The 67510-nt window shown below is 50.3% G+C and overlaps 3 protein-coding genes, 1 long non-coding RNA gene and 9 other non-coding genes across 23 annotated transcripts; 11 read left to right on the top strand and 2 right to left on the bottom strand.

Annotated features, from left to right (window-relative positions):
* Positions 1 to 15991: 15991 nt before the first annotated feature.
* Positions 15992 to 25252, top strand: Znf205 (zinc finger protein 205). 4 transcript variants are annotated; one of them, XM_015989671.3, is made up of 7 exons: positions 15992 to 16116; positions 16662 to 16798; positions 18375 to 18585; positions 18798 to 18889; positions 19384 to 19504; positions 21624 to 21731; positions 21966 to 25252. In XM_015989671.3, the coding sequence occupies exons 2-7, from the start codon at positions 16742 to 16744 to the stop codon at positions 23024 to 23026; spliced, it is 1650 nt and encodes a 549-aa protein (XP_015845157.2). In that variant the 5' UTR covers positions 15992 to 16116; positions 16662 to 16741; the 3' UTR covers positions 23027 to 25252. The 4 variants fall into 4 exon arrangements, with proteins under 4 accessions (XP_015845157.2, XP_006996357.2, XP_076433600.1 ...); XM_006996295.4 differs by having other exon boundaries at positions 15992 to 16626; positions 16739 to 16798; XM_076577485.1 differs by lacking the exon at positions 18798 to 18889 and having other exon boundaries at positions 15992 to 16626; positions 16739 to 16798.
* Positions 25253 to 26767: 1515 nt separating this feature from the next.
* On the top strand, positions 26768 to 29202 carry LOC143274432 (uncharacterized). Its single transcript, XR_013053050.1, has 3 exons — positions 26768 to 27016; positions 28547 to 28718; positions 28937 to 29202. It is a non-coding gene; the product is annotated as an uncharacterized LOC143274432 (long non-coding RNA).
* A 2399-nt stretch (positions 29203 to 31601) lies between these two features.
* Positions 31602 to 38715, top strand: Znf213 (zinc finger protein 213). Of its 7 annotated transcripts, XM_076577486.1 has the most exons (8): positions 31868 to 32131; positions 32774 to 32947; positions 34273 to 34786; positions 35593 to 35713; positions 35952 to 36022; positions 36105 to 36270; positions 36978 to 37139; positions 37277 to 38715. In XM_076577486.1, exons 3-8 carry the CDS (start codon positions 34388 to 34390, stop codon positions 37939 to 37941), a joined length of 1584 nt encoding a protein of 527 aa, XP_076433601.1. In that variant the 5' UTR covers positions 31868 to 32131; positions 32774 to 32947; positions 34273 to 34387; the 3' UTR covers positions 37942 to 38715. The 7 variants fall into 7 exon arrangements, with proteins under 7 accessions (XP_076433603.1, XP_042139558.1, XP_006996359.3 ...); XM_042283624.2 differs by lacking the exon at positions 32774 to 32947 and having other exon boundaries at positions 31867 to 32131; XM_076577489.1 differs by lacking the exon at positions 36978 to 37139 and having other exon boundaries at positions 31870 to 32131.
* Positions 38716 to 38823: 108 nt separating this feature from the next.
* Positions 38824 to 45327, top strand: LOC102916802 (caspase-14-like). 2 transcript variants are annotated; one of them, XM_076577500.1, is made up of 10 exons: positions 38824 to 40143; positions 40231 to 40426; positions 40539 to 40627; positions 41406 to 41516; positions 41650 to 41817; positions 42086 to 42308; positions 42565 to 42681; positions 43021 to 43089; positions 43536 to 43642; positions 44209 to 45327. In XM_076577500.1, exons 2-10 carry the CDS (start codon positions 40312 to 40314, stop codon positions 44314 to 44316), a joined length of 1107 nt encoding a protein of 368 aa, XP_076433615.1. In that variant the 5' UTR covers positions 38824 to 40143; positions 40231 to 40311; the 3' UTR covers positions 44317 to 45327. The 2 variants fall into 2 exon arrangements, with proteins under 2 accessions (XP_076433615.1, XP_076433616.1); XM_076577501.1 differs by lacking the exon at positions 43536 to 43642.
* On the top strand, positions 45019 to 45091 carry Trnar-ccg (transfer RNA arginine (anticodon CCG)). Its single transcript has one exon. It is a non-coding gene; the product is annotated as a tRNA-Arg (tRNA).
* Positions 45328 to 46674: 1347 nt separating the features above from the next.
* Trnar-ccu (transfer RNA arginine (anticodon CCU)) lies at positions 46675 to 46747 on the top strand. The gene has a single exon. It is a non-coding gene; the product is annotated as a tRNA-Arg (tRNA).
* A 1459-nt stretch (positions 46748 to 48206) lies between these two features.
* Positions 48207 to 48279, bottom strand: Trnak-cuu (transfer RNA lysine (anticodon CUU)). The gene has a single exon. It is a non-coding gene; the product is annotated as a tRNA-Lys (tRNA).
* Positions 48280 to 49191: 912 nt separating this feature from the next.
* Positions 49192 to 49263, top strand: Trnap-ugg (transfer RNA proline (anticodon UGG)). The gene has a single exon. It is a non-coding gene; the product is annotated as a tRNA-Pro (tRNA).
* Positions 49264 to 56819: 7556 nt separating this feature from the next.
* Positions 56820 to 56892, top strand: Trnak-cuu (transfer RNA lysine (anticodon CUU)). The gene has a single exon. It is a non-coding gene; the product is annotated as a tRNA-Lys (tRNA).
* Positions 56893 to 56998: 106 nt separating this feature from the next.
* Trnap-cgg (transfer RNA proline (anticodon CGG)) lies at positions 56999 to 57070 on the bottom strand. The gene has a single exon. It is a non-coding gene; the product is annotated as a tRNA-Pro (tRNA).
* Positions 57071 to 60429: 3359 nt separating this feature from the next.
* Trnap-agg (transfer RNA proline (anticodon AGG)) lies at positions 60430 to 60501 on the top strand. Its single transcript has one exon. It is a non-coding gene; the product is annotated as a tRNA-Pro (tRNA).
* Positions 60502 to 63809: 3308 nt separating this feature from the next.
* Trnak-cuu (transfer RNA lysine (anticodon CUU)) lies at positions 63810 to 63882 on the top strand. The gene has a single exon. It is a non-coding gene; the product is annotated as a tRNA-Lys (tRNA).
* A 2079-nt stretch (positions 63883 to 65961) lies between these two features.
* Trnak-cuu (transfer RNA lysine (anticodon CUU)) lies at positions 65962 to 66034 on the top strand. The gene has a single exon. It is a non-coding gene; the product is annotated as a tRNA-Lys (tRNA).
* The last annotated feature ends 1476 nt before the right edge of the window (positions 66035 to 67510 follow it).

The raw sequence follows: 67510 nt of genomic DNA, 5'->3' as shown, positions 1-67510 counted from the left end.
GCCTCTGCCCTGAATTTTGCATAGATTGTGTCCAGGGTGGAGAGTTCTCTAAATTCCCTTTGTAGGAGGGCTGTACTGTGTGGGTCTGTTACAGAACAAAGGAAACCCTGATTTTAAGCTGGCTGAGGAAAAGAAGAGGGACACGGTGCAGAAATGATGATCCAGATCTAGCTCCTGACCTAGGTTTCCCCTCAGGCTCCTGACCCTCCCACACACAGCCTGTCCAATCCGGGCTCTTTCCTGCTCTACAGCCATTCACTCCCTCATTCCCTAGGTGCTTTTCCTATTGCAATTACTTCATCTGCCATCGGTGCCTCTGTTCTGGAAGCCTAAACTACACCATCCATTGGCTGGTGTGCCCCAATCACTTCATTGCACTCTCTGCCTGGCTTGAGCAAGAGGCACTGGGTCTAGTTCAGTAAGTTTTTGCCTGGCGTTTGAAATGACTTAACTTCAATGACCGAACATCTGCAAAGAAACAGCGATAATAATGACTACCTTGAACTCCTAAGAATCGAAGAACAAATACAGTAAGGTTCAGGGAAGAAAAGGTCTATGATAAACACTCAAAAGCTAGGGGAGTAGGGCTCGGGGTGTACCTCTGTTGGTATAATGCTAGCCTAGCAAACACATACCGAAGCCTGGGTCCTATCCCCAGCACTCACATGCCAGGGGTGACATATGCCCCAAATCCCAGAACTTGGGAGGCAGAGGCAGGAGATCTTGAGTTCATGGTCATCCTTCAGATACATTGGGAATTCAAGGATAGCTTGATACATGACCCGGTCTCAGAAAACAAACAAATAAAACAAACAAAAACAGACAAGGAGTGGGTTATCAAGCCAGGCATGGGTTGAGGCAGGAGGATTAAGTTCCAGGCTTGCCTCGACGCCATCTAGAGTGAGGTACAAGCTGGTCTGGACAATTGAGTGAGAGGCTTTCTCCAAATGAAAAACCGAAGAGGGGCTGGAGATGTATCTTAGAAGGAGGGCACTTGCCTAGCACACCAAGCCCTAATCTCTCTCTCTCTCTTTCTCGCTCTCACACACAGGAAACAGAATTTCATTTCACTGTTTGGAGAAGCATATGAAAAACAACTCTAGGGGCTGGGGGGATGGCTCTGAGCTTAAGAGCACTGGCTGCTCGTCCAGAGGTCATGAGTTCAATTCCCAGCAACCACATGGCGGCTTGCAGCTCTGTATAGGATCTGATGCCCTTTTCTGGTGTGCAGATGTACATACAAGCAATACACATAAAATAAATAAGTCTTTTAAAAAAGAAAGACAACTAGAGAACGGAATCCCTCTGGCCAGCTACCCTGCAGTAGATGCTAGTGCACACTGAGCATATATCAACCCAGGCATCGATCTGACGGTCACTTCCTCCAGCTCCAATCCACTTGCTAAATCAAGCTTTTACTCTAACAAGTTCAGAGAGACCAAGAATGATTGAATTCACAGCTACACCTGGTACAGCTCACTACGGTGAAAATGGGGCTCTGGACCCATTATTTCCATCCTGCATTATGAGATTTTGCCAGTATTAGCTTGGAATATCACACCACGGATAAGAAATAAGAGAATTTCAAATTGAAGTCATAGCCCAGGTAGCTACACAAAGCAGCTGGAATTTCTAGGTGAGGCCTGGCCAATGGGTTTCCAAGAGATGGAATTCAGGCAAGTTGGCCTTAGAAAATCTGTCCCTCCCCCCCAGGTCTCCAGGACAAAAGCCCTATTAATATGCACCTCTGTAGGGGGTTGGTAGGGTGTGGGGGGAGAAAGCTCTTAGTTACACCAGAAATGTGGCCAGTCTAATTTGTATGTTGGTGCTACCATAAAACCCACACACACTGGGGAGGTCTGAGGTCAGAGTGGTGTTCTGCAAATAATAAATAACCCCCCCTTCCCCCGCTTATAGTTCTAGTGGTCTAACTTACTCAACTTTGTAGACCCGGTTTCATTAGACCCAAGCCCCGCCCTGGTGCTGGTCGGTCAGCCTGGGAACGCATGGCACCCGTTACCGATGGGGCTCTCCCTCGTGTCCCCAAGGTCACAAATGCATCCTGCTGTCTGGCACCGCGGTCTACAGCGCAGGGTTACCCCCTCATTCTCCTGAGACTTTGTTTTAGCCACCAACCCACCAGTGGGGCCTGAAAACCCTTCACTCTCCACACAGCCGTAAGCTATACCCCAGCCCGTCAACTCACCACGCCAGGTACCTACTCCTGAGGCTGAGATGTTCAGGGGCCCTTGGGGGGATCCAGGACCAGAGCCAGCGTGGGCCAGCCTGGGGAAGGACTCAGAGAAAATGGGACAGGAAGTTCCCTGCCCCATCCCTTTCAGGTAAGAGGATAAAGGGGCTTCCAAGAATTAACCCTTCACCTCCCAGTTGGGGTGGGGTGGGGAAGAGGGCGGAGCCAGAAAAATCAAGAAAAAAGTGATGAATCCAGGTGGCAACTTTGCTAAGCCCAAGTAAGAGTCAAACTACTCTAAGCCAGAGCTTCCCCATCTAAATTGGGACAGACTTGTGCCCTTTTGGGGACAAGAGCTGCTTGCTGTGTGTAGGTTTCTTTGCTTGTCTTTTCGTCCGTGTGACAAATATTTATCTACACTGCGTTGTGTGCCAGACAGCAGGCTGTAAGGACACAGAGCTAAACTGAGGAGTGAGGCCCTGCCCTGGGTGTAGGGGGGAGGGTGGGGGTTGCAGTCCGAGGAACAGGAGAGACTGCAATACTAAGCAAATGGAAGAGGCCAAGCAGGGTGGTGTACGCCTTTAATTCCAGCACTCAGGAGGCAGAGGCAGGCAGATCTCTATCAGTTCAAGACCAGCCTGGTTTGTATATTGGGTTCCAGGTCAGACAGGGATACATAGTGAGACCCTGTCTCAAAAAAAAAAAGAAAACAGGGAACAGAAGCCAATGTGATGGCATACGTCTGTAATTCTATCACTTGGGTGGCTGAGGTTGAAGGAGTGGCATGGCCATGAATTCCTGAGTATCTTGGTCTACAGACTAAACCTGTCTCAGAGACCCAAAACCAAAGTGATGAGGTTGCATCTCAGTTGGTAGAACGCTTGCCTGGCACGCAGGAAGCCCTGAGTCCAATTCCCCACACATCACAAACCGGACATGATTGTGCACCCCTGTAATCCCTGCATTTGGAAAAGGAGGGCAGGAGGATCAGGAATTCAGGTCACCCTCAGCTAAGTATGGAGTTCGAGGTCAGAGTGGGCTACATGAGAGCCTGCCTCAAAATGAAACAAACAAACAAACAAAACTGGGCCAGTGACTCCAATAAATTGTTCTCTGACGTCCACATGTGCCCCCATCCCTCAAATAAATAAATACATGTAGTGAAAAAAAGGTAAAAATCCCAACACACAGGGGAGGGAGAAAGTAAGATGTGATACGGAAGCTTTTGCTCCTCAGTCCATAGGACTTTCTAAAGTCTCCCCCAGGATCCGGTTAGCGGCTTTTGTCCTAACACCGCCCTCCGCCTCGCCCCGCCCCTCAGGGGAAGTGCCCTCCCCCAACCGCTTTGGAGCACACTTCAAAGTCCCGCCCTCCCCTTTGCTTTGATGCATTCTTAGTACGTGCTCCCAAACACAGCCGCGAGCGCTCCCTTGGGGACTCTGGTGCTGTTGGGTGCGCCCACCGCATCAGAGTGCGCTCCACCACTCGGAGGGTCAAGGAAACTCGGCGCTGGTCGCCCCCAAGTCCTGATATCTCAGTCTGTCGTGGCTAGGCCCAGCCTGGCTCTGGCTGAGTTTTCCTGGCCCGTCAGCACCCAGCTTTTTTTTTAACTGTCTGGGGATCTCACTGGACCACTCAGTAGGCACTCGTCTTCTTGCTGCGCTGCGCTCTACGTCCTCGACCCGGGGCCCAGCGCCTGGCTCGCAGGACGCAGGAAAAGGTTGAGCGACAGCGTGGCGTAGCTACCTCCCTCCAGAAGTTTCCAGTTTCCCAGTGGCCTAGCGCCTCATCTTCCTGCTACAGACTCCTCCTAGTCGCTGCTCTAGGAGCCCCACCCAAAGAGAGTTGGGGGTGGGGTGGGAGGGGCGTTCTGGAATGGGCGTGGCCCCAGGAGGCTCAGCCAGAGGGTCCTAAGTTGAGCGCTAGCTCTCCAGGCTCTTGGGGGTTTCTTGGCCCCTGGCAGCAGTGGGTGGATTCCCGCCTGTCTCTGGTTGCGGTGGCATTGGCGGTGGGGAGGGGGCACAACAAAGGTCTGAGAGCGGGGAGGAAGTCTAAGGTGTTTAAAGCTTATGTAAACAGGCTCCCCAACTCCTGCCTTGCTGCGTGGTCTGAGCTCTCACAAGCGCATTCTTACACACTAGCCCTCGCCTTGGGCCTACCCTGCTTGAATCCTAGTGGACGTAGCCCCGCCCTCTCTTCTATTTTGTAGCCCACCCTGGGGAAGCAGAAGCCATCCAGACGAGGGTCCTTGACTCATGATGATCCAGTGGAACCAGGGTCCACATGGGTGGGAGGGAGCAGAGGACTGCTTAGGGCCTGGCAAGCTGGTGGACCCCGCAGGGGACAGGGTGTGGGTGGGTCACAGTGGGAACACCCTCCTGTGTGTACAGTTACAGAGATGCAGGACAAGGTTTTCTAGGGACCCTCTTCCTGTGACTGTCTTAGAAATTGTTTTCTTTTGTGTTTATGAGTATATGTGTCTATGTTTGTGTTCGTGCTTGAGCACATGTATATCCAAGTGTATGTGTTCCATTTCTGCGCAGCCTGGAAATCTATGTCAGTTGACTTGAGTACTCTGTCTCTCTGTCTCTCTTTTCTGAGACAGGGCCTCACTATATAGTTCTGCTGTCCTGAAACTTACTATGTAGACCATGCTGGCTTTGAACTCACAGAGAGGGATATCCTCCTGCCTCTGCCTCCCAAGTGGTGGGGTCAAAGGCATATGTCACTATGCTTGGCTCTCTCCGACTATTTATTTATTTATTTCTGAGATAGGGTCTCACTATGTAGCCTTTACTGGACTTGAGCTTGCTATGTAGACCAGGATAGCTCAAACTCAGAGATCTAGCCGGCTGGTGTGGCGTGCGATCCAGGACAGGCACCAAAACTACACAGAGAAACCATGTCTCGAAAAACCAAAAAAAAAAAAAAACCCTCAGAGATCTGCCCGGCAGCCAGTGCTTCATAAAGTGGATGGTGTCTCCCCCGCTCTCCCGTGGGGGTTTGTGAAACAGGATTTCATATAATCTACAACAGCCTCAAAACTTGTAGCTGAAAAAAGCTATGTAGCTGAAGATGGCATTAAACTCTGATCCTCCTTCCTCTGCCTCCCAAACGCTAGATTGCAAACACGCCACCATGCCCACCCTAAACTGTTCAACACTGTTTAGCTCCTACATTCTAATTAAGGGGACCTGATGGCCTCAGGCTGGCTCTCATTGGTCCACATGCTAAATATCATACACCCAAGCACACACATGAAAATAGTAAAATATTGCATAGTCAGGAAGATGCCTGATTCTCACAGGCATACTGCAGAGCAAGTAACACAGAGACAGCCACAAGTCATAATGCATATGGAGAACTAAAGTTGAAAAAGAAAAAGGCTATGCCTGGGATGCAGTGAAGGGGCATTCAGAAGCTTCACAGACCAGATAGCTGCCCCAGACTAGGCAGGGAGTGGACGTCAATGCTTGTGACTGGGGATTCAAGGGTCGAGAAACCAAAATGGACAAGATCAAAACCAAGCTGGAGAGGCACTGACTGTTCAAGAGGTATAGAATATTTTGTTTTGAGTAAAGAGAGGTACTCTGCTCTGAAAAACATAAATAACAAGCATAACTCAGTCCAAGCCAGCCTTTGGCCCTCAGACCTCACCTGTGCCTTCCTGCGACTCCATCCCTTACACTGACCGTCACTGCATAACCCAGAGCCTCAGCACAGGCTCCTGGTATGTGTGCCTTCAAGACAACGGAAAAGGACCCAGAAAACGCAGCTTACCCCAGATAAAATCCAACATTAAGGTAAACATCCTCCTGTAATAAAATATGCCAGTGGCAGCATATTTTAACCTCTTTTGACCCAAATGCAAAATGTGCTCACCCTGTGCCCCTTTGTAAGCATGGCATTGTTGAGTCAGATTCCTCCTGAGGTAGTTCAAAGTCTTGAAACAGCAAATCTACAGATTTGCCTATACTATCATGGGTGATTGTTAAGGCTGACACCAAACTCTATATCTCCTGGCTTCTCAAACTATTAAAAATCTTTTCCTTCTGGTTTTACCAAATTCACAACTACAATAAACCAAAGACATGAAGGCACAAAATGACAGAATGTTGTCAAAACAAATGGCAAAGGCCAAGCAAGAATATGTGTGATCACCCCACAGTCCAAACTTCCCTAAAGAATTAAAAAAAAAAAAAAAAAAAAAAAAAAAAAAAAGCTTTACTTGGTTTATCAAAGCTTCAGGTATTTTATAAAGTAAGGGAACTACAGAAGCTGAGGCAGGGGAATCATAGGTTCAAGGTCAGCCCTGGCTTCCTATTTAAATCCTACCTTACAAATAATAAAGAAACCATACAAATGGGCAGAACATAAAGTAACACCATGGCACTATCCCACGGAGTTCTTCCAATACAACATATCTAGAAGGCAAGATCACAAGGCTGCATCACAGCCCAGCATGGTCTCAGGTCTGCTTCAGAGGTGCAGGAATATTGGCAGATGCCTGCTCAAGGTAGGCCAAGGAGCCCTGTGGCATTTCGGCCGGTTTCTTGTGCTGCACATTGATGTCCTCCAGCACCTGCTGCCAATGCCTCAGCTTTGTCAAGAGCTTCTAGACCAGCGCATCTTTCCGCTGCAGTCCACTCCTTAGTTCCGAGACATCCTGTTTGATAACTTGATCAGGTTTCTGGACAGACAACTGCAACCTTTTTTTTTTGTAAGAAAAAAAACATTCTGTCTGTCTTGCAATGCCCGTGTAGAGAAAGGAGTCGTAGGCTGGGAATACAGAGCTCAGCAAGTGAAAGGATAGCGGCTGAAGGGACCTGACTGTGCATGTCTGGGCATCCTGCCCTCTAGTGCTGAGCTGATCACAATGCCCACGCGCCTCCATCCCCATCTGCTTCAGTGTCTGACTCAATTACAACTGCAGCCGGAAAGTCCAGCCAACACTGGGGGACATTCTAGGTGTCACATGTCAGGAGGTGACAGCAGCAAAAGTATTTCAGGACGATGACAGTGTCCTGGTTTCTCAAAAAGACACTGACCTCTCAACTCTAAAAGGCAACCTTTAAGCCTGAGCGACTTTTGAGCTTAGTTCCAATGATGTCCCTTTGTGTCTGCACTTAGGCTATCTTCAGCTGTCCAAGAGGCAGTGTTCTGATGCTGGGGGTAGGGTTTGGAGGTGTCTGGTCCTGAATTTCATAGCCCACCCTGTTGTCAATAGTCAGGAACAGAAGGGTTTGATGTTTCTCTCTAAAAGGTTCCACCTGTCCTCTTGGGGCTGGACCAGGACAAGAAAACATTTGACCCTCCAATATCCACCTCCTAAGGGATTCTATTTATTTCTTTATTCTTCATTGAGACAGGGTTTCACTGTGTAGCCTTGGTTGGCCTGGAATTCACTATGAAGTCCAGGCTGGCCTTGAACTCACAGAGATCCTCCCTGCCTCCATCTCCTGAGTGAATGGAGCGTGACACTATGCCCAGCTACAAGGCCTAGAATTTGAAGTGTATGCCGTTGTGCTTGGTGGTGGTGGTGGTGGTGGTGGTGGTGGTGGTGGTGGTGTTTTGTCTTCTTTCATAGCCCAGGACGGCCTTATTCTTGAAGTACCTCTGTCTGACCCCTAGCTGGGATTGTAGGCATGCACCACCACTGTGGCTTCTATTTTGCTTAAGACTACATTTTATTTATTTGTGTATGTGTTATTGCCACCCCAAGTGTATGGGTATCAGATGGCTCTTTCCTTCCACCATGTGGGTCCCAGGGATTCAACTCAACTTATCAGGCTTCATGGCAATCTCACTGGCTCCCATTTTTCTTTTTCTTTTTTTTTTAGATGATGAATGATCTCTAAGATGTGTGTCACACACACTCAAAGTGAGCAAGCCATCTGTATACGGTTTTGTAGCAGACCTTAGCACAACTGACACCATGATCAAAGTACTGTTCAAACCATAAAACTCAGCACCACCAGCCCAAATGAAGACAAAGACCTAAGCCATCCAAGTCCATAGTTCTGCAAAGTCTCTAAATGCACTAACCGTGCCTTTTGCCTCTGTGGCTTTGCTTCTGGCTACTGGTCTTGTTAACTGAGGTGTGTTAACTCAGGATATGGTTTTGTGTTTAAAAGCTCATTCTGAAAAAAGCTAGGGACTACCCTGGGATCCGGAACAACCAGTGTAGACGCCGGCTGGCTACAATTGCCTCCCACGATAAAGCTTTCCTATTGGCCTAAACCTGAGTCCGAGCAGCCTTCTCCTGTGGAAACCCACAACACTATGCATCTGTGAGAGGGTCTCGCTATGTGACCGAAGCTGTCCTCAAACCTGAGACCCTCCTACCTCAGTCCCAGAGATCCTGGGACTACAGGTAACCACATGTCACCACACCAGACCTTCCATGTTTGTTTGTTTTAATTAAAAAACAATTTGTGTGCCTGTGTGTAGACATTTTCAATCACTCTCCACCTTATTTTGTTCAAACTGGCTCTCTCGCTGAAGACGGAGCCATAATGAGAGGCCAGCAAGCCCCAGGGATCCTCCTATACATGCTTCCCTACTGCTTGGATTACAGGCACACAAAACCGAGGAAACTTTTACCATGGGTCCTGGGAACGAACTTAAACACTTCACTGATGGAGCGATCTTCCCTGCGTCTCCCTACATACTAGATAAAGTATCCGTCACTGAACTACACTCCATGCCCTCCTTGCCTTACAAAAAACAGTTCTCAATGTAAGAGAGCAAGTGTGCGTGGGACAGACGTAGTTTCTGGAGATTTGATGGCGCGCAGACCCTGTGCTGATTTTTCGATTCTGTTCCCGAAGGCTTTTCTTTAATTAGACTCTAAAGGTCTCAGCCATCGAAACGGCCCCAGCGCTCTCTACGGGTGGGCTCTCCGGCCCACCAACAGTCTGAGTTTTCTCACGGGTGAAAGTCGACTGTAGGACAGCAGCATCCTCACAATGCCGTCCTCATCACGAGGAGTGGATAGCTAGGTCAACGCGAGAAAGATGAGCAAACCGGAAGTTGCAGGGGGCAGCCGGACTGGAAATGCTGGGACACCGGAGAGGGCCGGCTCCCAGGCCAGGGCTGCACAAGAGGAGTGCGCACCAGAACGCGCAGGAAGAGCGGGTGGGCGGGGCGGGGCGGAGAGGAGGGGCGGGGCGGAGAGGAGGGGCGGGGCGGAGAGGAGGGAAGGGGCGGGGCCTCCGGGTTACAGCCAGCTCCCGCGCCTTCTTTGGGTCGTGGGCCGGGCGGAGTAGCGTCCCAGCCTGGGTCTAGGATTTACGGTGTGGGTGTTCCGCAGAATGCACGGCTCTTTGAGGGGATGCTGGGGTGTGGGGCTCCGGCCCTTCTAAACATGTGCTTCTGTGCAATCGATTTTTTTTTTTTTCGAGACAAGGTTTCTCTTTGTAGCCCTGGCTGTCCTGGAACTCGCTCTGTAGATCAGGCTGGCCACGAACTCACAGAAATCTGCCTGCTTCTGTCTCCCAATTGCTGAGACTAAAGGCATGCGCTGGCTGTCATTTTCTTTTAAAATTGTATTCCTCGGGTTCTCTAACCTGTCGAATACGTCTACCCTGAGCCACCATGGGGTGCTGACAACTGAACCCTGTTTCTCTGAAAGAGCAGTAAATGCTTTTAATTGATAAACTATTTCTGGAGCCACCAATTTATTGCTTGTAGTATATTTTTTATTAAATCTTTGAGAATTGTGTACAATGTATTTGGATCATATTTACAGCCCCTCCTGCCCCTAACTCCTAGATCCACCACATGTCCCTATCTCCTCAAATTTGTGTCCTTTAAAGAAACAATAACTCATCAAGTCCAACTATTTTTGTTGTTGCTGACGCTGACCTTGAACATGTTACATAGACCAAGATGACTTTGCATTTCTGATCCTTCTGCCTCCACTTTTTGGAAGTACGGTAGCACCTGTGACAAGCTCTGAGGTCAGTACAGCTCTGAACAAGTAGCCCATGAGTTGCTGCAGGCAGCAGAACGTCTATAGAATCTTAATTTAAATTTTGTCATCAATTAAAAGTCATATTTCTTCAGGGCAATGACAGCACAAGCTTTAATCCCAGCACTTGGGGGGCAGAGGCACTCAGGACTCTTCTAATGGAAATAGGCATTTCTTTTGCTTATCTTTAAAAACATTCAAACTTGGGCAGTATGAGAGATCACCCACAGCCACCTCTAAATAAATTCTAGTTCTTGAAGGTCCTTCAAGTCCCTCCCCCCATCTTATTCTTAAGCTACTAGTCAAATGATTATTTATGGTGCTAACTGTATAACATATGGATTTATTTATTTGAGGCAGAGTCTTGTTAAGTGGCTCAGGCTGGCCTTGAACTCATGATAGTCCTGTCTCAGTTTCTTGAGGGATAACAATCTAGTACCACCTTGTCCAGCTACATCTTCTTCATCTTGGTTTTTTTTTTTACATTGATTGTATTGATTTATTACATTCATGATATTATGTCTTGATACTATTGTCCATTTGTGGGGTTTTTCCATCACACAAAACAGAAATTCTGTACTTAGGAAATCATTTCTCTATATTCCTTTCTTCTTCATTTTGAGATAACGTTTAATCTTTCTGTCTCTATGAATTTGTATATTCTATATATTTCATGTAATACAATTCTATAGTATTTGTCCTTTTTCTACATGTAAAAACATTTTACGTACAACTACAGGAGAAATAATATTCACATAGTCTGAACATAAAAACAGGTATAATTTAAAAGTCCAGGGTTATTTGAAACAGTAAAGTATTTTCTCTGTAGAAAATAGTATAAATGATAACATTTCCCAATAAGCCCTTTCTAGCCAAATGATAGCTGAATTATACATATAAATATTGATTAGATTCAGTCTAATTGAGTACCACCTTGTTCAGCTACTTCTTGTTCATCTTGGGCTTTTGTTGTTGTTTGGTTTTGTTTTGTTTTTTTCAAAACAGGGTTTCCCTGTGTAGCCCTGGCTGACCTGGAACTCGCTCTGTAGAACAGGCTGGCCTTGAACTCACACAGATCCACCTGCCTCTGCCTCCCAAGTGCTGGGATTAAAGATGCGTGCCACCACTGCACAGCTTAGATCTTGGTTTTTTTTGTTGTTGTTATTTTTGTTTTTTGTTTGTTTGTTATGTTTGAGACAGGGTCACATGTAGCCCAGGCTAGCCTTGAACTTTCTATGTATCTGAGGATAGCTTTGAACTCTTGAGTCTCCTGACTCTACTTCCTGTGTGCTGAAATTACAGGTGTTTATCATCACATGTTTTTTATGTCTGTCTATCTTATTCCTTCATTTTCTCCTGGAGCCTTTCTGAGCTCTTTCAGGCATGGCTATCCTACACAGCAGCCGTGGTAATCTTCTCTCCCAGACCTGCTGTGTTCCTAAAGATAGCCAGAAAGAATTCCTCTTTAAAAAAGGTTAATAATTTTTGTACACGAAGTACTCAATACATATCCTTCAACCAAGTATGCTCAGACTCAATTTGGTTTACTCTAGGTGACCTCAGGGTGGGATCCACATGTCCGGACACTTTGTCCCTCAATATGTCTGCAGTGGCTTCTTTTGTTGGTGGAGAACTTTTATCCAGGAGTTAGGACACATTACTGTTTTGGACTTGGTCACTCCTGGGACTTAATGAGTAACTTGGTCTTCTCTAGGAGTGAGTTCCCTCGCACGCACACTCTCTGCTCCTCATGGGTTGAGTACAGTGTGTCCTCTATGCTAGGATCCCCTTGGCCCATGTGTACTCAAGTTTATAGCTATATCTGTTTTGAAACTGATATTAAGTACATTTCTCTTCACCTTGTGGTTTCAAACACCCGGACATACTAATCAGAGACAAACCAGAGTAAATTTTGTTCTTCATATTGGCCATAGAATCAAGCCAGATCCTGGAATTTCTAAAGTATGTTTTGTTTGTTTTGTTTTGTTTTGTTTTTCGAGACAGGGTTTCTCTGTGTAGTTTTGTTGCCTGTCCTGGATCTAGCTCTGTAGACCAGGCTGGCCTCAAACTCACATAGATCTGTGTGGCTCTGCCTCCCTAGTGCTGGGATTAAAGGCATGTGCCACCCCTGCTGGGCTAAAGCATTTTTTTTTTTTTTTACATGATCATCCCACTCTCACTCCCATGGTCTCTTTCTCTCTTATTTTTTATGTGTCTGTTTTACCTGCATGCATGTATGTGTAGCATGTGTGTGCCTGCTCTGCTGCCCAAGGAGTTTTGAAGGGGGCATCAGATCCTCTGGGACTAGAGTTACAGAGCATTGTGAGGCACGATGTGGGTGCTTGGAATCCAACCTGGGTCTTCTGTAAGAATAAGTGCCCCTAACCAATGAGCTACCTCTCTATCCCCACAAACATCTTTAAGTCATAGGGTCGAATACCAACTCGACACTATAAGGGTCAATCAGATGTGGCCCAAAGCTTGCCATGAGTGGAGGGAATATGGGTCCAGTGTTGCCAGATGTTCTGACTTTTTAAAATTGTGTGTGTGTGTGTGTGTGTGTGTGTGTAATGTCTGTAAGTGCAGGTGGACAGTGCAGCATAGAGGACAACTTTGTGGAGTTTGTTCCCTATTTCCACTTTTATATGGTTTCTAGGAATCAAACCCAAATAACCAGACTTTCACAGTGAATCCCTACTGCGCCATCTCATCAACCCGAATGTTCTGATTTAAAAAAAAAAATCAAATGTAGCCAGGCTGTGGTGGCGCATGCCTTTAATCCCAGCACTCAGAAGGCAGAGGCAGGCAAATCTCTGTGAGTTCTAGGCCAGCCTGGTCTATAAAGGGAGTTCCGGGTCAGCCAATGCTACACAGAGAAATTCTGTCTAGGGAAACAAAACAAAAGCCAAAATTAACTAATTAATTAAAATTCAAATGTAAAGCTAAGCGTATGGCTCATGTGTACAGTGTTTGCTTACCATAGATAAGACCCTGAGTTCCACTGAAAGGGACCAAGCAGATGCCATAACAGGCTGCTCAGTCTTCTCTCAGAGATCAGGCCTCAATTTCAGTTTCCTGAGACTGAGCAAGCAGTCTTTGGGAGAGCTGTGAACAAAAGACATAGTCCTTGCACTAGCTCCCTTTCTGCACATACTCTGACTGCTCAAGGTTCAGCCAGCTGTTTACTGTCTGGGACCCCTCACCAACTTAGAGCTATGTGCATGAGTCAAGGACAGAGCCTGAGCCACTGAGTCAGCCCCCACGATCAGTATGTGCTAGGCCAGCCAGCCCCCATGGCAGCTCAAGGACACAGCCTGGGACTTGTCCTGGACTGCCCCCAAAGTGATAATTGTAACACCCAACCAGTAAATTCAAAGGTTACATAACCTCACCCAATTAAAAGAGAACAACTTCCCTGAAGGGCTTGTGGTTTTTGCCTTTAAATACCTAACCTCACAAAGAAGAGTAACTCCCTGCTGCCTCACTCAATTCAATTGGGTGTAGGAACGAGTTCCCTGTCTAGACTTGTATCTACACAATAAACCTCGCTATTGCATTCTGGACATCCAAGGTCTTCAGTGGTCTCTTTGAGGTCGCAATCTGGGCATAACACCATCCCCCCACCTCTCTCTCTCTCTCTCTCTCTCACACACACACACACACACACACACACCCCTCTGGTCATTTTTAATGCTGCAGTTAACTTTTTTGTTTTAGCCATTTGTAAGTAACTGGAGTGTAAGTCTAGGGCCTTGCATGGCTCTCCCATTAATCTATTCCACAACCTCTTTGTTTTCTAAACATTTTACTTTGAGACAGGTCTCACTAAGTTGTGTGCAGGCAGACCTTGAACTTGTGACCTTCCTGACAGTCTCTTGAGTAATTAGAATTACAGCCTGGAGACACCAAGTCTAGCAAATTTCAAGAGAAATTAAGCACTGGCACCCACCTAGCGCCTGGTGAACTTGCTCGGGGGACCAATGCTGTCCTTTTTCTTCTTCATTTTTAAGACATTGTCTTGCTATGTTGCCCTGGTTTATATGAAACTGTGTAGCCCACCTAGGCTGGCCTCAAATTCAAAATCCTTCTGCCTCAGCCTCCTGATTACTGGCATTATAGGAACAGGCCCTTATGTTCAGCTACCGGTGCTTGCCTTTTGGGGTGAAGGGGTCAGAAGACTTGGATGAGCTGAAGCCAGCCGGCACAGACTAAATTCCTGTGGACTCCAAGGAAGCTTACTCCAGGCCAGGGCACTGTCCCTTTCCTAACACACTCCCATGCTCTGTCCAGAACATTTCTCAATGGAATGAGAAGCACAGTCACATTTTCCCTCTTTGGAGTCTTAGTTCCCAAGGTCTGAAGGAATAGAGTCTCCCAGGTGGCATTAGGCTCTGGGACAACATGGACAACTAGGCCAGTGTCTCTGTCTCTGTCTCTGTCTCTGTCTCTCTCTCTCTCTTGTTTTTTCGAGACAGGGTTTCTCTGTGTAGCTTTGCGCCTTTCCTGGAACTCACTTGGTAGCCCAGGCTGGCCTTGAACTCACAGAAATCCGCCTGCCTCTGCCTCCCGAGTGCTGGGATTAAAGGTGTGCACCACCACCGCCCGGCTTTCTCTCTCTCTCTCTCTCTCTCTCTCTCTCTCTCTCTCTCTCTCTCTCTCCCTCTCTCTCTCTCTCAGCTATCATTATTATTTTTTTGTTTGTGTAGAGGTGTTTTGCCTGCATATCTGTCTACATGTCACATGCATGCAGGACACTTGGAGTCCAGAAGAGGGTGTCAGATCTCTTAGGAATACCACTATGTAGGTGCTGGGGATTGAACCTGAGTCCTCTGGAAGAGCAGCCAATGCTCTTAACCTTTGAGCTATTGTTCCCCCAGCCCCAGCTTTAAAAGAAAAAACAGTAGTTTCAGTTCTCTGTGAGTTGAGTTACATAGTTACATGAGTTACAAGCCCGAGTTACAGGTGAGAGCCTGTCTCAGCAAACAAACTGCATATAAATTATATATGTCATATTTGTATTAGTTATTTAGGATTTCATACCATGTAGTTTGATCATACTCATTCTCTACGCCTCTCAAATCCACTCTGGCCAGTCTCTATACCCTTTATTACCAAGCCTGAGTGGGTCTTGACAAATCCAATTTCTCCCCCATCTTGCAGACAGGTAGGGCATCAGGGTGGGCTACTGAGGGACGAATCCTGTTTCTTAAGTGCATTCAGAGAGCCAGAACTCTGTGCCAGTCTGCGAGGACCTAGAGGACCTCCTAACCTAGGAGCCTTAAATGAATCCAGGGGCCCCATAGGCAGTATATGCTCTTCTGATGTGTTGTGTGCTGGAAAGAACGGTCCTGCCCCTTCCACTCAGTACAACGATGCTCTTTTAAGAATGAACACAATCTTTGAATCACCAAACACTCTAGCCTAAAAACGCATCTTCTGTTTTCTGTCTTTGTTTTATTGTTGTTTGTTTGTTCGTTTGTTTTTTGAGACAGGGTTTCTATGTGTAACCCTGGCTGTCCTAGAACTCACTCTGTAGACCAGGCTGGCCTGGAACTCTGAGATCCAGAGATCCGCCTGCCTCTGTCTCCCGAGTTCTGGGATTAAAGGCGTGCTCCCCAACGCCCCGCGCATCTGCAGTTTTTCTGTATCAGTGTTCATAGACACTGATGGGTAGAGTAATCATTGTGAACCAGCACTGTCGATCTGACCCTATCTCCCAAGCAGAGACAGGTGCAGCGCAGGCTGGGGACCCCCGGAACCGGAACCCTCGAAGCTGGGAACCCTGTAAAGCTGCAGCTGAGTGGGGAATGGGATCTGGAAGGGACTTCCTGTTGTCCCTAATCCCAGCCTCCACCGGGCTTGCCGGCCCGTTCAGTTCTGGCAGCCAAGACTCGCTTCATCCCCTGGAGGGGTGCTCCACGGCACCCCAGGTGCCTCCTTTGCCTCTACCTTGGTGAGAAAGGGATGGTTGGGAAAGCAGCTGGAAATCGGCTTGTGCAGTCAGCTTGCAGAAGGGGCTTCAGGCTGACAGGAGAGAATGAGGGGGCTGAACCCAGGATGGGGAAGGTGAGGACATGGTCCACCGGACCATGACCAGGATGAACGTCCCCGAGGGGAAGCCGCAGCTTCGAGAGAACTGCTGAGAGCGGGCAGCTGAGTGGTGGGTTCCAGGCGAGGCTGTGTCCACCTGGGGCACACGGCAGGCACCACCGCACTGGCACCTCTTTTGTGGGCTCTCGGAGAACTTTCTGCGCCTCGTGACAAGAGACCCTGATTCCGACTTAGCCCTCACTTTCCCTGAGCTGGCTTCACTGAGATTTGAGGCTCTTGCTTCAGTGACAAAGGGGACAATACCATTCCTTTCAAAGAAACCAGAAAACATCATCCAGCACGGGCTCCACAGGGTCCTGCAGACTTCATTTGCACTCTGGTCAGACGTAAGGAGAGCTGGAGCACTTCGGAGGTGGTCCGGATACTGATTTCTTTCCTCTTTTCCAGGATCCTGGCAAAAACCTGGAGGGGGCGTGACGAGCAGGGGAGAGAATCATTTGCTGTTCTTCCTCTCTCTGATGTAGAAGATGTCTACAGACAGTAAAAGCATCCCGGCTGCTGAGAGCAAGGAGAAAACCCATGAGGTATGGTGGGATCCCAGGGAGGGTGGGATGCTTTGGAATGGAGCAGAGGGGATTTTCAAAACTCATATCTGGACAAAAGGAAGAGTGAGAGTCACTGCAGGAGTGAGCCTTCCAGATGAGGGCACTGGGTAGGGGTGTCGGGGAAGAGCGGCATCATGGGAAATAGCTTCCAGTCAGTCTTTACAGTGTGCTTTTGCTCTGTCTAGTTAGGGGCATAGCAGTCACAGAACGTAGGGAGGTCTTCTGTTCCCCGTTCCCTTCCTCCTAGGCCACGCCTCCTCATGGCTTACCCCTGAGTTCGAGTTCTCCCTGTAACAGCTGCCTGCCCGTGAGTGTGTGTGTGTGTGTGTGTGTGTGTGTGTGTGTGTGTGTTACTAAGGGCTGAACTCTACTTCTCATACATGCCATAAGAGTCTCCTACTGAGCTACATCTCAAATCCTCTTTTGACTTTTATTTTATTTTTGAAACTGATTTGCTAAGTTTTTTGTGTGGCCTTGGACTCTCTTAGTAGCCCTGGGAGGTCTTGAACTTGCTATCCTCCTGCTTCAGCTTCCCGAGTTGGCACCACCAGACCTAACTGTACCTTCTGTTCTCATCAAGATCTAAATCACGGGTGTAGGGCCAACCTAAACTTCCAATGATTTAACTTCAAGATTGCTAACTTAATTATCTCTGTAAAAGACCCTTTCTCCAAATAAGGCTCCAGTCTTTGTGTGTTTTGTTTTGTTTTTAGACAAGGTCTCCAGGTTAGCCTGGAATGGTTTGTGCAGCCAAGGATATCCTTGAACTCCTGACCCTCCCGCTTCCACCTCCCAAATCCTGGGATTCCAGGCTGTGGCACCATACCTGACTTCAAATACAGTTACATTCATGGCTGACAGGGATTTGGAGGGGTGCTATATAACACACTACATTTAGTTTTCTTATATATATATATTTTTAAAAAAAAGCGGTCTACACTGCTCTCTGTCGTATGAGGCTTCCGTGGAGAGGTGACAGCTGCTTCCAGGGTGCCCTGTTCATGTGGACTGTGCATCTTCCACCCACTGCCTGTCCTTGCTGGCAGTGAGCCCTGGATAGAAAGAGAGGCCGACCCTTTAAGACAGCGGTTCTCAACCTGTGGGTCAAAGACCCTTTGGGGGTTGAACTACCCTTTCACAGGGGTCACATATCAGATATTTACATTACGTGGGTTTTTTTTTTTTGTTTGTTTGTTTGTTTGGTTTTTTGAGACAAGGTTTCTCTGTGTAGTTTTGGTGCCTTTCCTGGATCTCGCTCTGTAGCCCAGGCTGGTCTCGAACTCACAGAGATCCACCTGCCTCTGTCTCCTGAGTGCTGGGGTTAAAGGCATGCGCCGCCACCACCCAGCTACATTACAATTTATGGCAGCAGCAAAACTACAGTTATGAAGTAGCAACAAAAATAATTGTATGGTTGGGGGTCACATCATGAAGGTCCCAGCATTAGGAAGGTTGAGAAGCACTGGTCTAAAGTGTGCCTTATGTTTGAGTGTGCATTCCACTAGCCAGCTGTCTCCACCAGATCTCCAGTGCTGATAGGGAGTGTGATCCCTAGGTTCCAGGTCATGGGCAGTGCTGTGGAGACATGCTCTCTGGGCAGGAGGAGACAGCCGTGGCAGCCTCTCAGGAGTCAACACATCTTAAGGCAGAGCCAGAAGAACCACACCCTGAGGAGGTATCACTGGAGGACAGAGCTCCAGGAACACAGGGCTGGATGCCCCGGAGTCCTGGCTCTAAGGAGAAAGCCCTGTTCCTGCCTGGCGGAGGTAGGAGAAGGGTGTGTTTTTCTCGGGGAGACATTCTGGGGAGAGTTGAGGGTTTTACTGAGGGAAGTAGAGGCCCCAGATTTTCTTCTGCCTCCTGGCAGCCTTCGAGTGGGTGACCGGCTTCCTGGGTTGAATCGGGTGAGGGCTGAGGTCGCTGGCGGAGCATCGTGGCCCAGGATGCTGGCTGCTCTGAGGACCCTGTCTTCCTGCAGCTCTTCCCTCACCCTGGATTCCAGTACTTTCCCGAGGGGGGAGGACCAGAGAACGACAGGTGGCCGCGGCCCTCCTCACTGCCTGGTCCCAGGTGAGTGTCCCCTGAGGGTCCCTCCCGCCTGCCCAGGACAGAGGCAGGACGCTTCCTGGGCCTCACATGGTACAGTCTTTTCTGTAATGGGTTCAGCCTGTGACCCGCCCTGCCTCGAGTCAGAACCTTCTGCAAAAGTGCTGTTGGGCCACCTGGGAGCCCTCACCAAGACGTGGGCTCACAGCAGTCCTGGTACAGCTGGTGGAGAAGGAGGGAGCAGAGGGGCTGGCCTGTCATTGAGAATCCTCCTCTGAGAGATGAGTTCAGGGTGGAGACCATGTGGGGGCCTGAGCTGTGCCCATGGACCCTAAAATGCTGCCTTGCTCCTGACCATCACATCCCACAGAAGGCCATTCTTGGGTGGCTCTTCTGTCCAACCATCTAATCCAAGTGATGGGGTCACTGGAGGCAGCGGTTTGAAGGCCTGGTGTTGACATTTTTTCTTACCATGTCCACAGCAAACCCTGAATAGTGTTGTTTTCATGTTGTCTCAGATGCCGGTGACCTTTGAGGATGTGGCTCTATACCTCTCCCGGGAGGAGTGGGGAAGGCTGGACCACACACAGCAACATTTCTACAGGGATGTACTACAGGAGAAAAACGGGCTAGCCTTGGGTAAGGGCTCATCTGCAATGGCGCCTGCCTGTGGCCTCAGGAGTGTTGAAGGCTGCCCTGTCATTGCCTGCCCACCCACCCTCACCTCCTCTCCCTTTCCTCTCTTCTTTATCTGGACAGCACTGCTCTGCAGAACCTTCCACACAGATGGCCATGTCTGCATTCGTCCTAGGAGAATGACCACAGGCCAGGTGCCTGCTGAGTTCTAGAAACGGGATAGGAGGGATTAATTTCCAACTCCATTTGATCAGCTCAGATTGGAGTTTGAGCAGCCAGAGTGTTGGGTGTGGTAGCTCACACCTGTAACCCCAGCAGTTGGGAGGCGGAGGCAAAGGCTCCAGGCCTGCAGGGCTATTTAAAGAGACGCAGCAGCCATGGCGGACAGTGGCCGCCGCACCGCACAGTGTTGGTGTGGGATTCTGTCTTTCCTTTTTCTGCGTTATCCCCGAGCTGCGTCCTTCTCAGAGTCCCAGCTTTAGACGTGTCCGCTCCTCTGGAGGCTCCCGGTTGGATGGGCCATCAGCTCGCCTCTTGGGTCCTTAAGCTAGAAGTATTGCTGCTGCTTCAGGGAACCTACGGGGCAAGCGTGTGCCTCCAGGGGTGGGGAGGGCTTGCATCTCAGTCCAGGCTTCTGACTCCTCAGTTCCAAACCAATCTTGACAGAATTTGATGATGTCTTCAGCTCTTCATTGTCGTCCTCCATCGTGTAGCTACTTCCAGTTTACTAGTTAATGTGGAATCCGGGGCCTAAGCAGTGTGTGTGTGTGGAGGGGTGGGGGGGCGGGGCCCCAGGAGACCAGAGGTTAGCCTTGAATGTTGTTATTTCAGTGCTGTCCGCTGTGTTTTTTTTTTTTTTGTTTGTTTGTTTGTTTTTTTTGATTTTTTTTTCAAGACAGGGTTTCTCTTTGTAGCCCTAGCTGTCCTGGATCTCACTCTGTAGACCAGGCTGGCTTTGAACTTAAAGATCCAACTGTCTCTGCCTCCTGAGTGCTGGGATTAAAAGGGTGCATCACCACTGCCCAGCTCACTTCGATGTTTTTGAGACAGGGTCTTTCATTGGTCTCAAATTCACCAGATGTGTAGGCTTTATAACCATTGAGCCCCAGGTATCCACATACCCATCATTAGCACTACAAGCATTGCCACTGTGTCTGGCTTTTAATGTGGTTGCTGAGGACGGAACTTAGATCCCCACACAGGCTTAGCTGGCAGACCCCATGGCCTTGGCAGTTCTGTTGATGATTGGATGATGGCCCTGAGACCCATTCTGGGCATATCAACCACTCACTCCTGTAGTTAGCCCAGGTTTGCCTACTACTGCCCTTTCTTAGCATCTCCCAGGGCCCAGACCAACACGTCCAAGCAAACCTTGGACGTTAGAGGCTCTAACCAATGACCTAACAAATTCCTGTCCTCCATTGTGGCGTGAGAGTCACAGCCCTCTTCTCTTACTCTTACCAAATTCCTCAGGGACACAGCACACCGGTGTCCCAGCCTCTGGAGCTTGGCCTCTGCACCATCCCCGGTTCCCCTGAATGCAGATGCAGGATCGGGTGGTCCTCTGCGGTCCCTGCTGCTGTCCCCTGCTTGGCAGCTGTGACGAGGAAATCGATCTGTGAACTTCATGTGGTGTTAGGGGTGGGCCTCACACATGCCAGGCCAGCGCCCTACCCCCAGCCACACTCCAGCCCTTCTGAAAGAATACATATATTTATTTATCCATTTGTTTAAGTTTTGTTTCGAGACTGGGTCTCAGCACAGCCTACCTGAGAATAACCTTAAACTTCTGATCTTCCTCCCTCTGCCTCCTAAGTGCTGGAATTCCACAAATGTGCCACCAAACCTGGAATTTTTAAAATTTTGCTTACTAATTTTTATTGAGACAGTCTCAATACTGTGTAGTCTAGGCTGGCCTTGAGCGCAGTACCCTCCGCCAGCCTCCCATCCATGCTCTAAAGGAACTTGTGAGTGCCTTTTGTCTTGTCTCAGGTTTCTAGGGCCCCTGTTCCCCCTTTTCCCTGTTCAGTCAGGTGGGGCTGGAGATGGGGGATCATGGGAGGAGTGTGGTTTGGGAGTGATTCTACCACTAGGTAGAAGCACAGCTTTTCTTTCTTAACAGGGTTTCCGTTCAGCACACCTTTCTGGGTCCCCCAAGTTCAGGGGAAGGGCGAGGTGGCAAGTTCCAGCAGACCACCAGGTGCTGAGGAGAGAAGAGGCCTTGGTTCAGGTGAGGGCCTTAGCGAATGCCTTAGTTTGGGGCTCTCCCTTGTGGGTGTGGATGCCGGGGTTTCCAGACCCCTCCCTCTACTGCTGGAGGGTGGCTCTTGTCTTGAGGGATCCTCTGGCTTTTCCTTCCCTTTTCCTGTCTCCCAGAATCTGGCTCCTGGGTTTTTAGCTCTGCCTGCCCATCCCTCGGGCTCTCCAGAAGTTTGTCTCAACTGGCAACCCTGTCTTTTTACAGGAATTGTGGAAATGGGGAAGGTGGTACCAACCCTAGCCTTGGCAACCCTAGAGGATACGAAACCCTTAAGGACCAGGGCCAGGTGTGCTCCGGGGGAAGAGCCACAGTGTGGTCAGCAAGTGGCTAGTGGCCCGGGTGCAAAGATGGCCAGAGACTCAGGGGACGCCAGGCAGCCAAAGCCCTTTCCACCCGACACACATCCTCTCAAGAACCCAGAGAACTGCGGCCCAGGGAATCCCAGCGAGGAGGAGAAGGGCGCCCTGGAAAGTGGCGAGGAAGGTCTTGTTGTGGACGGTGAAGCGGGCAGGAAGACATACAAGTGCGAACAGTGCGGCAAGGGCTTCAGCTGGCACTCGCACCTGGTGACGCACCGGCGCACTCACACGGGCGAGAAGCCCTACACGTGCACGGACTGCGGCAAGCGCTTCGGCCGCAGCTCACACCTCATCCAGCACCAGATCATCCACACGGGCGAGAAGCCCTACACCTGCCCCTCGTGTTGGAAGAGCTTCAGCCACCACTCCACGCTGATCCAGCACCAGCGCATCCACACCGGTGAGAAGCCGTACGTGTGCGACCGCTGCGCCAAGCGCTTCACCCGCCGCTCAGACCTGGTCACACACCAGGGCACTCACACGGGCGCCAAGCCGCACAAGTGCCCCGCCTGCGGCAAGTGCTTCACGCAGAGCTCCGCCCTGGTCACGCACCAGCGCACCCACACCGGCGTCAAGCCCTACGCGTGCCCGGAGTGCGGCAAGTGCTTCAGCCAGCGCTCCAACCTCATCGCGCACAATCGCACGCACACGGGCGAGAAACCCTACCACTGCCTCGACTGCGGCAAGAGCTTCAGCCACAGCTCGCACCTCACCGCCCACCAGCGCACCCACCGCGGTGTGCGGCCCTACTCCTGCCCGCTCTGCGGCAAGAGCTTCAGCCGCCGCTCCAACCTGCACCGGCACGAGAAGATCCACACCACCGGGCCCAAGGCCTTGGCCATGCTCATGCTGGGGGCGGCAGCGGCAGCGGGGGCGCTCAGCGCACCCCCACCTGCTCCCACTTAGAAGCCACAGAGAGACAGAGCAGTAGAGCACCCACGGTAGCGGGGACTGTCCCCGCTGATGCTGGGGCCCGGGAAGAAGATCCAGGGTCCTAGCCAGTGGGATGGACCGGGATGAGGGCCGGGAGCTGTAAGGGTCCAGCGCTGGCACCAGGTGGGACATGGTGACGTGGGAGGAGAGGGCAAGCACTCTAGCTGCCGATTAAAGACCTTGGATTTCAAGCTGTGGCCTGTGGCTCTGTCTGCCTGGTGCTTGAGCCGATCTCTGAGGGTCTGTCCGGCAGCTCTTGGTTCCGCCAGGGTCCTCGTTCAGGCATTCCTGAGTCACCTCTTTTGGCCTGGAAGCCTCTCTTCCCTGACTCTTGGGGTCAGGGTCCCTTTTGTCAAAGGCCTATTCCAGAACATTGGAACCTTTTTTTTTAAAAAAGTTACTTTTGTGGTTGTTGGTATCTATATATGTGTATATGTGTGGGCACGCACGTGCCACAGCGCATCGGTGGAAGTCAGTCAGAGGACAACATTTCGAGTGTGGGTCCCAGGTATGGAACTCAAGTTGTCAGGCTTGGTCGGCAGTAGGCATCTTTACCTGCTGAGCCATGTCACCCTGGTTTTGTTTTCTGAGACCCGGTTTCGTGTAACCTGGAACAAGCTTTGTAACCGATGTTCCTGGCCTCTACCCTCTACGTACTCCGATTATGGGTGTAAACCACCCAGCCCGTCTTGGGGCCATTAGGTCTGTAAGCAAAGGCTCTGAGTTCAGGTTTCCCAGCTGGAAGACAGCCAGTCACTCCTGCAACTGAAGCCAGGGAAAGGGGTCCCATCAGCTGGCATCATGTCCCAAGGGCACTTGGCACCCGCTGAGCCCTAGCCTCTGCTTTGGCTTTTACATCGGGACCCCGAAGCATCGAATCTGCTGCCTCAGGCTCCTGGCTGTTGGGTGGGTGTCTCCTCTCCATCTGCTCACCTTGGGGCCTGCCAGGGAACCGAGGGTTCCTCCAGGGACTGCTCATCTCCTCGGTATATGCCGTTTATAATGTGCTGTACCTTCCCTTTTGAACAAAAGTTCTGATTTTTAACCTCCAGCATCCATTCCCATTTGCTCCTTTTAAAACCCAGGATCCAGCCTGTGATCCTGCACTGTGGCTCAGTTGCCAAGAGAACATTCAGCTCTGCTATCAGAGGCCTCAGGGAACCATACTCTGTCTGCAGCTCTGGGTGGCACCTAAGCTTCTAGGGGTACATTTCTGTAGCTTGACTAGGATACAGACAGCAGTAACAATAGCTGGCCGGGCATGAAGCAGAGGCAGCAGATACACTGTATGCACTGTCTACATTAATTACCTCTACTCTCTGACTGGGTTTGTTGCCTAGGTTTTATTTGTTTGTTTTATGTGCATTGGTGTTTTGCCTGCATGTGTGTCTCCGCTGAGCCACCTCTCCGGCCCCTGAATCACAGGTCACACAACCAGAGGGCTGGAATCGGTGACAGATTGGGTCTGGAAGGGTTGTTGCTGTGTTTTTGGTTTTTTGTTTTGTTTTTTTGTTTGTTTATTTAGACAAATTGTATAGCTCTGGCTATCCTGGAACATGCTCAGGAGGCAGAAGTAGGCAGATCTCTGAGTTCAAGGCCAGCCTGGTCTACAGAGCAAGTTTCAGGACAACCAGAGCTACACAGAGAAACCCTGTCTTGAACAAACAAAAAGTTTTATTTAGACAGGATCTCAGGGAGCTGAAGTTGGCCTGGAACTCAGTAAAGGATGACTCTAACCACTGGTCATACTGGCTCTGTCTCACAAATGCTGGAATTACAGATGATCTCTACCGTGCCTAGCTAGATGGTTATTTATCAAAGAGGCCAGGAAGACAGACTGCTACCTCCATCTTGTCTGCACCTGACCAATGTCACTCAGCCAGCAATGGGATCTCTGTGTGGCTCAGTGTGAGGGGCTGAGGGGGCTCTCACCTGTGACGGGCTTCTCTCCAAGAACACTTTAAAGAGGGCGAAGGACTGCTTGCAAAGACTTGTCAAAATTCGCGGGACCTTAGCGTACTGACTCACTAGCACGATGGGTATTGTGGACTGTGATTTCAGTTCCTCAGGCTGTGTGCCTGGTGCACTGGGGATGTGCAGTGACCCACTGGGACAGATTACACAAGAGTACGTTCAGAAGAGAGGGGCGCCTTGAAAATGTTTAACGAGCAACAAATAAAATGAAGTGTTAGTGCTGTGGGACTCGAAAGGAACTGATGACTTGGGTGGTGGGGTGTCATGAAAGGATAGGACGCCTGAGGAGGGTCTTGATGTCGGAGGGCACATGGCCACAGCTGAACGTCTGTCTGTCTGGTTTACTAGTGAGCTGCTGAGAGCAGAGCGCTGGCGAGGACAGAGCGAACACATTTCCTTCTGAGCTTCCCGCGCCATGGTTCAGGGTCCTGGCGAAGAGTGGTCTTAGCTGGGTGGAGGTGGAGGTCGGTGGACACAGCTCTGGCCTAGGACGCTAGCTCCCCGGAGCTCTTGGCGGGCAATAGATCGGGAGTCTGACCTGTTTTTTCCACACCAGAGGCCCCACCCTCCTCCTGTCCCCAGCCAGTCAGTTGCCAGGGAGATGGGCGCGAGAAAAACCAGCCAATCACCGCCGACTTTCTCTGCCGCGCTCCAAGCCTCGCGGTTGTCCGGGCAACGGTTCCAGGTCACTGTTCTTAGGAAACGGTGCTGGTTTGGGGTCTCCAGGTTCGGCCCTCAGAGGAACCAGACTGTGTTCACTGACTCCCTCTGTCAGCTGCCTTTCCTCGCCGGAGCTTGCAGGGCTGTGGCCCTGGCTTACCTGAAACTCGCTGTGGAGAAACAGACCAAGATGGACTAGAACTTGCAGGGATCGCTTACCTCTGCCTTTCATGTGATGGGATTACGGGAACATACCACTAGGCCCAGCTTTTATTTATTTACTATTTTGATTCAGATATATTTTAAATTTTGTCTTCACACAGTTTGTGTTTAATGCTGCATGTGTATATTCATATTAAAGTCTGGCATATAAAAACATAGTAAACTTTTCGGCATAGTAAAAAACAACTGATTATAGAAATATTCGTTTATTTGCTCAGTGTTGGCAGCACATGCCTTTAATACCAGCACTTGGGAAGCAGAGTGAGGCAGACCTTTGAATTTGAGGCCAGCCTGGTCTACCGTGTGAGTTCCAGGACTGGCAAGGCTACACAGAGAAAGTTGTCTTGAAAACAACCAAAAAAAAATTTTTTTTGGTTTGTTGATGTTTTTGTTTTTTTGAGACAGGGTTTCTCTGCATAGCTTTAGAGCCTGTCCTGAAACTCACTCTGTAGACCAGGCTGGCCTCAGACTCATGGAGATCTACCTGCCTCTGCCTCTGGAGTGCTGGGATTAAAGGCATGTGCCACCACTGACCGGCTCAGATTTTTGAAGTTTATTAAGTGTGGAGTTTTCCTCCTCTCTCTGTCTCTGTCTCTCACTCTCTCCTTCCTTCCATCTTTCCTTCCTTCCTTATTTTTGGAGACAGGGTCTCTTTACATAGTCCTAGCTGTCCTGGAATTCACTATGTAGACCAGGCTGGCCTCAGACTCACAGAGGTCCACCTGCCTCTGCCTCCCCAGTGTTGGGATCAAAGGTGTGCGCCACCACACCCGGCAGCATTTATTTTTTATGTGTATGAATATTTGTCTTTATGCATTTCTGCACCACGTGCATGCCTGGTGCTGAGGAGACCAGAAGAAGGCGTCAGAACTGGAGTTACAGGCAGTTATAAGCTGATGTGTGGGTGCTGAGAATTGAACCTGGGTCCTCTGGGAAAGCAGCCAGTGCTCTCATTTCCTGTATCGCTGTACAGACATACCCAGCAACACCAGTTGGAATAGAATGAAGTCTGTCTACTCTTGGCGGAGTCACCTCAAAGGACAGGAAAGATCAGTCGTCAGCTAGCTGGCATACTAATCTATAGACTGCTTCAAAACCAGCTCACAGGTGATGCCAAGTAAAATAACCAACCATATAGTCATTAAAACATAACATATTGGAAAAATAATAAAGTGGCTGGGCATGTGGCGCACACCTTTAATCCCAACAGTGAGAGGCTGAGGCAGGTGGATCTCTGTGAGTTCCAGGCCAGCCTGGTCTACAGAGTGAGTTCCAGGCTCCCCAAGACTACAAAGAAGATCATGTCATCAAAAAAAGAAAAGTTCTTTTGAAACCTTAAAACAAACAATTATACAACAACAAACCCCAAACACAGCCTCCAGAACCACACACGCTGACCTGACCTTGGCCTCTAGCTGTAGTTTGTGGATCAATATATTTGCTGAGCCAATGGACGTTCCTGGTTTCTTCTGGTTTCACATGCATGGCACAGATGAGGGCTCTTTCAGTGGCAGCAAGTGCGTGTTTGCCTGGGTGTGCTCATGTCAGAAGTCATCCTCAGCTGTCTCCAGCCCCCCCCTTTTTTTTTTGTTTTTTTAACCTAAGGCATTGTACATCTCTCTGTTAATGTAGTTCATATTCTTATGAACCACCAAAGCCCCCTAAGGCAGAGACCCACTGGGGTACCATTGTACTTCATTATCCCCAGCCATCCGCATTGTATTTGTTCAAGGTGAATGTTTCCAGTGACTAGGTAATTAAGATCTTGACCTGACCTTTATGGCCCTGGATCCTAATTCATTTGAACAATATTCACTTAGGAGGATGGTCAATGAAAGGCAAAGTTATGAGCCTACAGAATGATCTGGAAACAGAAGAATCTGGGACCTTGGGAGTGAGGGAGCCCAGGAGAGGCTGGCGTCAGGGCCCCTTGCCTCAAGGAGTCTCCTACAGAATTGCTAACCCCCCTGACCTGCCCACGAATGTTTTTTATAATTTTTATTTTTCTGCGTGTATGTCTTTGTCTCTCTCTGTAGTTCAGGGGACGACAGGGAGTCACTTTTCTCCTTCGGCCATGTGGGTCCCAGGGATGGAACACAGGCTGTTGGTTGTCTTACCTGGAAAGCCACCTCACAGGGCCTGGCTCTGCAAGTTTTACAAACCTGGTCCCCCCTTTGTGGTGGACAGTGCAGGACCAAGCTTTTTACTCTTTTCTAGACAAATCCACATTTTGGGGAGGCAGACTTTTCTTATCACCTTCTCTTAGTGTACTGACCCTGGAGAGTCTAACATTGGAGATTCCACATCAGTAGTGTGGGGCTGGGCATATGCTCTGGGCTGTGTGAGGAATAAAAATACTGTGCCTGCTCCTGCTCATGGGTAAACAATCAAATAAAGCTTATCAGCTTGTAGTTTTGCAACAGACTTCGAAAACTAGGCAGATATGGGTCCTCTGCCTCTGGGATATTTCTGTCTAGATTCTGATTCTGTTCTGGATTCTTAATTCTAGGTTATGTCAAGCTGATTTTTGGAGTATTTTGGAGGTTGGATTGTTTTGAATTCTAAAAGGGCTGACCAGTCACTGGTAGTGTACACACAGACCACAGCATTGTGTGACTGCCTCTATTTTCTTCTCAGAACTCTGATTTTTCAAAAAGACTTCCCAAAACTAATAAAGTCAGACGACACAAGACCTCTAGAAGAGTATTAACCTCACCATCTACTCAGCCCTGAAGGCAGGCAGCTGGACCCAGAGCTGCGGGACAGCGTGGCCGACACTGCCACCTTGTGGCCGCAAAGGGAGGAGCAGGTACGCCGGCTCCCATCAATGTGACTTCTTGGGGTTGGGGAAACTGCCCGGCGGGCCTCAGTGGCTTCTTTATTTCAGCGCCTCCTGCTGCCCTTCCGCATGCTTCCCCACACCCAGTTACTGTGGCTGGTGTGGTCTCGCTCAGGGGTGGAGGGTGTGTGTGTTAGGGTGCTCACTACTATTAGGGTGAGTTCTATTCTTTGCATTTTTTGCTTTAGATTGATGGAAAACAAAAGGAAAAGGAAAAGAAAACAGAACCAACAGTGCTTTTTGAACAGCCTAAGTTTTGTGTAGCCTCCACAAAAAGTCCTGAGGTGGGATTGGCTCTTGAAAACTGAGACAGGGGAGATGGAGATGGAAAACAGACCCGGCATCTGGCAGGAGGGTGGGAGACAGGGCTTGGTTCTGGGTTTAGACTTTTGTGAGTGACTACTGGAAGCTTTGAAGGATGGAGAGGAAGTGAACAGTGGAAGGGTTTGTGTGTAACCCAACTCCCTGATGTGGGTGCGCAGCGTGACCCTGCGTCACAGAGCCTGTCAGGGCTCTGGGGTTGTGGAAGGGAAGGACAGTGGTATGACCTCTCGGTGAGGAGGGAATGGGTGATTCCCCCTCCCCCTTCTCAGTTGGCTGGACAGGGAGGAGCTAGGGATGATCATTAGATCAGACTGCAGTACAGCCCAGAGGATTGAGCTAGAATCCAGGGACATTTAGGACGAGATAGGAGGTAGGTATCCAAGGTCTGCTGGACAGATTAGAGATGCTGAGCGGCTGAACCTATCCGGAGGGGCTTTGAACTCTTATGATGGGTCTGAGGATGTGAGTCTCTGCACCTCCCAGACCCTCGCTGCCAGAGTTGTGCAGGGACCCCGAGCCCAGAAGCTGCACTGAGGTTTCTTAGCATCTTGGGCCTGTTGCAGGCTGGGATTTCAAAGCTTGCCTGTTCCTCCTGGGCTATCTGTTGTTGGAAAGACAGGTTCAATGACACAGGATTGTCCCTCCTACCCTGAGCTTTCCTCCCCCCTGGAATTCTAAGATTTAGAAGATGCCATACTTCCTGGGCTTGACGCTCTCCCAAAGATCCCCAAATGGGCTTCGTCATCAGACTCGTTTTTCTGAGAATCAGCAAGCCTGGGCCTTCTGGGCAGCTAGAGAGGGAATTGGCACACCATCCTGCCTTTGAGGGAGGGACCCTGGGCATTCATCAAAGCTGCAACAGAGGGTCAGAACAGCCAGAGGAGAGTTCGTGGCAAGCTTCAAGATAGAGGCTGAGGAGGTGCTGGTGGTTCCCGTCTTGCAGTGTGTGTGTATCAGGCAGCATGAAGAGGCTGGGGCAGCACACGGGCTCAACTTATGAGACTGCCTTGTTTACTTGGGGGTCTGCTTTGTGCAATAAACAAATGTTCTCTTTTCTCAACCCAGTTTCTGTTGTCACTGAAACTGAACTCACACTCTGGGCCATTAGCTGGAGGCAGTGGAGTGGAGAATGGGATCAGGGAGCACCCAGAAGTCCTGCTTGGAAGCAGCGAGGGGAACCTAGGTCAGAGGATGTGGAAAGCTGGATACCTGTATCTTCCTTCAAGCTGATATTGGGGCAGTTCAGATTACAGGAAGCAATCGTAGACTCACTACCTGTGGAGATCCAGAGGTCCTAGGCTCTGCACAAATGACAGGGGATGACAAAGACCCAGGACCCTGAAGCCCTCTGAGGTAGGTGACTAGACTTCTAGTCATACAAGTTACATGATTCTCGAGCATCACTGTGATCAGGCTTGGGGGACACCGATGAATAAAGGACTTCTCCACAGCACACAGGAGAAACCCAGCTCCCCAGACCACCACCACCACCACCACACACACACACACACACACACACACACACACACACACACACACAGAGTAATTAAAAACAAAACCTACAAGGTCTAGGACAGAGTCAAAAGGATCCACTTAGGTACTTCTTTGGTTTGAGTGTAAACCCTCTCTGCAGTGGATGGTACTGCTTGTTTCTAGAAAGGAGGTGCAGAAGAGGGGAGACTTAAAGAGGAGAATTCACTGTAAGCACTTTACATTCGGAAGCTTGCACATAAATTATCAATTCAAAGGGGAAAATCCAAAAGATGGGCTGGTGAGGTAGCTTAACGGGTAAGGGCGCTTGCTGTCAAGACTAAGGAGCTGAGTTCTAGTCCCAGGACCCACACAGTGGAAGAAAAACTGACCCCTAAAACCATTGTTCTCTGACCTCCATGCACACTCCCCAAACAAATGTAAAATTAACAAAGCAAAACAACACCAAAGAAAAACAAACAAACAAAAAACAAAAAACAAAAAAACAAAAACAAAAACACCTCACAAAAACTAGTTTTTGAGACTCCAACTGGGCTGGAGAAATGGCTCACTGGTTAGAGTACTTCCAGAGGACCTTTGAGGTTTCAAAAGTCCACAGCATTCTCTGCTAGCTCACTCTGTCTCCTAGCTCTCAGTTACTGCTCCAGCGCAAACCTGCCTGCCTGCCGCCATGTTTCCCACCATGATGGTCTCAAGGTGTCCAGAGTGTTCCAGATAGCTGGTGCTGACCTCAGGTCACTACGGCTGGATGTGTGACCAACAGCCCTTTGCTCATGGCGACACGGGCAACACGGGAGAATCCAACGGTTGTCCTACGGAGTCAACTGCCCCAGTCTGGTCTTTGTCTGCTCATAGGAAAATAAACATCAAGGGTGTTTGCAAGTTAAAGCTAACTGTTAACGTCAATAGTGGCTTTAACAGATTGCAACAATGCTTAACCCCTGTCCAGGCAGAGGCGGGCCTCCTGCTCAGAGTCCCCAGGCATCAGGACTCCTGCTCCTCAGCTCAGCACAGATGCTAGTAGGTGGGAAGGGGATGCTGCCCAGGATGGAGGCTTCCGCTCTAATCAGATTGCATTTTCCAGGAAGCTCCGAGGCCTCCCAAGGACCTGATTTAGACTAAGCGCGACCCAGAAGGCGAAAATGAGCCTCCTCCCAGACCTCTAGCTCCAGGGTTTCCCAGGTTGGCCAGCCATGGGAATTCTCCCTGTTCATTGGCCACTCATCTGTGACAGACGGCATTCGGGATAGTAAAATTTCCAAACGCTGGTCCCCGCGCATGCGCCAGCTGGTTTCCCGGCGAGCGCCGCGCGAACTTCCGGCCCCGGGAGCTGGAGGGGAAGCTCCCGGTCCCCGGGCGGCTCTGGGCGGGTGTCCCGGGGGCGGGACCGGAGCTTCGCGCAGTCGGGCTCGTGCGGATTCGGCCCCGGCGGGGACGCGCTCCTCGGGGCAGTGCGGCCGCCTGCGGCTCCTTGCTCTCCGCGTCCCCGGGTAGCACCGCTGAGTCCGCCGCTCTCGCCAGGCTGCTGGGGACCGTCCCCTTTTCCCGCGTCCTGCCGAGCGACCCTGGTGAGTCCCGGCCCTCTCCGAGGACACCTCCTCGGTCACTGGAGGGTGAGGCAGAAGGCTCGAGAAGAGAAGCGTAAATAAAGTGCTTGTGGTAGTGGAGAAGAATTGGAAACGACCCGAGTGCATCACTCGGGTTGGTTGAGAAACTGCAACACCCCCATGCCGCGGAAGCTTGTAGGTGCACTAATGAAGAACCGTTGCTAGGTGAAAAACGCAAGACCCAAAGTGGTAGGCCCTTAAGATCTCATTTATGTAAAGCACACATAAAGCACTTGTCGATTCTGAAGATAACAATTTTCGTTCAGTAAAAAGCACAGGAAAAAATACGGCACCGTCATATATCAGATTGTTGGTGAATCAAAAGAAACATGTATTGGTGTATTAACATTCCCCTCCCGTTTTTTAAATTATGATGCTCATGCTAATTTGACTGTTGAAACAAAAAGGGCAAAAATTCGAATCACACTTATGAGAATATTGTGAAGCAGTAGCAACATAAAATCCAAATACATGGCGTTGAATGGTGTTCATGAGGCCTCTATACCACCCCTTATTTGGAGTAAAATGTTTCTGGAATTTGTAAGCTTTTTTTAACAAGATTTTTTATTTTATGTGTCTTGTGTTTGCCTTCATTATGTTAAGCGTACCACATTCATGCAGTGTTTGAGGAGGCCAATAGAGGGCGTCAGATACCCTGGAATTGGAATTAAAAATGGTTGTGAGCCTCCATGTGGATGCTGGAAATTGAATCTGCTGCCTCTGTAAGAAAAACACATACTCTTAACCACTGAGCCATCTCACCAGTCCTGTCAATTTGTAAGTTTTCAAATTTGAGAAAAATAACAGTATGGCCTATCAGTAGAGGGACTTGAGACAACATTCATAATTAAACACAATAATAAGAAAAAAAAAAAAAAAAAACGAGACCGGTTTTGCTCTATTGCCCATACTGGTCTCTAACTTTGGGCATTCCTGCCTTGATCCTTACAGTTCTGGGATTACATAAATACATCACCAAGCATGTACCGATATATCCAGTGAGATTTTACAATGGAAGCAGATATGCAGAAAACATACCTTAAGAAGAGCTGAATAGCTGGACAGCGGCAGCACTCGCCTTTAATCCCAGCACTCGGGAGGCAGAGGCAGAGGCAGGCGGATCTCTGTGAGTTCAAGGCCAGCCTGCGCTACAGAGTGAGTTCTAGGACAACCAGGGCTGTTACGTAGAGAAACCCTGTCTTGAACCCCACACCCACCCACCCCCAACCACCAAAAAAAAAAAAAAAAAAAAAAAAAAAGAATGGCTCAATGATTGATTTTTTTCTTTAGATTTAGTTATTTTGTGTGTATGAGCGTTGTACCTGCATAGATGCGTGTGCCACCTGCAGAACTGTTACCTGAGGAAGTCAGAAAAGGGGGTTGTGTCCCCTAGAACTAGAGTTAGAGATAATTGTGAGTCACTGTGTGAGTGCTGGGAACCAAACCTGAATCCTCTGTAAGAGCAACAAACGCTCTTAACCTCTGAGCTCTCTCTTCAGCCCTCAAATGATTCCTGCACACACACACACACACACACACACACACACACACACGCACGCATACACACACACACACACACACACACACACACACACACACACGCACCAGGGTCTTCTAGATCCTAGGACAGCTTCAGACTTTGCACGTAGCTGCAGATGACCGAGTGCTGGAGTTAAAAATAGGTGCCAGCCCAGCCGGTTTAATGTAGTGTTGGGGAGCATATGCTCGGCACCCACTGTAACAGCTGAGCTAGACGTCAGCTGGCTCAGAATCTTTACAGCCCCGTCACATGCTTCATTCTGCCATTAAGCCTGAGCAGTTACTATAAATGAAGATCAAAGTATGCTCATACCAACAGGTGCAGTAGTGCTTCCCAATGAGTCGCATTAGGTTTTGCCATCAAATGGGCCATGAGAATCCCAGATTTGGGGTGTCAGATGTAATAATAAAGGATTGTGGGTCTGTGTAGAGCACACCATTACAGTCAGGCCTAAAGAGGCGTTAGAGGTACAGAAGAATACAGGTGACAGAGTCCCTAGACTTTGCACCAGACTGGTGTATTCCACTCTTCCTCAAATACTGTTCTTTTACTCTTCCCAAAGGCATATGTGTCCCGATGCCAGCCCAGCTGTCACAGAGAATCGCTGTAGGAGACTGACAGGGTCAGCTCTGGAGCCCCAAGCTAAGGCTGACTAGCCCTGAGCCTTCGGCCAGGGGATGGCATCCCTCCAGGAGCTCCAAGACCATGCTCCTGGGGAGGAAGAAGGACTGGTGATTGTGAAGGTGGAAGATTGCTCTTGGGAACAGGAACCTGCCCAGCAGATGGACAGCAGGGATTCAGAAGCCTGCCGCCAGCGCTTCCGCCGCTTCTGCTACAGGGATGTGGGTGGGCCACATGAAGCCTTCAGCCAGCTCTGGGAGCTCTGCTGCCGTTGGCTGCGGCCTGAGCTGCACAGCAAGGAGCAGATCCTGGAACTGCTGGTGCTGGAGCAGTTCCTGGCTGTGCTACCAGGGGAGATCCAGGCCCAGGTGCAGAGACAGCACCTCGGGAGTGGTGACGAAGCTGTCGCTTTGGTGGAGGACATACAGAATCAGTCATTGAAAGCCTGGCCACAGGTGAGGGTCCTTTCCATATCTAGGAGCCTGAAGAGTAGAGGCCGTCTTCACGGAGACAAGTCTCTCCAGGGGGCAGGGAGAACACCAAATCCAGGGAAGCACACACAATCCCAATGTAGCAGCATGTGATGTGTTTCTTTAGTAAATGTAGTCTATTTTTCATGACTTCATTGGATTTAAAGTGGTTATGGTCCAGAAAGGTATAATTTTTTTTTTTTTTTTTTTTTTGAGACAGGGTTGCTGTGTGTGTGTGTAAGCCCAGGCTGTCCTGGAACTCACTCTGTAGACCAGGCTGGCCTTGAATTCAGAGATCCACCTGCCTCTGCCTCCCCAGTGAATCCAGAAAGGCTTTAAGCTCCATACAACCATTCATCTTTTGCTCTACTCAGTCAAATATGGTGATAAGCATCAGATCACGGGAGGGTATGAGACGGTAGAGCCATCAAAGGGTACCCTGCTGTCTTGAGTGCTTGACCCTGGGAGCATCTGGAGACATGTGAATGAGCAGCTAGGGTGTGAGGTTCTGCCATTGACAGGAGGAACCCTCCCCCCCCCACACACCTTTCTGCCTTGCTAAGTAGCTGTAACTCTAGCCTTTCAGGGATTGGTTCTTGCCCCTTGATCATGAAGTATCCTTGAGTATAAAACATTGCCTGATGTCACCTTCTTCTCTCTTTCTTTCTGGGCCTCCATTTAATCTCTTCCCCTACCCAACCCCCAGCCTCCTAATGGGTATGTCTCCTACCTCCTTCCCCCACCTCCAGTCTGGTCTCCGGGCTCATGGGCGTGTTCTGGTTACTGCACAGGGTGGACTCTCGGAAGTGGAGCCTAAGGCAGCAGCAGTCCAGGGACTCCAGGCCGCAGGGCCTCCCCAGAAGGCAAGAGCACAGAAGCAGCTGCCTGCACCCCAAGAGCAGCCTGGCCGTGGTGAGTAAGACTCTTCAGTCAGCAGTGTGGCCGCACAGGGCCTAGGTTTCTTCTCTAAGAGGGAAGCCCAGTCCCACGAGCACAAGTGAGCATGTATTTGGTGTGAGCACAGGTGTGCATGTATTTGGTGTGAGCACAAGTGTGCATGTATTTGGTGTGTGTACATATGCAGTGTGGATGAAGTCATCAGTCTCGGTCCTTGACCTTGGCTGTATGAAGCTCTGTTCTTTTCCTTCAGCCCAGCTTCCTGTTCTTAAAGAAGGACAGACAGGAGAGGTGATGGACGCTTGCTTTGGCTCTGCAGTTCATGTGAGTGAGCAGTCCCTTTGTTCTCTCTGCGGGCCTGGTGCTGTTGAATGTATGGTTTGACCCCTCTTGTCCCCACTCACAGCTGCCTGGGAGACCTGAGCTGGGTCACATCTCCCCATTTCAAACACCCGCGGCACTGGGAGACATCCCTTTCTATTTCTCCCGAGAAGAATGGGGCTCCCTGGACCCTGCTCAGAGGGATCTCTTCTGGGACATAAAGAGAGAGAACTCCCGGAATGCTGCTCTCGGTAAGTAGATCTATGGGGCCCTCTTTCTGCTGTAATCCTGGTTTTTCGTCCCACCCTTCCTGAACCGGGTTCTAAAGCTAGCTTTATCTGAGTCTCCTCAACAGCTTCCTATGGTGTTCAAGTGTGTGTGTCTCTGTGACCAGTTGACAGTGTTCTCTGTGTGCCAGCTCTGTGCTAGCGCCATGCTGGGGGCTTGCAAGGGCATTTTCTCAGTCAAATCTCAGTCTGGTATGCAGCAGTGTTTGTCCCCCGACAAAAGTCTGAGATTCAGTGAGTTTGATGGATCTTGTCAGCCATCATAAAAACAAAACAAAACAAAACAAAACAAGCTAGAACCCCAGCTGCACACCAAGTCAAGCCCTTTCTCAGCATTCCCTGGTCTCACTGGGAGTGGGTTTGGAGCTCCTCCTGTGCAAGGCTGCCTGCTGTGTTGTGTCTGCAGAGCTGGAGCCTAAGGAATAAGGGGGCCACAGTAGCTACACATACTGCTGCCTTCAGGTTACAGACGTGGGCGGTGGCACTGGCCAGCCACAGGGTGGGGAACAGGCAGAGGGTCTTTGTAATATAGCAGGTGCCTCTACGGAAGGATCAGCTCAGCTGCTCTCTAAGTCTGCCTCAGAACTGCTCATTTGCTAGCCTTTTATCATCTTCTCATTAAAAAAGGACTTACAATAAATCACATTTTAATATTTTTATTTTGTGTGCAGTACAGAGAAGAGCATGCGTGGAGTCAGAGGATGGCTTTCTGGAGTTGGTTCTTTCCTTTCGCCGTGTAGGTTCTGAGTGGAGCTCAGGCTCAGTGGTTAGGCTTGGCAGCGGGTGCCTTTACCCATCCAGCCATCTTGCTGGTCTGTCCAGTCATTTTGTAGGTAAGACCACTGAGGCTTGATCTGTCGGAGCCGCAGCAGCCTGAATCTCAAAGCCAGGGAGATTTCCCCGAGTTTCTTTAAATCTCTTCCCATCCCAAAACTAAGAGGAACAAAAGAGGCTTCTCCCCTCCTTGCAGGTTTGGGATCCCAAAGCCAGAGTGACAGAGGTCCTCCGGAGGAGGCTGTGACAGCATTGTTGGGACAGACTGACTGTGAAGTGAGTGCGTCCTGGAACCCCGAGGAGGCTGAGACAGAGGTCTGGAGGAGTGAAAACCCACCGAGGACAGCCCTGGGCCCGCTGCTGGTAGCTGGTCCTGGCCGGCCGCCTACTCGCAAGCGTCAGTTGCGGAATTTAGTTACTGAGAAGCCGCACAGCTGCGGGCAGTGCGGGAAGCGCTTCCGCTGGGGCTCAGACCTAGCCCGGCACCAGCGAACGCACACTGGTGAGAAGCCACACAAGTGTCCTGAATGTGACAAGAGCTTCCGCAGCTCTTCTGACCTGGTGCGCCACCAGGGCGTGCACACGGGTGAGAAACCCTTCTCCTGTTCTGAGTGTGGCAAGAGCTTCAGCCGCAGCGCCTACCTGGCTGACCATCAGCGCATCCACACAGGCGAGAAGCCTTTTGGCTGCAGCGAGTGCGGCAAGAGCTTCTCACTGCGCTCCTACCTGCTGGACCACCGGCGTGTGCACACGGGCGAGCGGCCTTTTGGCTGTGGCGAGTGTGACAAGAGCTTCAAGCAGCGTGCACACCTCATCGCGCACCAGAGCCTGCATGCCAAGATGGCCCAATCCGAGGGGTGAGTCGTCAGCGGGACCTGAGCAGCCCAGCGAGGTGGACACTCCCTGTGAGCCTCACAGCCTCCCTTTATTCCTCTTGGAGAAGTCTCCTTTTGCCTGTGATCACTGCCAGCCTATCAAGGGACCCAAGGGCCCTGTATTCTGAACTGGCCTGCCTGCTCCCAGGATCCTCCCACCTGTCTCTCCCCATCCTGCTCTGGATTTCTTTGCCACCTGTTTCCTGGATCTTCACAGTTTCCAGTTGAGTATCAGGTGGTGTAAGGCCTTGGGCAGGACCTAGAGATTCTCTCCAGGACCCTCCAGCCTTGCTTGGGCAGAGGCTCCCTGTTTCTGTCGACTTGTGCCTTCCAGTGGGGACTGGCCTCCATCCTCAGGGGACTGCTGGGCTTTGGGAAGGACCATGGGCCCGCACCAATGAGAATTTAGGTCCTGGGTTTGGTCACAGCAGCTTCCTGGCCTTTCCCTCTCCCCGCTCCCAACCTGTGGCCACTCTACTGACCCCAGGAAGCTGCCTAGCTGTCCTGCTGTGAACCCGGACACACCTGCCTGCAGGGGTGACTATAGCAGCAGGCTGACTCTGGAGAACACCCGCACCTCCAGAAGTGTGGCTTTTGTACTTAACACTAGCACTCTATCAGCACTTGGTAGCTGACTCCTCCAGCACTGTATTCCATGGTTTTCATCTGCATTGTGTGCAGATTCACACATGGACCCTCCAAGAGGGCTCGGCCCAGTGGGCTTCAGAAGAGTTTGAATAAACATGGAAACTTTCCTTGAGGCTGCCTTTTTTTTTAGCTGGCTTTTCTGAGTTGGGGGCATGGAAGTTATCTTTTGGCTTGGTCATGGTGTATGCAGTCACCAGGGGGAGCCACATCCTGTGTCTACAGCCCTGTGACTCTGCAGCCCTGTGACTCACCCAATGGGTGCAGTCCTGGTTTGGAAGAGCAGGAGCCAAGCATGACTTGGAGTCTGTCAGGCCCTCCTTCACTGGGCCTGGTGAAATGCGCAGGGACTGAAATGAGACCGACCGACCGAATGAGGGCACACGCCTGCTGCTCTGTGGGGTCAAACCTCAGAACTGCCCTGTGTGGGCTGGAAGCTATCAGGGAGGTTGATCAGCCCAAAGGAATCCAGCTGTTACTCCCAGCCAGCCCTCAACACCCCTCCCCTGTCCCAGCACGAGCTGGGCCTACACCGAGCTGGTGGTGCCTGGTCAGGGCCAGTCACTCCTTCTCTGACTCTTGCTGATCCTCTTGGTTTATTTTGTCAGCCTTAGGGGGCCTCACCTGGGGATAGACAGAGATGAGATGTTCCTGTCCCTTATTAACTGACCCATGTGTGCCAGCCTTTGCCCTCAGGTCCTTCCTCTGCCAGCCCCCAATTTATCACATCTGCCTGTGGTCTCACCCATCCCCATTCCCCACATGACGCAACCAAGGTCGCACTGTTGATCAAGCAGGTTCCCGTCAGCTGCCTATTCCTGCCTCTGTAAGCTCTGCACTGTTGTATGCTTGGGTTTTGTGCGCTGCCGCATGGAGGACAGAGGGGAAAGGATGCTGGGAGCAGTATCAGGGCTTTAGAGCTGGCAGCTCCCTCCTGAAGGAGACACTTAGGTGTAACAAGATCAGGTAGGAACATGGGCCAAGGGCTAAGAATAGAATTGACTCAAGCTCATGGCTCAGGTGGGAACACACGAATGCCAGCCATGAAGTTATCAGTCAGAGCTGGAGAAGGGAGCTGGGCTGGGGGAGTGGAGCCCAGGGTTACCAAGAAAGGACAGAGTCCAGATGGAATCATAGCAGTTGATAGGAGGTAACATGTGTAGAAGGGGGCAAGGGTCAGGCTCCAGGGAACCAGAGCCAGGGAGTAAGCTCTGGGCTTGGAGGAAGCCCCACCTGGCCCTCATGGCCTTCCTGGTGTCTGGGACCCTACAGGCGGCTGCACAGTTGGTGGACGCTTGGGACAGCGTGGGGAGAAAGGTAGTGAGATGCTCTACCTGGCCCAGCCCATTCCCAACACCCAGCTGGGCTCCAGCCCAGCACAGCTCTGCTTTTCCTTTCCCAGGGGAAATACAGTGTGCAGGGTTCAAGGGTAGCCTTGATACTCAGCAGCCCCGGGGTATCTGCGACGGCAGTTGCTGCCCTGGATGGTGTGTCCCAGGCTCTGGGCTTTGAAAACTGTGAGAAGAAGAAGGTCCCAGTCCAGGTGAGCATTCACCCCGCAACCCTTAACTCTGAGCCAAAGCACTCACTTCTAGCTGGGGCCTCACCAGACTTTGCCTCTTTCTCCTAGAGCTTCCTTGAGGAGCTGAGTTTGTTTCGGGAGCAGCTGGATGCCAAGAGGGGTGCTGTGGGGTGTGCCCTTGTGGTTTTGATGGCCCCCAGTGGGCAGCTAAGGCGGCCACAGCTGCTGGTTCAGGAGCTGAGTCGCTGTGACGCCTTGCAGGGTTGCCCCAAAATCTTCCTGTTGCTCTCCAGTGGCCTCAAGGGTGAGTGACTAGGCAGTGACCCCATCTGGGAGGGAAAAGTGAAGGTGGGGGATGGACAAGAAAGCTGGGCCTTCTGTCCTACCTACACAGCCCTGGGGTGCTTCTCCACCAGCTGCCCGGGAGCCTGAAGCTTTCCTCACAGGTTTGGGGAGAATCTGCAGCCAACATCCTCACTGGTCACTGCTGCAGCTGCTGACGGAGGTGGGGGACCCAGGGGAAGGGAAGGCGGGCCCTAAGTCTCCCTGGCTCCCCAGGGCCAGTTACAGCTAAATGTATTCACATTCGGTTGCATCTGTTCTGAAAACCTTCACACATGCATGGGCTGCAGGACATGCCTTCACACCTACACAGGACCACCCAGACTCCAGACTTCCTCTACACCCCACGCCTTTGCCCGAAGTATTCCCTCGATGTGCTGTGCCCTCCCTGGTGGCCTGGCCAGTCTCACTGTGGTCAGTGGTACCCTTTCATGGGCTGCTATCTGCAGTGAAACTTCAGTCTCAGCCTTGGACAGGCACGCAGGCAGCCACTGCTGATCTGCTCTACTCAAAGGCCCCGTGGCTTAGGTTTGGTCCTGAGGTCTGAACATCTTGTTAGGTAGTTCAGTCGTGTCTGAGTGGCCTAGAGGTGTAGAGGTGAGAGCTGTGGGCTCTCTGGCCTAGCACCTCTCCAGGTGATGCCACTTGGGAGTCCTCCTCCACAGGCCTGTGCTCCTCCAGGGAGGGTCCTGCCTCTGTGTGTATTAATCCCTAGGGTGAGATAATGAACTTGAGTGTGAGTCAGAGCCTAGGTCTGGCTTACGTCCATCCTGACCTCTCTCGTCCCCTCTTTCTCCCTGTCATGTGACCTCCGAAGCCTGCAGCAGCTCTGAGCTGGCTAAGTTTCCCCTGGAGCCAGGATCCTGACCCCTCGGGGTTGCAGGCCCACCCCATCCCTAACGGTCCAGTTCTCTGAGGGGTCCCTGGGCCCTGCCTCCCAGCTCTTTTGCAGAGTGGCTGAAGAGTCTGCTGGGGATACCTACTGCCCAGTCTTTAGGACCTCCTTGCGGGGGACCCTGTGTTTGGGAGATGTGGAGCCCTGGAAGCCAGAGGTGAGGGGCAGGGAGAGAGGCCAGTCTTGTGTGGGCAGATGCAGGTTGGGTGGAGGCCGAGAGAGATACAGATGGGGAGAAGAGGGACTGGGAGTCCCTTCAGCCCACTGTGCGTCCCTAACCCTCTGTACAGTCCGACTCCGGACCAAGTGCACAGTATGACCTGTCTGGGACCAGGGCCGCCCTCCTGCTGGCTGTGATTCAAGACCGACTTGGGACGCAGCATGATGTGGCAGCACTGGGGGACCTGTGCCAGGCCTTGGGCTTCAAGGTCACCCTGAGGACAGATCCTACAGCCCAGGTCAGGGAAGTCTAAAACTGGCGGTGCTTAGAAGGAAGGGTGCTCCCGCCCCTAGGACCCTGGAGTTTTCCTTCCTGGGTTCCTCCCACATCACAGGCAGGAGATACATCTTATGTCTAGCCTCTGACTTCTTGCTACATGCATATGACAGTCACTTCTCTGCCTTGGGAAGCCTGCTATGGAAGATAGAGGCTGAAGAGGTGCCCCCAGGCCCATGGAGGGCAGCCAGGGGCTGGCTCAGACCTTGACCTTGCCCTCACCACTCCAGGCATTCTGGGAGGAGCTGGCTCAGTTCCGGGAAAAGTTGGACACTCACAAGGGCCCTGTGAGCTGTGCCCTGGTGGCCCTGATGGCTCACGGGGGGCCCCAGGGGCAGCTGCTGGGTGCTGATGGGCAAGGAGTACAGCCTGAGATGCTGGTACAGGAGCTGAGCTGCTGTTGGGCCCTGCAGGGCCGCCCCAAGATCTTCCTGCTCCAGGCCTGCCGTGGTGGTAAGAGGCCCTGCCTTAAGCCCACCCACCTACCCTGGCATTCCTCTGCCAGCCCTTGGCCTCCCACATTCCCACCCACCTCCTCCAGGAAGCCTGCGCTCTAGCCTTTCCCTGGCCCTCTCCATCCTCCCCACAAACTTGACCCTGATGGCTATTGCCAGCTCTGTAAGCCTGCCCCACTATTTATATGGAGTCTAAATCACCCAGAAGATACCTGAGGTACCACTGAGTAAAAGTATCTGCCTCCCTCCTCCAGGGAACAGGGACCCTGGGGTGAGGCCAAGAGCTCTCCCATGGTACAGGCGCTGGCTGCGAGCACCCCCAGCCCTCCCCACCCAGGCAGATGTTCTCCAGATTCATGTGGATGCCCCAGGTGGGTCTGCCTTCCTTCTGGAGCCTGGGCTTGGCACACTGGTGGTGGGAATGGTTCATGACATACTTCCAGGACTGTCATCATGGTTCTGCTATCACCTCTGCGCCGTCTTTGCCAAGACTCAGGGAGGGACCTAAGTGAGCTAGCAATGTGAAGTCAGCAAGGAGAACTCGCTTCTTTGAGTTCATACAGTTACAGCCTGAATGCTGTAAGGCTTGTGGTTTTTCCATCTGTCCTGCGCTCTTTGCACTGCCCTGTGCTGCCCTTGAACCAGAGATGACAAGACCCGAGGCAGTCAGGGTTCCAGGATGCTGCTAAAGGGGGTTGACTCTTTTTCAGGCAGCCCTCCCTCCACTCTGGGAAGCTCTAGCCAAGCAGACATCCTTACTGTCTACGCAGCTGCTGAGGGTAAGTTATCGGGGACCTAGCTTCCTGCCCTGAGACCAGGAGTGATTTTACTATCAGCAAGAGCAGAGGCACCAGCCCAGCTGTATTAAGCCATCTTCTCCCACAGTTTATTCTTTGTAGTCATAGTAACTGTGGCACGCTTTTGTCAAGTGCCTGCTAGACAAGCACTTGCCAAGGTCTTCAAGGACAGGGCAGGTCTGTTTGCCTCAGGACCCTGTCCAGTGCTTGGTACCTAGCAAATCCACAGTAAATGTTTGTTCTGCATTGACTCTACCCAGATACTCTACAAATATCAGCATCTGATACAAGAAGTCCCTGGCCCTGTTCTGGTCTCAAGCCAGATACCCAGAATCCCCCCTGCTTGCCCTTCTCACTGCTCTGGGGGTTGGGAAGCAGAGGGCAGCAGGCCAAGGCTGACTGACTCTCTGGCCCTATCCCTGGCCTAGGCTGTGTGGCCTATCGGGACGAAGAAAAGGGCTCAGACTTTGTCCAGACGCTGGTGGAGGTCGTCAGAGCCAACCCTGGCGGAGATCTCATTGAGCTGTTGACAGAGGTGTGAAGGGCAGGAACAGGGACAGAGAAAGCAAGCCTGGGTTGGTGGTAGTGTTCCCATTATCTCCCGCTTACCCCAGGGAAAGGAGCAGGCTCTCTGTGTCTCTGTCTCTCTCTGTGCCCCCGCTTCTCTCTAGAATAGTAAACACCTTTATTACTAGGAGGGATCTCTGGCGCTCACAGTATGAAATGGTCAAATACACATGGCCCCCTGGTCAGACCAACTCCCAAGCAATATATATGGGGTGGGGAGCCTTTCCCACTGGGTGGGGCTTTTTTTGGTGAGAGCAAGGAATCATGTTAAACCTCTGGGGCAGTTGAGGCTCAAAGACGATCAAGTAGTACTTGAAATTTTAGGCTTACAGAGCAGGCAAGAGCCAGGCGTTGTGGGGCATGCCTGTAGCTGGAAGGTAGTGACTGGATCTCAGAGTTTGAGACCAGCCTGGGATACATAGTGAGATTGTTTCAGAAAGCATCCCCTCCCCACAAAGAAACCCCAGCAGACAAGGACTGCAGTGGGTGTGCCAGACTGAGTCCCTCGGGGCCTAGCTGAGTGTCGTTCCTCAGGTCAACAGGAGGATATGTGAGTTGGATGTGCTGGGGCCAGACAGTGATGAGCTGCGCAAGGTCTGCTTGGAGATCCGCAGCTCGCTCCGGCGCCGGCTCTGTTTATAGGACTGACAGCCCTGCTACTTCCGATCCATCCGCCTTCAGCACTCTGTCATCGATGCAGCATCTTAGGCATGGGAACTCGGATAGCGTGCAATAAATATCTGTTCACGATCCTTGTGCTTCGGGAAACTCATGCTCTCTCTGCAATAAGTGAGATAACGGGTAAAGTACCTGGCATTAGATAGAGGAACAGCTGTGCTCCTGGGGACCAGAGGTTGGTTTGGGTCTGTGCCTCGCGTCTGAGACTACGGAACCTAACAGGGCTGGCCTGCATATGCTGGGAGCGGCCTAGGGAGAAAGAAGTCCTGCGAAGAACCAGCTCAGGGACCGTAGTTCTCTCAATCTCCACCTGGCTCTAGGCACCAAAAGGCAGGAGAGGCAAGCCAAGTCGGGTCAAGATTGGAAGAGACCATTGCGGATACACCAGTGAGGGGATGGCGCATGCGCATGGATTGTCCGTAATCCTGAGTTGAGGGCCAGCAAGTGGAGGAGGAGGAGGTTGGAAAGGCGAGCTTCTCGGATCCAGAGGGCTTCCACTGGCGGATTGCCCAGGAGGGCTCAGGCCGATTCAAACTTGTTGAGGCTCCCAAGCATCTCACACCAAATAGATTAGCCCAAAGGGGCGGGACCTTTCTCCAGTTTAAGCATGCGCAGTAGGCCCTTGAGAAAGCCTTATGGGAAGAACTCACTCATAGGCGGACGTAGGGCCGCGTGGCCTAATGGATAAGGCGTCTGATTCCGGATCAGAAGATTGGGGGTTCGAGTCCCTTCGTGGTCGCTGCGAGTCTACAACTTTTATAAATCCCACTGAGAAATTCCCCGTTCCCTTTCTAAGTGTACGGTTTTTATAAACCCCAGTGAAAAAGTCCCCCTTCTTGGGTTTGCTCTCTTCTTTTCACCGCACGGCTCTCCGAACTCCCGATTCTGTCCGGTATCCCGGACGACTTGAGAGGAACTCCAGCATGCTAGTAATCAGTAAGTGAAGCCAGCTCAAAACAGGGTGCAAGCAGCACGAATTAACGTTGAGGGAGGGGGTTGTTTGCAGGAGGGATGGGAGTTGTCTGAAGGGCAAGGCAAAAACACTTGGATTAAAAAACTCAGTAGCCTATCCGGTTGATTACACAATGTGGTGAATGCAATTAATGCCGCTGAACAGACATCTGAAAATAGTTAAAGCAGTGAATTTGGTTTATACGTATGTCCACAGCTCTAAAATCCGTGAAACAATCTAATAGATTAGATTTCTCACAATGCGAGGCTGTCTCGTGCAGGCACACAGGTAATCCCACCCAGCTTTTGGAAGGTGGAGGCAGGAGAGTAAAGGCCAGTCTCGTCTCAACAACACAAAAGCTGTCTCCTTACAGGTCCAATGCAAATGTAAATGTTTAAATAGCAAGAATATGTCCAGGATTGAGTTGACCTTTCTCCTGGGGGGTGGGGAGGAATCTCTATTCAAGGGATTCGGTGGAAAAAGAAACGTCTTTCATCCCCGCCACTCCTAGCTACAAAAGGCGAGGGCGGGGAGCCCGCTCAGGTGATCAGCGCTGGGGGGAGTCATTTGCTCTTCAGTGTTACAGAGGTTTAATGAGGCTTGTAAATATAAGTTAGATCAGTTACACACACACACACACACACACACACACACACACACACACACACACACACACACACACACACGAGATAAAGGAGAGTCAAACGGACCCGAGGGTAATGTAACTGGGCTGGAACTCAGCCTCAAGCCAAAGATCTCAGGTTCTTCCAACTGGGCTGGCTCACTGCGCAGAACTTTTTCATTTCTTTTTTCTTTCTTTCTTCCTCCCTTTCTTTCTTTTTTTTCTTTTTTCTTTCTTTCTTTCTGAGGGTGAGGGTATTAAGTAAAATATATAGGCCAGCTCTATACTCTATAAAGAAAAACAGTGAAGACCTGTCCCTACCAAGTAAGTGGCATTTGGTCGAAGAGACAGAGGGAGAGGACCGGACAGAGGCCGAGCACAGTGCACACTCTTTCTGGAAAGGGAACAGGCACTGCAAAACACATGTTTCCCTACCTGCGGTCCCGGGTCAAAGGGCTCATTCGATATTTGAGTCTTGGACACCTTGCACCACAGAAAGATGTTATACTCACTCTAGACCAATGAGCTAAGATAAAACCAGTGATGCACATTTTTCACTTTCTTCTTCACAAGTGCTCTTTTAGATCCCAAGGGTGATCCGGGGCCTTGACCTGGAGCCTTCACTGAGAATGGACGCGAAAGGCTGAAAAAGAGGCAGCGATTCGCAAGGAAATAGTAGAGACACAAGAAACCCGCAGAAAGAACGGAAAGAAACTAGTGAAAGATACATAACGCTTTCTTCTCGTCAGCCCCGGTGGCCTAATGGATAAGGCATTGGCCTCCTAAGCCAGGGATTGTGGGTTCGAGTCCCACCCGGGGTAGGAAGGCTGTGTTTTAGACACCTGGAAATTCAAAATGTGTAAAGGAGAAACGAAATAACGCTTCAAAATTCGGGAGGTTTTGGCACACCTTTCAAGTTAGAAGTGATGTTTTGTTTTCAGATAAATACATGTTTTCACTTTACAAAATACCGTGCGATGGCATTTGCACTACTTTTATGAACCACTAATTATGAGTTGATATTAAAACAATTGTTCAGAGTCTAGACGTACAATTGTATTTCGGTCTCCCCCCCCCCTCTTTTTTTTTTTTTTTTGTTACTTATGAGAGTCTTGTTATGTAGACCAGATTGAGCTCGAACTCACAGTCCTTCTGCATCTTCTTCCTGAACCCTGGGATTACAAATGTACACCTCGACTCCAGGTTAGGTTATAGATTTTTAAAAAGTCTTTTTTCTGTGGTTGTTTGTTTGTTTGTTTGTTTGTTTTTTGGGACAGGGTTACTCTGTGTAGCCTTATCTGTCCTGGAACTCACTCTGTAGACCAGGCTGGCCTCAAACTCACAGAGATTCACCTGCCTTTAATCCAGTGCTGGGATTAAAGGAGAAATTCTTATTGATTATAAACCGAATTATTTAGAGATCAACTTCCAAAACAACTGATTAGTTTTTAAATTATAGATTGGGGCTTGGAGCATAGCTCAGTGGTAGACACAAAAGCACAGAATACTATTTTCTTAGCTTTAGTACGTGTTTGAAATAGATAATACTATTGTATGTTAAAAATATGTATAATACTCAGCTTCATCCTTGGGGTAAAAATGCCCCCAAATACAAACCTTGATCTATTGTAAAACTGGAAGCTTCTGATGCATTATGTCCCACGGGGCATTCTTAATTGATGCTGTCTTTCACAGGAGTCTCCCTGAGGTTGCTAGTTCACCTTACGCGTGAGTCTGCATCATGCAGCATGAAATTGCATTTTCTTTTTTTAGTAAGAGCCACGCTGTGGCCGCAAGATAATTGTACGGAGGCCTTCCGGGTTTGGGCCCTGACCTTCTAGACATTCAGCCTTCAACAGAAGACACTTCTGTTTGTTTTGTTTTAGAACAATTCATGATTTTTATTACTTAAAAAAAAAAAAAGATTCAGAACGAGGGTGGTGGCGCTCACCTACAATCCCAGCATTAGGGAGCCAGAGGCAGGTGAGTCTTTTCGAGGCCAGTCTGGACTACTCTCGAGTTCCAGGACAACCTGTTCATTGTACTGTACCTGGAAATTTTATGTAAATAAGATTTATTTGTAAAGTGTCAGGTTAAATATATAAAAATTAAATATAAAAAAATTAAATATAAAGAGAAGAAAAACTCGCCTCTACAAGTTCCTGGTTCTGTGGCCCGATGACCATAGGGAACGTATATGGAATCCTCAGCCTTCATTAAACACGACTCCTGTATACTACAGATGTCTGCCCAGCTGCAGATCTCATAGACAAAACTGCTCGCCCAACGTGGGGCTCGAACCCACGACCCTGAGATTAAGAGTCTCATGCTCTACCGACTGAGCTAGCCGGGCGGCGACGGCAAGGCAGTTCCCAACAGGCCTGTTGAAGTTCTTTAGGACTTCCGGGTTCTAGACTAAGTGGGACTTGTGACCTAGGACGAGCATCTGGCCTCAGACGGTGGTGGAAACCCCTCCAGCCTCCTACAATTGCACTGCCAGGCTCTGCGTGGCCCCTTCCGTTCTCAGGAGCCACAGGGTGGGGGCAAGGTGGTGGGCTGTGAGGGTGTTAGAGAGCCCCGTGTAGGGCCTGATCGGTTTCACGACCTAACAACCATGGGCGAGCCTGCCTTTTCAAACTCGCCGCAGAGACGCCGGGTCCCTTGCCAAACGCTGTGCGGAGGTGAAGTTTGGGGCGTTCGTTGTTCTGCCCTCTGCTGCGCAAGAAGCGAACCCCGAGTCCAGCTCTGGCTTCTGTATCCGTGTCTCTGAGCCGCGCGGGTCTTCGGGGCCGAGTCCAGGCCGGAGTGGGCTCGGCCAAGAGACAGGATCTGCGGTTCCTTGGAGGACCCCGGCTCTTCCCGGATGCTTGAGCTCCCGGGGCCTAGCGGATCAGGAGGCGGCAATCCCCTGTCTCATTCTCGAGGTTCTAGACTTGGATTCTATTTGGGGTGAAATTTCGAGTCGGGGTCCACCTTGAGATTGCATTGCTCACGCGAGCTTTCTGACTTCCCTTTCCCGGAGGACGGTGGTCCCTGGTCATTCACGCCTAATGCTGGGCCTCAGGGCTGGGGTCGGACCTACCTTGAGTGTGTGAGAACTTTCTCTTCCGTCCTCACGGTGCCGCACCTCCCTCCGTTTTCCGGAACCCACAGAGAAACGAACTCGGAGAATCCCTCCAGGCAGGACTAGAGGAACGGAGTCCACGGAGGCAGTGTCAATCGGGTGAAGATATCCAAGGACTAGTTCGCGGCCCATCCCCGTAGTGGCTCGTTGGTCTAGGGGTATGATTCTCGCTTTGGGTGCGAGAGGTCCCGGGTTCAAATCCCGGACGAGCCCGTATGTTCTTTTTATTCTTTTTAGAGTGAAAACGAGTTCAGCGAAGTGCTAGATCCTGGGACAGAGTCGATGACATAGCACAACTTCAGGCACTAAGTAGGCTGGGTCGCCTGTCGCCAGCCCTGTTCTGCCACATGTCTCTGGTTTAACGCAGCTCTGGGGTCTTGGTGCAGCTGGAGGACAAACGGCTTGCGATGTAGATCCTAGCAGAGAACAAGGAGAAATCCCTCCCTGCCACCTCTGTCTCCGCAGATGCCTGGGTGTTGCAAGCCAGGCCTCTCAGGAACCATCTACGGCCCTGGCTCAGGTCGTGAAGTTAAATTCGGGCGTCGGGTGTTCTGAATCACCTTCTGGAAATGCTGCCCTCTGTGCCTTCCACAACCACGGGGAGGAGATGGCGGCAGCAGAGGTTGTGTGCCCTCAGCCTTGGGACCACCACGATAGTGCTGGGCACCTGGGCTCCGACTGTTTTCTGCACACTACAGTATTATTAGATTTTATTGTTTGATTATCAGGTATGGCAAGACCTTTAGAGGAGATGACTGCCCCTAAAAAGATAGTTTGCTGCTCACAGAGGCGAGAGAATGGCGTCTCGGCTGTGTTGTGAAGGCAGGTGTGGCCACTGAGGTGGGGGAGAGGGCAGAGAACTGCTTACGCAAACACAAAATGGACTCAGAGGGAGAGGACTTGACCTTAATCATTTCAACATCAGCGACCAGGGTTAGGAATCACCGTGTCTTTAGCTCATCCGCTTTGAGGTGACATGGTAGAAACTGCAGGGCCATGCCAAGGAGGGAGTGGGGCCCCACACTGATCTAGGGACAGATAGACAAGACTCAGCCTGACCTGGAGACTTGCCCTGTGGGCAAATCCTACGGCGGGCTTGATGAGCTGAGCCTACCGGGTAATGGGGGAGGGGGTCCCCATATGTGATCAGAAGCAGCCTTTGACTTACACTAAACTCATCGGATTACACTTCTGGACTTGGGGTACCTCCTGCGGCACTTGCTGGCCTGGGCAGAGCCACGTCTGTGCCTGCATCCTGCTTAGCTGCCACACCTCACAAGGGCATGCTAGGCGGCTAGACAAGCGCAGGGTGGTGTCTCTAGAGTTGGGGTCCCACCCACAAACTACTCAGTCTGGGGCTCTTACTCAGACACAGAATTAGGGGGACTCCTAAGAAGACACTGAGCCTGCTCTGGGTTATTACAGGTTGTATGAAATATCAATGTTGAGACTAGGTTTAGCCCTGAATGAATCCATTTTATAAAGCACCAGTTTTCATCTGAGTCACTCCATCTTGAACACAAATGTTAAGAAAGGATGACTCTATCTTGTTTATACAAGGAAACAATGGCTGTCTGCCAGCACAAGGAGGCAGATCGGCAACATATTTCTACAGGTAGATAACAACACCTACGAATGTATTAAATCCTATCACTCACACCAGATGGAACCCTTCAGAAGGAGCATCCTGAGACCGAAGTGTGGCAGACATGCTGACTAGTCATCCCACCCTGCCACGTATTAGGAATTTTATCTAGGGAAATTGTCATAGCAAAGGACCTCTGCCTCCAGACTAAGGCTCCAGTGCACTTTCCACCGCCTGCTACACTCAGTTGGTTTCAAACTGCCTTTCTGACACTGGACTGCAGTGCATTAGGATGTGCATTAGGATGTGCATATCTGGTTACTACAAGCTCTTGCTACTTCGTCAGTTCTCTGTCTCTGACTTCGGGACAGCCTTTCTGAAATCTGAAGCCTCTTTACACACACACACACACACACACACACACACACACACATATTCACACACTCACACACCACACACACATACACACTCACACATACACATATACATACACACATTGTGAGAAATGTAATGCGTGATCTCATAGTTAATATTAATTAGTAAAATTGGAATAGAAAGAACCTGTGATTGCCAACATCCAGGTATCTATCAAGTCAGGACTACTTGGCAAATAGTAGGCAAGAAAACCAAATTAGATTGTGAATTTATTGTTATTCAATAGATTCTGACATTGTGGAAAGACAAACCAAATGTGTCCCTCTGTGACATTAATACACTCAAGGTGCTGGCCGTGTCCACCCAGCTAGTGGGCTGGTTTAGGTTGAGAGGCAAATACATCTAAATCAAACTCAGGGAAGGCAGCCTGAGGGCCTGTACCAGCATAGATCACCCAAGACTCAGCTGGATTCTGGGACGCGGTACCGAATCTCCACTGTGGAAGTAAAAGATACGAGCGGATACAGAGATCTGCATCCACACCCAAAGCAGAGTGATGGCCCTAGACCAACTGCAATGCACAGCTTCTTCCTGACCACCTCCATGCTCAGTTCTTGAGTCTGGATAATGTGTCCATGGCTCAGAGACCGTCAGGAGGCTCCCACATGCACAGTTTTCAGCCTTGGAGTGGAGCAATTGGAAAAGTGGTTTCGTGCAAGATCCAGAGCTGTGCAGCTCTGCATCCAGGACTCCATTGATCCTCCCCAAGTCAGCGTTCCAATGTCTTATTGTGCTCAAACTGAGGTTTGCACCAGAGAGGAGCTTGTGGGTCCTTTCCTGCCTCCTCTACCTCAGGCCAGAGACGCTAGGGTGAGGGCGGGGGCGGGGGCGGGGGCGGGGTGTTGGCTCTTGGGTTCTTGAGTCCCAAAGAGAAGTAGCACGTTATAGCTGTCACTCCGCTGTCTGATGACGAATTTGAAGTTCATGTATGGTTGTGAGGTTTGGGGTCAGACGATCACACCAGACAACCCGCGTTGCCTGGGAAACGTGGAGACCTCTCTGGACCTCCTTTGGGAGCCCGCTTCACTAGCAGGTGTGGTTCGCAGAAGTCCCAGTTCCTCCAGTCCAGGAGACCTGGACGCCCTCTCAGGGTTCTGGAGCAGATGTCCAGCTCTCTTCCCTAACAAATTCCAGTCCCTGAGGGGAAATGTCAGGAAAGCTGAAGGTTATGGCGGGGTGTGGTGGGTCACACCTTTAATTGTAGCTGGGAGTGGCAGTGTATGCCTATAACCCTAACACTTAGGAAACAGAGACAGGAAAAAAAGCAGGGGAAAAGAAGCCAACAACCCAATCATGTTCACTGTCCTGGGCGTTTCAAATCACATGGTTGGGGCCCTTTTGCTCTACTAAAAAGTTGTGGGTAAGTGAAGACAGTCTCTTCAAGTTTCAGCTTTTGGTAGCTTTCTCTCGTTACATTGGCAACTGAGACCTGTAACGGCAGCAGGGAGCGCCCTCTAGTGTTCCGCCCTCATGCCAGCCTCCAGTCCTGGGGCTTTTCTATCGTTCAAACAGCTCTCCTCCGCTGATTGGAGCTGGGTGTGGAGGTGTACATGCCTTTAACTCCGGCACTCTTGGAGGCAGAGGCAGGTGATCTCTGTGAGTTTGCGGACAGCCTGGTCTACAGCGTGAGATCCAGGAAAACCAGTGCTACACAGAGAAACCCTTGTCTCAAAAAAACCAACAAAACAAAACAAAACAAACAAAAACCTGTCTCCAAAAACAAACAAACAAACAAAATAGTAATTTTTGTTGTTGTTGTTTTGTTTTCCAATACAGGATTTCTCTGTAGACCAGGCTATTCTGGAACTCACAGAATCCGCCTGCCTCTGCCTCCTGAGAGCTGGGATTGAAGGCGTGCGCCATCACTGTCCAGCACTAATAGTAATTTTGACAGTGCTCTATGGTTAAGAAAGAGCTCATTTGTCTCATAGGTACTTAGATCCCATACACCATTACAGCTTTTACAGCAAAACTCCCAAGCATCTTATATGGTGTACTGATTAGTTTCCTATAGCTGTTCTTACAAATGACTAGAAACTGGGTGGCTGAAAACAGTCGAAAGTTATTCTTGCAATTCTGCAGCCAGCAGCTTTTCCTTGAGGTATTTACAAGGCCTGCGTCCTCTCAAGGCTCCAAGGAGGACACTTCCTTGTCTCTCCCAGACTCTTGTAGCTGCCCGCAATTGTTGTGGAATATTATTTTGACTATGTGAAGATGTGTTACATTTGTTTATGTTGTGGAATATTACTTTAACTAGGCAAAGATGTGTTGCATTTGTTTATGCTGCATTTGTTTAACTACGTAAAGATGTGTTGCTGTTTCACCTTGCTGCCTAAGGCACCTGATTGGCCTAATAAAAAGCTGACTGGCCAATAGCTAGGCGGTAGGGGATAGGTGGGGCTGGTGGGCAGAGAGAGTAAATAGGAGGGGAATCTAGGCTCTAGGCTGGAGAGAAGAAAGGAGAGAGAGAATGAGAAGGAAAAAGAGGGAGACACCTGGAGCCATCCAGGCAGCAGCCAGCCAGCCAGACATGGAGTAGGACATACAGAATGAAAGGTAAAAGCCCCGAGGCAAAATGTAGACAAAGAGAAACAGGCTAATTTAAGTTATAAGAGCTAGTGGGACAAGCATAAGCTAAGACTGGGCATTCATAACTAGTAATAAGTCTCCATGTCATGATTTGGGAGCTGGCGGTTCAAGAAAGCCAGGTACATGCCATCTGTATTGTTCTTCAGTTACAGACACATGCCTCGTCAGACTAGTAGTCTGTGGTTTTGTCTTGCCATTTCAATCATTACATGGGGGCTTATTCCACATCACTATGACCTCACTTGACTTTACTAATTACATCTGCAAAGACCCCTGTAGTATGAGGTCCTGGTAGACATGGATTTTTGTTGTTGTTTGTTTTAAGACAAAGTCTCACTGTGTAGCCAAAGCTGGTCTCTAGCTTAGAGAGAGCCACCTTCTTCTGCCTCTTGAGTGCTGGGATTAAAGGCACACACCACCATACCTGGCCTATACACGCATTTTGGGGGAAAACTGTGCCACCTAGTCCAAATGTTATTGTTGATTTTTGTTTTATTTTGAGACAGTCTCCTGTGTTCTATCTAGGCCTTGAACTCACTAGGCAGCTGAGGATGAGTTTGTACTTTTTTTTTTTAAAAGACAGGTCTCACTCTAGCTTAGGCTGGCCTGGAACTCACGTAGCCCACACCATCCTTGAATTGTGCTTGTCTTCCTGACTCCTAAGTGCTGGGGTAACTAATGTGAAACGCCATGTCCAGTACAACTGGGAATTTTAAAACATGCAGATCCATTCATACAGCTAGCAAACCACCGGACCAGTCCCAAAGCATCTTCTAACATGGGAGCGAGACCCTTCCTGCCTCAATGTCCGAACAGAACAGATACAGTCAGAGGGGACTCATACTTGGAGTTAGAAGACAAAGTACTCAAAACAGCTGTAATCCAGTCTGGTCCTAAGTAGAGGGACCTACCTGTCTCTCTGCTTGTGAGTGACATTGGCTTATCAAACCCAACCATCTGGTGCTGCCCGATCATCTGATCATTTTGATTGTTTGATGGTAAAACTGAGACAGATAAGTGAGCTGCAACTCTCTCTGGGATACTGGGCAGCTGGTAAGTATTGTTAAAGCCCTGTTAAAAATCACAATTAGTGAATGATGATTTAATTTTAATTTTATTTTTTTGAGACAGGGTCTCACTGTGGTCTTGAACTTGCATGTACGCCAGGCTGGCTTGAGATTTACAGAGTTCTGCCTGCCTCTGCCACCAGATCGCTGGGAGTAAAGGCATGTGCCACCATGTCAGCTAGTTTTTTTTTTTTTTTTTTTTTTTTAATGTAAGCTCATCTTTTGATGTTCCTTTTTCTATAAGTAAGCAAAGACATTGGTGATCGGGGCAATTTGAATTCCTAAGTGGCAGCTCTTAGACTCTCTCTTGTTGCCCTAAAGGAAAAAGACTGTGCCAGTCAGACTGCCCGCCAAACCGCTCCCATGACGGCACCAGCTGTCTGTAACAAAGGCTGAAAGCTTTATAAGGAAACCACACAATGCTGACCACAGGAAGATTGTTTCAGTTCCCAAGGGTGCAGCTTCAGGCAGGGCTATTTCCGTTTGTACCCGTCTTTTTACAATCACAAGCCTGCATGAATTCTTGGTGACCCTGCAATCAGTTTCATCCCGGGCCTGAAAGGGAGCAAGCACATCTCATAATCCAGCAGCGGGATTACTGTGATTAGTTCTAAAGAGAAAAATCTTGTGATTGGTGCAAACGCAAGCCTTCATTTGCATGTGAAGTGCGCTGTGATTGGTGCAAACACCCCTTTCCTGGCCTGGTGATCTGGCTTTCTGCTCTCGTGAGTCCTTCTGCTGAGAGATTCCCTCCTGTACTGTTTATCCCGATGTGGTTTCTCACCGTCTTACCTTGTTTCCTTTTAGTAGTGCAGACTGAGCTGCAGCCGTGCAGAGAACTGAGCTGTAGCCGTGCAGAGAACGCAGCGTCGCCGCAGCAGCTGCTTCCCCAGCGGCGGAAACTTGATGGGTGCTCCTGGGGCTGCTCTTGCCTTTATCCCGACCCCACTGTCGTCAATCACAGAGGGATGTAAAAGCTGCCAAATACCTGCATTTGATTTTCTCCTTGCCTTCCCACAACTAATATTTATGTAGAGCCGCTCATGAGACCCTCACACCTCTTTTAGGGGCTGTAGGCAATTAATGGCTGCTGGGGTGAGGGTGAGGGTAGGGGGTTATGATTCAATAAATAACTCTCCACCCATGCTCATGCAAGCAGTCTACTAAAGCTCAGTGGGTACCAAGCCAAAACCAAAATAAAAAAGCGTGGAAGCAAAAAAAAAAAAAAAAAAAAAGCACGAAAGGCTTTTTGGGAATAAGGGGGGGGGGAACCAGCCGGAGTGGGAGAGAAATGGGGGGGGGGGATTAAATGAACAACATACATTACATAAATGCATGAATTTGTTTAAGAATAAAATTTAAAAAGACCCCCCCCACACACACACACCCTAGCTAGCAGATGGGTAATGAAAAGTGTGGCCTCCTGCTGGGTTTGATCCAGAGAACTCATTGGATGAGACCCATCCTTTAAGAGCCATTGCAAGGGTCAACCTCCCATTCCCACACAAGGCTCAGAGAGCATCTCCAAGGAGGACGCAGAAAGAATGTAAGAGCTGGTGGGTGGGGAGGAGAACTATGAAATGCGGACTTCCAGACATGATGTGGCTATGACACTCACTTGCAACTACCGTGGCTATCTGCACACTACACCAGTCAAAATTCCGGCATGAATGGGGAGGAGCACCCCCAACACTATGCCCCAGCCTTGGCAGAGAGCCAGGACTAAAGGAGGGAGAATCACCCACAAACACGCACAATTAAAAAAAGAGCCATTGCAGGGGTACACGCCTTGTCCCCCCTATTTTCACTGATCTACACTCCTTGACATGGACTTGACTGGCTAAGAGCAGCTCTCGAGTTTCTTGTCTCTGAAGAAGATGCGATCGGTCGTTTGAGCGAAGCTTCTACCTTTTGGCGCAGTCGCCCCTGTGTGTCGGGCCTCCAGGCATCACACAGTGGTCTCTCGGCGGCAGCCCGGCCCAGCGTCTCTGCTCACTTCCCGGGCCCACGAGCCTGAGTTCCTCGCCAGGAGGTCCGGAGCAAGAAATGGACAATAGGGCTTCGGTAGTTCTTGGCGTGCGGTTCCTCACGCAGCCCGGCTAGCTCAGTCGGTAGAGCATGAGACTCTTAATCTCAGGGTCGTGGGTTCGAGCCCCACGTTGGGCGAGGCTTTTTGCTGGGGAAAGCTTGCACTACAAGTCTGCTAACAGTTTCTAACTTGGTAGAATTCTAAATGTGGCTCCAAAAACATTGGGAAACTGGACCCCCTCCAGGGCTCGTCCGGGATTTGAACCCGGGACCTCTCGCACCCGAAGCGAGAATCATACCCCTAGACCAACGAGCCACACAGTCCGGGATTCCCGACACTTCCTTATAGGTCCGTATTCATTCCCAAATGAGTTAAGCCTTGCCGCCTGCCGAGGCTGTGGGGTGGGGATTGGCAATCTACCATGGAGTCAGCTTCGAAGGAGCCCGAACCTCAGAGAAAAGCTGCACTTTGGGGAAGTCCTTGCCGGGTGGCCGAGACTGCTGTGGAGGCTGTGTTTTGCAGCCAGAGAGCAGGGAGGAGGCAAGGCACGCCCATTAAATAAGCCTCGCCCCGCGGTCTCTCCAAACACATGGCCAAACAGTCCCACTGGACGCCCAAGACTGGGGGACGCTGCCGCAGCTCAGCCGGGCGGGAAACGTGTGGAGTCCGGTTCCATCGGTCGCAGCCATATCATTGTGTCTGCATCTGGAAGGTTCAGCCCCAGGACACGGTGTCTGTATGGGCAGGACGGTGGGAATCCTAGAAAGCTCCTTAGGAGCCGCTGAATTAGGAGCACCTCCGACCAAAGAAAGCAGATATCCAACTGGCATATGGTGGCCCAGCCAGTTCAGTGGGTGGTGTCTGGGACCTGGCCCACTTGGGTGGCATTGTGAATTCTTATCTCACTCCGAATTCCAACACCACTGGGTTGATTTACTCCCCCAGTCTGTCAGGACTCAGAGAGACCTATTAGGTATCCCCTTACGAGGGAAGAACTTTGAGGATCCAAATTTCTCCAGCTTTTGACTTTCTTGCCCTCTAAGCAGGATTGGGCCGATGAGCCCACGCACATTCTCGTTTCTCTGCTCACTTGTGGTCGTCCTTGTGCCTGGCTCCACCCTAGTGCAGCAATAGCCTGGACCCAATTCCCCATGGGGTCTTATTCTGAGAGATGTTGAATCAGGACTGACCAAACGGAACGGGGCGAAGGAATCCCACAATTCAATAGTGTGGGAGTCCCAATTCTGTTCTAAGTCCGTCAGGTGGGAGGTGGGGAGAAGGCTTCTTCCAGAGGTACCTAGTGCAGCCAAGGAAGCCGGAGCCCAGGAGCCCAGGCTCTGGACTTCCGGATTGCCCAGCCTTTCCGCCAGCCTGAACTGCCTTGTGAGAATTTCACAAGCCCTCTGCCTGTGTGGTCAGCTTGGCACTCCTAGAACCTTAGTCCAGAGTTCTGAGACCAACAACGGTGGCTCAGCCCTGCGAGGAGAGCGGGGCAGTGATTAAGGCCACGATACTTTGTTACGGCAGCCCTTGGAAATGATACAGTGTTGCTCTGAGACAGCGTCTCCGTAGAACCCAGACTGACCTTACAGCCTCCGCCCCCACAGTGCTGGGATTCCAAGTGTGCAGTTTTGGGTTTTGAGACTCTTTCCAGGCTTCGAAGAACTTTCCTTTTGTCAAACCTCCACTTCAAAGCTTGGTTATTTCCCACCGAATCCATTTAGGAATAGTCTAGGACTGTTGACCCGCAGCAGGGTGACTTTTGGGGATAGCCTAGGCAATGTGACAAGAACCTGTCTCAGAGATGAAGGAAATAGAGCCGAGACCCATAGCTGTCGATTTCTAGGATTCCATTTCTTTTTCTTGCCACATCACAAGAAAATACCTATATATTTTCGAGGGTCTCGGGTAGCGCAGGCTGACCTCAAATTCACTGGGTAGCCGAAGATAACCTTGAACTCCTAATCCACCTGAGTCCACATATCAAGTACTGGGATTTTAGGCTTTTGTCACCACACGTGGCTACAAACATACATATTTTAAGGACTTTAAATCTATGTAGTCAAGTTATAAGTCTTTGGTTTGTCAGTTTTGTGTTTTGTTTTGATTGTATTTATCATTTTGAAAAATGGATTATGTCTGCACTTGCCTTTGTGTTTTCTAATGTCAGTATTCTGCCTAGAACGTCTTCTACTTTAATGACCCGTGAACACGTCTATATTCCATGCTGGCTAGTTATTTAGAGAATGGAAAATTTGCCAGCTTGTCATCTCCTTGCTTTATGTCACTGAACTAGCGCTCACCCTGGAAATCCCACAGTGGCTGTGGACCGCTGAGTCCTTATGGTTTCTCTGCATGCTGGACCTAACAGACAACCGAGGATCTGGGGAGAAAAATAAACAAACGCCAAGCAACTCACTTGGAGACGGGGAGGGGAGCAACCAGAGAGCTTTGGCTCCTTGGTCTAGGGGTATGGTTCTCGCTTTGGATGCGGGAGGTCCGGGGTTCAAAACTCTCGGACGGTTCCACTACTGAAACGTCTCTGCATTTTTACCCAAGTTCCCACTTATCACTTGTTTCTGCACCAGCAGAAGGCGAAGGAGCAGGCTGGGAGAGAAGAGAAACGCGAACTTTAGCGGGCAGGTAGAACTTCAGAGACCAGCCAGGGCGAGGCTTTGGTGCCAGGGACAGGGTACACTTTTGAACAGATTTGCGAGATATCTCGGAGGTCAAATGATGATGGATAGGAATTGGACAGTCCTCTCCCCACTCTGGGCATGGCCCCTGGTGTCTCAAAGGGGACTTCTTTCTTGTCAGGTGAGGGAGACGCGAAGGGAGGGACATTGGCGGCCACTTTTCCCTTGGGCCTGAGATCATGCGTGCACCTCGTGGAGTTTTCGCCCCACTGTCGACTTATCGAAGTCTCTTCTTTTTTCTTCTTTCTTTCTCTTTTCTTTTCTTTCTTCCCCTTTCTTTCTTTCCTTCCTTCCTTCCTTCTACCTACCTACCTTCCTTCCTTTCTCTGTCTTTGTCTCTGTCTCTGTCTCTCTCCTTTTCTTTTCTTGTTTTGAGATAGAGTCCTTCTGTGTAACCCTGTCTGTCCTGGAACTCTATGTGGACGAGGATGGACTCGAAACTTAAAGGCGTGAGCCACTGCACCTGGCTAGGGACTCTTCTCGATTTTGGCCCCGATGGGCAGGTGGGATACAAAGCGGATGAAATGGCGAGGAGGAGCGAGGTACCGCAGACACTCAGCTGACGTTTACTGCGCTCTGGAGCTGCTGCGTGGCCAAGGAGACGCGGTCAGGGACCCTCCACGCGGCCGCCCTGACTCTTAGGGAGTCCAGCTAATCGGCGGGAGAGTCCTTGGCTTCTAGACTGCTGCCGCGTGGCAAACGCTGATCCCAGCCCTGCTCCCCCCGTAGACAATGCCAAGACCGGGGGGGGGGGGGGACACAGGACTGCGGGACCTGGGGCTGTTCCCCACTTCGTAGTTCGTGGAGGGGGACTGGAAAATTGGAGTGTCTCGGCATACACAGTCCCGGAACTTGCCCTTCCAGAAATATCTGCTCTTCCAGGAATATCTGATACCTAATTATCCTCCCTGCCGAGCTGTTAGTCCCGCCCCTGTTTCAACAACCGTCATAAAGTTGAACTACTGAGTCAATATACGTGGCTCGTTGGTCTAGGGGTATGATTCTCGCTTAGGGTGCGAGAGGTCCCGGGTTCAAATCCCGGACGAGCCCGCCTTTTTTTAAACGTTCATTCCCAGGCTGTTGTAGAAGGTCTCAAACTTCGCAGCTGGCCACCCCGGCTTGTCGGAGGAGCGCTTCCCGAAAATGTCTTGATCCAGTCTTGAATCCGAAAGGGCATTAAAACCTGCATCTTCAACTCCACTCTCTGTTCTTGGCTTAGGTCAGAGTATATGGAGAGGCAGCTCTTCGGGTAGGCAGATGCCTGGGTGAGAAATTTAAACTTCATATGCAAAACGGGTTTATACCTGTGCCCTCAGCCACCCTTATTATTATATACCCAGAAGAGTTCGGATGGGTCCCGTTAGCTCAGTTGGTAGAGCATAAGACCTTTGTGGTGTGTGTGTGTGTGTGTGTGTGTGTGTGTGTGTGTGTGTGTGTTTGAGAGCCAGCTAATCCTGGCTGCTCTGGAGCTCACTATGTAGACCAGGCTGCCTCTGCCTGCCTAGTGGTTAGCTTGAGACTATTAGTCTTATGGCCATGGGTTTTAGCCCCACGTTGGGTGATGTGATGTTTTAGCTTGGACAATAGAATCCTGAGGTCCTTGGCTATTTGCTACTCGCCTGTCTTACGGTCTAATAGAAGCTCCAGCTCTGAGTATAGCAACTTGCTATGCGATTTCCCAGACCCTTCCCTCCATGAAACTCTATCATTGATCCATTTAGTGGGGGCACTAATGGAGCTGACCCTTGGACTGGGGATATGATTCTTAGGATTCAAATCCTGGATGAACTGACTTTATTTAAAACAAACAAACAAAATACTATCCTGAGGCCCAAGAGATGGTTCCATGGCTAAAAGCTCCTGCTGCCAAGCCTGACGACCTGAGTGGATCCACAGGATCCACAGGACGGAAGGAGAGAACCTATTCTCACACAAGTTGTTCTCTGGCCTCCACCCACAATAAATAAACATACTAATAAATCAGCAAGGTGTAGTGGTGCGTATCAGCACAGGAGAATTAGAGGCTGGCACACCTCTACAAATTTGAGGCCTCCATGGTTTACACAGTGAGTTCTAGGTCAGCCAGAACTACATAGTGAGGCCTTATCTCAAAAAGGAAAATTAATTAAACAATCTTATCATGTCCTTTCCTTCTCTAGATGATATCCAGAGATCTCAGTTCACCCATGAGACCTCAGCTCTGGACACCTAGGTCATCCCCCTACCTCCCCACTCCCCAGTAAAAGGGGTTGAGTCTAAGGTGCTCCACTGCTGAGTTCCGTCGCCAGCTACAGGAAGATAATGTTTTAAAAGCCCGCATGCTCTCTGCAGTCCTCCACTGCAGCTCATTACAGCTGCCATGCAGCCCTGCACTTTCCCAACTACTCTGTGGGGTGAGTTAGAAGCACTGAGAGGTGCTTCCTATGTACTTAAGAGCCCCAGTCTTCTTTCTAGGGCCACTAAAGGGTTGACTTTGTCTGGACTCCCCCGACAGCCCCGGGCTTGGGAAGCTGGATTTCCTAGAGCAGACACCAGGAGCTCTTGGTGTTTGGGGGTGTTAGCAGGAGGCCCCCTCTTGCTGGCACCCTACCCAAACCTCTTCACCCACAGTCACTTCTCTTTCTATTGCTTTTCTTGTGTCTGGGGGTTTTCAAGACAGGGTTTCTCTTCATCACCCTTTTCTCTGTGTAGCCCTGGCCGTCCTGGACCAGGCTGGCCTCTGCCTCCCCAGTGCTGGGATTAAGGCATCCCCCCCCCCCCCATCACCGCCCAGGGAAACTTTCCCGATCTCCCTCTCCCTTCTCTCATCTCTGGTCTGAGGTCAGGAGCTGGGGTCAGGCTGGGGTCTCTTCTACTCTGTTCTGCGGGCACGGCAGGCCTGGTCTTTGTTTTTGTCTGGGACAGAAGGCTTGAGAGTGTGCCGTGAACCATGGATCATAAGTGATGCCAATTTGCATATTGGAATACCAACCTGGGATTGGGGGGTGCGGCAGCAAAGCAAGGCTGGAGCAGATTTAGTCAGCACGACACAGGACTTGTTAAGCCTTTCCACCCCTGGCAGAAGTAAATAACCAAGCTTTGGTGGGGAAAACACACTTTTACGGTATATTTTGCAGAATCCCCGGTAGGAAGAAATGCATAAAGAAATTAGAGGTGAGGTTTTCACTGGAGGGACGGCTCAGTAGTTCGGAGCATTCACTGCCCTTGCTGCAGTTACTGATCTAGCTTCAGTTCTCAGTGCCCATGCGGAGGCTCACACTGCCAGCAATTCCACTTCTGGAGGATCGGATCCCCTCTTCCCATCTGCATATGATGCACATGAACTCAGCCTCACACATCCACATATCCACATAAATTAAAAAAATTAAATAAGGGGACAGAGAGCTGGCTCAACAATGAAGAGTCCTGGTTGCTCTTCCAGAGGACCTGGGCTCACTTCCCAGACCCACATGACAGCTCACAACTGTCTTAACTCCAGTTTCAGGGGATCCAGATGCTGGCCTCTGTGGGCACTATACAAAACACCTTTACACTAAAAATAAACCGTTCAAAGAGAGAAAGCGTTGAGGTAAAGATACCCACTGCCAAGCTTGAAACCCTGAGCTCGATCCCAGACCCCTCATGGTGGAAGGAGAGAATTGACCCCTACAAGTTGTCCTCTGACTTCTCCTGTGTGTGGCCACGTGCGCATGCATACCCCCATGCGGAGACGCCTGTCTGATCAAACACACAGTTTAATAAGCAGCTACTGGGTGCCTGTCTTCTGACCAGATGCGCAAAGACCTAATGCAGGTCGGGCCTTGCTCCTCCAGCGCCAGCCGTGGCTGCGTGCGTCTGCGTTACATTTCTCTGGTGTGTGAATAGAGCAAGTGTCAACCAAGGAAGGTCTGGCTCCGGCTCTGGGGACGCTTACTTTGAGTGGTTAGAGGGCAGGGACTAGAAAGAGGGTTCCAGGGCCCACAGACGGGGCGGGGGTGGGGTGGGGTAGGGGAAGGAGAACAAAGTGTGTGTGTGTGTGTGTGTGTGTGTGTGTGTGTGTGTGTGTGTGTGTGTGTGTGTATGCGTGGCTGCGGATAGGTAAGCAGAACGAAGCCGGCAGTTCAGCAACATTCATCTCTCTAGCATGCAGACAATGGTTTTATTCCCGGGGAGAGCCGCAGGAACTGAACTCAGGGTCCTCCCTTCGCTCTCCTGCTGCTCCTTTGGGCGCTCCGGGCTCTGCTGTGGGGGGGAAATTCTTAACTCTTTGGGAAGCTGCCCCTAATCTCTGAAATGGGTGTATGTACTTAGCTAGTTTTTAAACACCCTCAGATCGTGGTTAGTAAAATCCTAGAGCAGCCAGGAGTGGTATTGTGTTTGCCCGGCTAGCTCAGTCGGTAGAGCATGAGACTCTTAATCTCAGGGTCGTGGGTTCGAGCCCCACGTTGGGCGGCCATGTACTTTTGGCTCGGATTTCATCAGTCTTAATATATGGAGTTATATGTCACTTGGATGGAAGGCACAGCTTCCAAAGGAAAGCTCCTCACTTCCTAGCTACTTCCTCCTTCCTGTCAGGAGATCCCTTCTTTTTCTGGCCCAAACTTTGTGGGTAGCCCACAGGGTCCGGGATAATCAACGATTGGCTGCTCAGTGGGCACAGAGGTAGAGACAGGGTTTGGTCCTGACTAGGGAAATGGGGTATCTTGGTTCTCATGGGTGCTGGATGAGGAACAGAGAGGGTACAGGGGAGAATCTTGAATGATCGTGTGTTTTTCCTCTCACAAACAGTGGTTTTGAGTCTTTCCCTCTCTATCCTACAGACACGCTATGGCAGGCCGGCTCTTTGCTTTGTGTGTGTATGTGTGGGGGTGGGGGAGATAGAGGCTTTGAGAGCCTGCCGCGAGCCAAATATCCTAAATGATATCCATTAGTGTATCTGAGGACCAGTTCGGGGCAAACACGGAAGCAGATTTAGTCAGAGTGACTCATACCTTATGAAGGAGCACCGCACACACAGGCCTGAGGACCGCACACACAGGCCTGAGGACCGCAAACACAGCACCGATAGATCTGGCCTTTTACCCTTTCTCCCTTGCTAAAAACCGTTAGATTTCATCCCTAAACCTTACCCCGACCTCCATTTGTCCACTGACTCGTTCCTGAGACAAACACCAAGGTCCAACAATCAAAACTCATTGTTTGGCTAACATGTCCAATCAGGATTTACCAACCCGCCCTAGCACAGACTCCCCCTTTTCTCCTTAAAAGACCCCTACGAAAGACAAAAAACAAAGCAGACAAACAAAAACCCGCCTTCTTTTCTTGCTTGCTCGCCCTGGCTGTTGCTGCTGCTCGCGGCTGCCTTTGCAGTCTGCCCCCACCCCGCCCCACCTGCTTGCCCCTCCGGGGTAACATCTCCTTTGTGCTAAGAATTTGGTGTCTGGGTGTGTCCTGTGCCGATTCCGGGGAGTCGACCTCCCTTACAACTTGCTATGCCCTTCTGTCCTTGTCAGAAGCACACAACTCCTATGATATTTCGCAGAATTCTCTATACAAAGAAATGTGCCAAGAAAAGAGCAATTCACCTTTAAAAAAATACACCGAAACTTAAATTATAGATGGTGTGGGTGGTAGCACAATCGTAGGCATATATATATATATATATATATATATATATATATATATATATATGCCTACGATTATATATATATATATATATATATGCCTACGATTATATATATATATATATATATATATATATATATATATATATATATGCCTACGGGGTCTGAGTTGATCAGCTGGGTGTGGGGTCAGAGTGCCCTCGCGTGAACACAATTCCCTCTTTCCCAGCTTTCTCTCTCTTCTGCCTCTTTCTTTCTCCTACAGCTAAGGACCCTTGCAGGTTCTACCCAGGCACCCCGTGTCAGGGTCATTGGAGTTAGGGGCTTGGGTATGATTCAGGCATTGAGGACACTTGGGCTGTGTCGGATCGGTATTCTAGCCTTTTTGGAGCCTCAGCTGGGACGCCAAAGTAGACTCTGATGATCCATACAGAAAGCCCAGGCTGGAGCTCAGCCCTCGAACCTCCTTCCCCAGGGCCGCCCGGAGCCAGCAGATCCAGGTCCCGGTTCCGCTGCCTTCCTCCAGCGACACTTGTGTGGGGTTTATTCCCTGGGTCTGCCTGCGTGGATACTTGTGTGGGGTCTGATTCCGGCTCTGGGACCTTCTTTTTCCCGGATAGAAGGCAGGGACTGGGAGGGAGGCCGGCCCAGCACCGTGGCTAAGATGGAAGGAAGCCCCGTCTGACACGGACGAAAAGACGCGTCCTCCGTAAATTTTGTCCTCCCGGGGCAGCAACCCTGGCGCCCGGCCTGAGAGAAACCCGGACATCCGAGGTGAGTTAGGGTGAGACTCCGTGCAGGCCCGGGACGTTTGTGCTCACTCTTCACAGATGCTCTTACTACCTCGGTTCCAGTACCCTCGAGCCAACCTTGGTAATGACAGCACTCAAAAGCCGTACCGTGGGACGCCCGGCTAGCTCAGTCGGTAGAGCATGAGACTCTTAATCTCAGGGTCGTGGGTTCGAGCCCCACGTTGGGCGGCTTAGTATTTTGGATTCTGAGATATTGAGCATTGTGAGTGGGATAGGGGTACTGTGCTGTTTTCTAAGTCCCTCAACGACGCGTTACCGACTTTTGGCTCAGTTCTGCTGACCCCTAGCGAGTTCTGCGGTGGGGGGATGGGCTGCGCTCATCACTCGGGACTGGGAGCGGAAGTGAAGACAGGGGTTGTGTAGGGTTGGGGTCTTTACTATGGGTGCTTGGCAGGAGCGGGGAAATCCTGGTCTCTTTGCAGCCTGGTCTGGTGGGTCCCAGCCCCAGGACTCTAGGACCGCGATGAAGTGGCGACATTGTAGGTGGCTGGCTTGCCACCCACAGAGAATTCTGGATGCAAATCCCGGATGAGCCCGACCTGCCCCCGCCCCCATCATATTCTGTCCATCACCAGATGTGGTTGCAAGAGCGACACTTAACTGAAACCTCAGCGCGGCACAGCGAGCCTGTATTCTAACAAGCCGTTGGGTTTTCAAAGTAGGGAATGAACCGGGCGCACCCTACATTACTGAGCTATATCCTCAGCCACAGGAAGGCAATTTTTAAAAAGGCTTCGTGATCTCTCTGTAGCTGCCCACGGCTGCTTTAGAGTTGAATCACAGCGATGTACCTGCCAAACTACCTTTCATCAGTCTAAGTTGGAGGCACTGAGAGCAGGCTTCCTTCATATTTAACGACAGAATGTTCAGAGGCTAAAACTCCAGCCTGGGACTCGGCCGCAACATTGGCTCACGGTCTAGAGGGTCTTGGAGAGGGAGGCTGGAGCCTGGACCCAGGCTGAAGTGAATGATGCTTGTAGCTGGTGACAGATGCCTTCCTCTTGGCCAGACTTCCCTCCCGTCATCTGATGTAGCCTTCCTGGGCTCAGCACTCCTGGTCCAAACTCAGGTCCTGAGTTCCACCCAGCACCTACAAGTCTGGGTTCCTTTCATTCTATAACATTCTCAACCTTCTTAATGCTGCGACCCTTTAATACACTTCCTCATGTTGTGGTGACCCCAACCATAAAATTATTTTCGTTGCTACTTCATAACTGTAATTTTGCTACTGTGATGAGTTGTAATGTAAATATCTAATATTTCCGATGGTCTTAGGTGACCGCTGAGAAAGGATCTCTGGGTCCCAAAGGGGTCGCGACCCACCGGATGAGAACTCCTGTTTCTGGTGGCCATGCCATTGGCAAGGGCTCTTGTTTTTGTTTGTCATTAGGGGTTTGAAATTTTACTATGAGCCAGGATCGTGAGTGATGTGAATTTGTATCTTTAAGTAACAACCGGGGTGGGGATGGGTGTGGTGAAGCGGATTGAGTTAGAGACACAGGCATGTTAAATCCTTCCATCCCTTGCAGAAGCAAACAGCCAATTTTGGGTGGAAAATTACACATTTCTGTTATATTCCACAGAAATACCCATGCAAAGAGAAAGGACAGTTCACCTTAAAAATTAACAAAGAAACACGATACA

Source organism: Peromyscus maniculatus, chromosome 8 (assembly GCF_049852395.1).
Source record: "Peromyscus maniculatus bairdii isolate BWxNUB_F1_BW_parent chromosome 8, HU_Pman_BW_mat_3.1, whole genome shotgun sequence".
Lineage (NCBI taxonomy): Eukaryota > Metazoa > Chordata > Mammalia > Rodentia > Cricetidae > Peromyscus > Peromyscus maniculatus.
This window is presented reverse-complemented; position numbering and strand designations above follow the sequence as displayed.

Coding starts and splice junctions, on each gene's coding strand:
- LOC102916802 (XM_076577500.1), top strand. CDS start 40,312: ATGGCCCCCAGTGGGCAGCTAAGGCGGCCACAGCTGCTGGTTCAGGAG. Junction 40,628..41,405: donor TGCTGCAGCTGCTGACGGAG/GTGGGGGACCCA, acceptor CCTGCCTCCCAG/CTCTTTTGCAGAGTGGCTGA. Junction 42,682..43,020: donor GATTCATGTGGATGCCCCAG/GTGGGTCTGCCT, acceptor ACTCTTTTTCAG/GCAGCCCTCCCTCCACTCTG.
- Znf213 (XM_042283624.2), top strand. CDS start 34,388: ATGGCATCCCTCCAGGAGCTCCAAGACCATGCTCCTGGGGAGGAAGAA. Junction 35,714..35,951: donor CCAAGAGCAGCCTGGCCGTG/GTGAGTAAGACT, acceptor CTTTTCCTTCAG/CCCAGCTTCCTGTTCTTAAA. Junction 37,140..37,276: donor TCTGTCCAGTCATTTTGTAG/GTAAGACCACTG, acceptor CCCTCCTTGCAG/GTTTGGGATCCCAAAGCCAG.
- Znf205 (XM_015989671.3), top strand. CDS start 16,742: ATGTCTACAGACAGTAAAAGCATCCCGGCTGCTGAGAGCAAGGAGAAA. Junction 16,799..18,374: donor GCAAGGAGAAAACCCATGAG/GTATGGTGGGAT, acceptor TGTGATCCCTAG/GTTCCAGGTCATGGGCAGTG. Junction 19,505..21,623: donor GAAAAACGGGCTAGCCTTGG/GTAAGGGCTCAT, acceptor CTTTCTTAACAG/GGTTTCCGTTCAGCACACCT.